The 53,092-nt window shown below is 38.5% G+C and overlaps 2 protein-coding genes across 13 annotated transcripts; both read right to left on the bottom strand.

Moving 5' to 3' along the window:
- Window positions 1-8,196: 8,196 nt before the first annotated feature.
- SLO1 (SLOW GROWTH 1) lies at window positions 8,197-12,855 on the bottom strand. Of its 3 annotated transcripts, XR_016516422.1 has the most exons (3): window positions 10,374-12,855; window positions 8,495-9,032; window positions 8,197-8,231 (listed from the first exon to the last, which is right to left on the bottom strand). XR_016516422.1 is itself a non-coding variant. In XM_068622473.2 (2 exons), exon 1 carries the CDS (start codon window positions 12,406-12,408, stop codon window positions 10,378-10,380), a length of 2,031 nt encoding a protein of 676 aa, XP_068478574.1. In that variant the 5' UTR covers window positions 12,409-12,855; the 3' UTR covers window positions 8,197-9,032; window positions 10,374-10,377. The 3 variants fall into 3 exon arrangements, 2 of the variants coding, with proteins under 2 accessions (XP_068478574.1, XP_068478575.1); XM_068622473.2 differs by having other exon boundaries at window positions 8,197-9,032; XM_068622474.2 differs by lacking the exons at window positions 8,197-8,231; window positions 8,495-9,032 and having other exon boundaries at window positions 10,375-10,621; window positions 10,716-12,855.
- Window positions 12,856-14,440: 1,585 nt separating this feature from the next.
- Window positions 14,441-26,484, bottom strand: GCP1 (glycoprotease 1). 10 transcript variants are annotated; one of them, XR_016516225.1, is made up of 14 exons: window positions 25,890-26,484; window positions 24,798-25,074; window positions 24,668-24,712; window positions 23,187-23,261; window positions 22,665-22,761; window positions 21,819-21,909; window positions 21,311-21,360; window positions 19,109-19,299; window positions 18,889-19,022; window positions 18,494-18,569; window positions 18,242-18,325; window positions 18,033-18,147; window positions 15,298-15,386; window positions 14,441-15,083 (listed from the first exon to the last, which is right to left on the bottom strand). XR_016516225.1 is itself a non-coding variant. In XM_090296302.1 (14 exons), exons 4-14 carry the CDS (start codon window positions 23,220-23,222, stop codon window positions 14,955-14,957), a joined length of 1,044 nt encoding a protein of 347 aa, XP_090152428.1. In that variant the 5' UTR covers window positions 23,223-23,261; window positions 24,668-24,712; window positions 24,794-25,074; window positions 25,890-26,287; the 3' UTR covers window positions 14,441-14,954. The 10 variants fall into 10 exon arrangements, 8 of the variants coding, with proteins under 8 accessions (XP_090152428.1, XP_068477871.1, XP_090152427.1 ...); XM_090296302.1 differs by having other exon boundaries at window positions 18,889-18,974; window positions 24,794-25,074; window positions 25,890-26,287; XM_068621770.1 differs by having other exon boundaries at window positions 18,889-18,974; window positions 25,890-26,276.
- Between the last annotated feature and the right edge of the window lie 26,608 nt (window positions 26,485-53,092).

Below are 53,092 nucleotides of genomic sequence, written 5' to 3'. Positions count from 1 at the left end.
TTGAACAACCTCAAAGCCTTACCTTTTGTAAAGGAACACTTGCAAGCCTAAGCAAAAAGGAAGAGTCTTTAAAAGAAGCTTGCATAGGTAAAAATGAAATAGACTATTTTTCATATGTGCTAAGATATCACCAAGTGAATGTCAAGTTTTCTATAAGCATCTACAAAAACAATTTTTTATGTGAAGTAGTGCCTAAAGAAACTTGTCATGACTTATTGAGACAACCATTGCAAAGTGTACAAATTCTTATAAACAATGGTTGTAACAACGAGACTATCTTTACACATAAGAGAAAAAGTCTTCATGAAGGAGAACTCATGGGCCAAATTAGAGTTGATAAAACTCTAGATTTAAAAGGAAAACTTTTGTCCCCCATGAGAAAAGAGGTTCAAAGACATTACCTTAGGTACAATTCTTGTTTTCAAACTACACCCAAGGCAATGTCTCATGAACTCTATACTCCTTCACCTTTTGCAAATGATCCTTGGGAAGATACAAATTTCATATTAAAACTCCCTAGGACAACAAAAGGTTTTGATTCCATCTTCATGGTTATGGATAAACTCTTCTCTAGAGAAGTGATACATCTTCATGGTTTATCCTCAAGCATAGTGTTGAATAGAGCTCCAAATTTCGCAAACCATGATTTGAGGATTTCCTTTGGAAAACTTGCAACTAAGTTACACACTTTAAATTCTTATCATCCTCAAACGCATGGTCAAAATACATTTGAAAATCTAGCTCTTTCTACTATGCCTAGAATAATCATGAAGTGCACACACAACTTTAGAGATGAGCATACATACCATAAAGTAGTTCACAAAACTACTTATATTTCTACTTTTAAGGTTATGTATTGATGGCATTTCATGTGTTCTTCTTGAATCAAAGTAGTAAAAAGTGATGCGGAAGCAATGGGTGAGTGAAACAAAGCCCTCCTAGGAGTTGTGTTAGCTTTGAAGGTGCATGATGAGTGTGGTGTTTGAGTGGTTCGGCCAGCTCAAGGGAGAAAGGTGAAAGGATTGAAGTTTATAGCCTAGATTTCTAGGAGAAGTAAAGCTAGTGCACAAAAATGGCAGCATAACATTACTCAATTAAACTTCAAAATACAAGGTGTAGGCTCCTCCTTTTATAGGCTAAGGAGGACCATAATGCAACCCTAATGCTAGCCAAATGAAATGTAAAAGTGAAGCACATGGGTGCACATGGCACATGGGTGCACAAATGAGCACATGGGGAGGGGTGTGTCTAGTTTTTATGCTCACCCCCCTCCATGGTCTTTCTAGAATGTTCACACAAATATGCTTTCTACACCACTCTAATTACTAAGCACCCCTAATGGGCCTTTATATAACAATTAAAAAGGTCTTCTCTTCCCAAAATCGTAGCTTTGACCCATGTGTATGTGAAGCTAGACGGTCTAGAAGGAATCCTCATCATGGCCTAGACGCTCCTTATGTAGCCGCTCCTCATCATGGCCTAGACGCTCCTCTTCATGGGCTAGACGTTCCTTTTTGAGTCTAAACGCTCCTCATCATAGGCTAGACCGTCTAGTCTTGGAGGTTTGGTTTTCATCGTGTGGTGAGCTTGGGCCCTCCTCCATCATCCCCTCCCTCTTGAAAAGGATTTGTCCTCAAATCCAAAGCTTTTGCTTTTGAGGGGGCTTGTTGTGGCTGGATGGTGTCCATCATCTCCTCCTTCGGGAAAAGATCTATCCTCAGATTTGCTAACTTGATCTCGGATAGCAGCCTCTTGCTTCGTCAAGGTGTGTCCTCCCGGATCAAATATCAACCTATGAGAATCTTGAAACAAAGCAAAGGAGTTAGAGTGAGTATTTGGAGAACAATTAATTGTGTGAAGTTGCCATCTTTGTTTTTCTCTTGTTTTGGTCAACTTCTCACAATGCTTCCCTTTTGATGGTTGTAGGTGCCTTCTAATCCTCTTATGTTTTCTAAAATTTCCAAAAGTAGTTACTTTTTCCTTAGGCAATGGTGACAACTTTAAAAAGGCAAGAGGACTATGTTCACATACAACTTCAAATGGAGAGATATGAGTAATCTTGTGGACTACTCCATTGTATGCATGATTATAAGGAAAAGGATTCTTATCCCAAGAATTGTGGGTGTCCCTCATGATTTCGTGAAGCATAGAAGGGAGAGCTATGTTTTCAAATTTTGGAGCTTTATCCCTTATTTTTGAAAATAAATCATGGAGGCTTGTCACTTTTCTTAAGAAGAGTTTATCCACTTCCATGAAAATGGAATCAAAACCTTTTGTTGTCCTAGGAAGATCTAATATGAAATTTAGGCTTATGTCTTCCCAAGGATCATTTGCAAAAGGTGAAGGAGTATAGAGTTCATGAGACATCGCCTTAGATGTATTTTTAAAACACGGAATGTATCTAGGGTAATGTCTTTGAACATCTTTTCTCATGGGTGACATTAATTTTCCTTTTAAAAGCTCTAGAGTTTTATCAACTCTAATTTGACCCATGAGTTCTCCTTCATGAAGAATTTCTCTTTTATGTGTGAAGGTAGTCTCGTTGATACAACCTTTGTTCATGGAAATTTCAATTCGTTGCAAAGGTTGTCTCAATAAGACATGACAAGTTTCTTTAGGCACTACTTCATATAAAAAATTGTCTTTGTAGATGCCTATAGATGACTTGACCTTCACTTGGTGATATCTTGGCATGTATGTAAAATAATCTACTATATTTTTATCTATGCAAGCCTTTTTTAAGGATTCTTCTTTTTTTTCTAGACTTGCAAGTGTTCCTTTACAAAAGGTAAGGCTAGGTTGTTCAACAAGAGGTATATTTTCAAATGTATTTTCAACTTTTCCTTCTTGTTGAATGACCTTGTGGGAAGGAACACTCTTCTCCCACGCCTTTTGTTTCCCAAGGGTTTTCTCTTGCTTTTCTATTTTTACATTTTCTTCACTCTCACTGGCTTCTTTTTCTTGGCTACTATTCTCATCTTTGTCCCTTAAGATCATAGATCTTTCATTGAAACATTGAGATGCTAATTGATCATTGCTAAGGTATTCTAAACATGGAATTTCTCTAGCTTGAGTGTGAGAGATATGCTTGGTTAGGTTTTCTTGTCTCTCTTTCCTAGCTCTCCTAGGGAATTGTTGATGATATTCATTTTTCCTAAGATTTTCTTCCCCAAGATAATCATGATGTTTAGAGCTAGATGCATGAGAATGTAATTTTTTTGAAAATTGAGACTTCTCATTCTTTGCTTTAGTCAATTCATTAGTTTTGATCTCATTCTCCAATTGTTTAGATGAAATTGATTGAATATCCTTAGTAAGTTGTTTCAAAAGAGATTTCAAGGATTTCACCTCACTGTTAAGAGATTTAGAGGAGTGAGAAGACATGACTAAAGCTTTGTGTGTAGAAGTATTTTACCTTGAGAAAAATTTAGGGAAGTCAAAGAAGGTAGTCTTCCAGGTAAGGGAGGTGAGTCACAGTGGACTACTTAAATACCAAGCCTTTGCCTTAGCCAAAAACTATCCCTCGATGTCTTCACACAAAGCTTTCTCTTAGTAAACCACTTGAAACACAATTAAGTTGAGAAATCAGATTTTAATGCAAGAAAAACAATGCATGCTAACTAATCAACAAAGCTAGACGGTTCAAATTTAATCAAAACTAACCATGCAAACGTCACTACTAAAGCAATAGAAAAACAATTACAAACAAGTAACAATTACTAAACAAGAATGTTATACTATTCGGCCCTAGGTGAGGCTTCTTGGACACTTTGAGCCCTTGAAGACACACTCACCGTCTAAAGCGTAATTAAGAGGTAATTAACAATAAACCAAGTTGCAAAGGAAATAAGAGAAAACTCCCTTTGTTGTTCCTCCTTTTGGTTAGTGCACTTCTTTGTTGTCTTGATTGTTGATCTCCTAAGTGTTTGTAGTGTTTGTTTCAAGAAAGCTTGTTTCGGCTTTGGCTTTGTCTCCTCCTTAGAATGTTGGCTTTAATTCTCCAATTTCCAGCACCTATTCACAAGGGCTAAACCTTAAACCAAGTCAAATTCCATGCACATAAGCACCAAGGGAGAAATTAAATTCCAGCACCCAAACAGAGAGGTCAAGGAACAAAAGCAAGAAACAAATTTAATTGAAAGAAAACAGTACCACCAAAAGGATTTATAATATGACAACTTAGAAAGAGATTCAAGAAATTAAAGCAAACAATTAAAGGTACTCAATTAAAGGTTGGCACACAAAAAGAATTCCTAAAGAAAAGCACTAGATTAGATGACCAAATAAAAAAAAACAGCACCACTGGAAAATGTTGTGGGCCAGAAAACGTGTTTGTTCCCCGATTTATGCTGATCTGTATTTTTGGAATTTGGCTCTGAAATTTGTTATGCAAGATATTCAGGATCTTATCTAAAATATGGCTTTGGATTCACTCAAAACGGATGCACCATTTTTTTTTAATAAATTTTGCAAAATTGGTGTTCGGTTAGGCCAGCTGGAGCGCTCAAGATTTGCACTCTGATTTTGTAAGATTTATCATTTTTTTTCTGTTGCTTCTTTTCACCTCATTCTTTTTTTGTCTTTTCTATAACACTTTAAACTTGCATTTTCCAGAAAATCAGAATTTTCCTATGGGTGGAAATATTTTTCTGGGTTAAAACAGCCAAAACAGAGAAGGTGTAAACAGGGGAATCCTGGAAAACTGGAAAAAACAGCAAGATAACCAAAATTTAACACAATGGAATTGTAAGAACGGAAATTGTGTAAGAACTAAGACACAATTATGAACTCAAACTAAAAATAAAAAGGCACTAAAGGATCAAAGAACAGCAGATTCAAACAATTTAAAGAGACCCAAAAGCAAGAAACAATCAAGCCAATAATAGGACTACTAAGAATTGTTGACAAATATGGATTCACATGACTTGACACAACATTTATAGATTCAGAAAATAAAGACTCAAAGCATAAAATGAAGCAAAATTAAGAAAGCAATAAGGACTCAAATTCCTAAAAGAAAACAGCCACTCAATGGTGTAAGGAATCCTATCACAAGCTGCACAGAATTTGTTCAAGATCAACTGAACAATTGTGCTTCGGTTGGATCTTCCATAAGCACACCAAGAACAATTTAAAAAGTAAAAAAACAGCAAGACAAGTAAGGAAAGTAAATGACAATATGAAATAAAGAAGAACTAAAATTTAAAAGACAAGGAGCTACTCATCTTGAAGAACCAAAGCTCATGATACCAAATGATGGCATTTTCATGTGTTCTTCTTGAATCAAAGTAGTAAAAAGTGATGCGGAAGCAATGGGTGAGTGAAACAAAGCCCTCCTAGGAGTTGTGTTGGCTTTGAAGGTGCATGATGAGTGTGGTGTTTGAGTGGTTCGGCCAGCTCAAGGGAGAAAGGTGAAAGGATTGAAGTTTATAGCCTAGATTTCTAGGAGAAGTAAAGCTAGTGCACAAAAATGGCAGCATAACATTACTCAATTAAACTTCAAAATACAAGGTGTAGGCTCCTCCTTTTATAGGCTAAGGAGGACCATAATGCAACCCTAATGCTAGCCAAATGAAATGTAAAAGTGAAGCACATGGGTGCACATGGCACATGGGTGCACATGGCACATGGGTGCACAAATGAGCACATGGGGAGGGGTGTGTCTAGTTTTTATGCTCACCCCCCTCCATGGTCTTTCTAGAATGTTCACACAAATATGCTTTCTACACCACTCTAATTACTAAGCACCCCTAATGGGCCTTTATGTAACAATTACAAAGGTCTTCTCTTCCCAAAATCGTAGCTTTGACCCATGTGTATGTGAAGTTAGACGGTCTAGAAGGAATCCTCATCATGGCCTAGACGCTCCTTATGTAGCCGCTCCTTATCATGGCCTAGACGCTCCTCTTCATGGGCTAGACGTTCCTTTTTGAGTCTAGACGCTCCTCATCATAGGCTAGACCGTCTAGTCTTGGAGGCTTGGCTTTCATCGTGTGGTGAGCTTGGGCCCTCCTCCATCATGTATGGGCTAAATCATCTTTCTCCTTTTAAGTTGTTACCATCTCCTATAGGATTGATGCCTAAAGAGAAAGTAACCACACATGAAAATTTTAAAATGCATAAGATGATTAAAGAACACACACAACCATTAAAAGAGAAACTTTGTCCAAGGTTGCCAAAACCAAAAGAAAAACAAAAATGGCAACCTAGTAAAATTGATTTCCAAACTAACACCTATGCCTTGTTTGATTATTTCTATAGGTGGACGTTTGATCCAGGAGGACAAGCTTTGGCAAAGCAAAAGGCTGCTATCCGAGATCAAGTCTGAAGATCTGAGGATAGATTTTCTCAAGAAGGAGGAGATGATGGACACCATCCAGCCACACTCATCCCCCTAGTTGAAGAAAAAGCTATGGATTTGAGGAGAAATCCTTTTCAAGAGGGAGGGGATGATGGAAGAGGCCCAAGCACAAGCCCACATGCAAGCCCACCAAAGGGTAGATTTGGGCCAACCATAGAGTTATGGCCAAAAGGATCCAAGAAGACGTTCTTTTACATGTTCAAATGCCATAAACTCTAGTGTAAAGTAGACTTTAATTTCTTGTCAAAATTAGCATAGGAACTTTATTTGTAATTTTCTTATAATTAATTTTGGCACCTAAAACACCAACCTAGGTAAACTTAGAGTTTCTAAAAAAACCTCTAAATTTACCAAGGCCGGTCTAGAAAGCCCATGGAGGGGGTGAGCATAAAAACTAGACACACCCCTCCCCATGTGCTCATTTGTGCACCCATGTGCCATGTGCACTCATGTGCTTCACATTTACATTTCATTTGGCTAGCATTAGGGTTGCATTATGGTCCTCCTTAGCCTATAAAAGGAGGAGCCTACACCTTGTATTTTCAAGTTTATTGTGAGTAAAGTTATGCTGCCATTTTGTGCCAAGCTTTGCTTCTCCTAGAATTCTAGGCTCTAAACTTCACATCTTTCACCTTTCCTTGGGCTGGCCGAACCTCCCTATAATCATACCTATCATGCACCTTCAAGATCAACACCACTCTTAGGAGGATCTTGCTCACACACCTTCATAGCTTCCACACCACTTTTCTTACATGATTCAAGAAGACCTTCATGAAATGTCATCATCCAGTATACAGAAATGCGGTAAATCAAGGGACCATTCAGTTTTAGAAAATATTTTCAATTACATTTTCAGTAAAAAATATAACATTATTTTCACTTTAATTTTTGTTCTCAATAGTTTCTATACGAGACAAAATGAGCAACTTTTTAATATTTCATGTTACTTGTACAAACTTTTAAACATGGGAAACAAAGTGAAAGCATGGTAACATTTATACAATTAAAAGTGAAAGCAAATAAAAACAGAACACATTTTTCCCAGATCAAACCTCTTCTCAACCTAAAACCCTAAACCCAGGAAACACATACATGTGACTCAAACCACTGGCATACATCAAACAATCTATTCAACCTCAATGTTGATCAGAATGTTTTTCTTTTATTCTTTCTCCATTAATCATTAAAATCAAACATATTATCTATTTAGTTGTTGACATTAACATTAAATAAAAGTAACATGTAGCAGCAGGAACATACTCTAAAAAATGAACAATACAGGGAAGGAAAAATGAGGAAATAGATGTTTTAACACAAATGACAAGTTTTAAACATTAACAATTTGTAGCATCTGGCCAAGAGAACAATTGAATCTTAAACAAATGTCAAAATAGAGAGGTAGTAAAGAGAAGTAGATCAAATGGAAGATAATGTAATTAAATTAAATGGAATGAAAAGGCAAAGAAAATATTACAAGAAACTACTGAGAATGACCTTGCTAAAAGTGGTTTTTGTTGATGGTGTCAATTGATCCATATAGCTGACCTCAGCTAACAAGGTAAGAATTGGTTATATTTACGAGCCAATCTGAATGCCATGGCAATGCAAAACATACAAATTGTCAGGACAAAACATCCTAATATCAGAAATCATTTGCTTTCTCATTCAACACCATTTGTCACTAGTGGTGCCTCTACAAAATGAAAGTAGAGGAATTTGTGTAAGCAAGGAGCCTATGAACCCAGAAGTAGATTGGTCTGGTTCATCCCCTTCAGGATCGAAATCCTGCCAGAACTTGATTATATGGAGACTTTCTTCTGATAAACACCAACTGGTATAGGAATAAGGACTGGATTTTATTCAATGGAAACTGGTACAGAAATACGAAATTACATTAGGACAATGAATATCATTGATTCATTTCAATACAATAAACATCTTCCAAGACACCGAGACACCGACACCTTGGTCTCTCCCTTCCCCAAAATAACTACTGTCCAATCCCTTTTCCTCCTACTCTTCCCCTATTTTCTGCTCCTGCTAGTAACTGCTTAATAAAAATTAAAAACTGCTAAAAACTGTTAACAAATAAAACTACTAAAAACTGTCAACAAATCAGTATGACTTCAGAACCTTATTTCTGGTTCTCCTCTTATGATATGGAGTCTTTCTTCCTCTGTGGATCTTTAGACTACAATCTTAGAAGCATTTCCTTTCTTTCTCATTTGATGGCATAAGAAGGATTGTTTGTAGTGAGGATGACCATGTATAGCCATCCCTTTTCTGACAAAAGACGGTCTGCATGCACAGTGATGAATGATGTTCCAGCAGGTTATTGCGATCAGCTAGAAGAGCATCAACCAGTGCAAAAGAATCATCACATGATTCATAAACCTCCTGATGGGAACTCACAAGGTGAAATCGAGCAGTTCTTGGTAACTCTTTGTGTGAAGCTTGTCGTTGAACAGATAACTGTAAGTAAACTTCAATGGTTCATTCCAATTCGCAAGTAAAAGGGATCTGGGGCAGTAGCAGCAACCAAAGATTTTGCCCACCATACCATTTTACCGGTGTTCACTTTGGCAGTGATACACAGATGACCTTTCCAGCGCTGACTTGCTCTGGTCAATTTCAAGACAGAATTTACAATATCAACTCCTGCCTACTCCTCCTGAGCCAGAAACAGCAGAACAAATTAGTTGTTGATATTAATATTAAAAGAAAGTAAGAAGCAGCAGGAAAAAAACCTAAAAACTAAACAGCGAGGGAAGCAAACATGAGGAGATACATGTGAATCATGTCTGGAAGAAATATATATGAAACCCAGAGACAGAAATAGAAAGCGTCAGCAATTGGATTTGGACAAATGTTTTAAACTAATATCATTTTATTTTGTCTTGTTGATGCAGTATATTAATAAGATAAAATCATGCTTTCAAATGCAAGCATGATCAAAATACAATATACAAGAGCTAATAGTTTTATACATTAAGTATTCAGAATTTCTTTAACTTGACCTCTTCATCCAGTAGAGTCTAGAAGTAGAACCAAGTCAAGAAGTCATTTAACGTAGGAGTCCAACACCTCAATCTATGCAAGTAATCTCCAAAATGTACATTACATCATTGGAATCAATTTTCTAATTAATGATTACCATAGTTGGTTCTGGTTCTGTACGGTATGACTTTTTTTGTAATGGAGAATCATAAAAGTTAGTCTTGAACAATCTTATAATAGAAATCATATTGGCAGATTAATCATTGATCACGTTAAAGATTTGAAATGATAACAGATCACAACCAAGCCATGAGTTGCATACGAGAATTGACCATCATAAGGAGGAAACTTTAAGCAGGGACAATAACTAGGGGTAAACACGTAAAAATAATATGATAATCCAACCTATTAAAATCATATGTTACATAGTGTTTAATCTCCAAAGCCACAGCAATGGAGCGTGGACATTCACACTTTTCTTGTGATAATGTCTTCATCAAAGTAGAATGCTTAATAAAAAATGAAGGAAAAGGGGATCTCATGCAACTTCCAACACTGGGAGAGAGTGAATACCGATCCTGTTTAGCAATGTATAATATTTGACACAATTTAGTAGAATGGCTGCTGTCTTTAACTTGATGCAAGCAGTTTGAATGAAGCATAATTAAATCCATACAGGTGAAGAGAATACAGTGAACATGTGGGTGGCTAACAGAATATTTGATGATGTAAATAAGAAGTCTTCAATTTTTTCAACTAAGACAATGAAATAGAGCCACAAATAATAATAAAATACGTACTCTGTATCCCTCTGTAATAAACTTACGAGTTATATGAAGGGCCATAAGGAGATTGAAAAATCAGTAAGAAGATGCATGATGGGAGAAATACATCTTCATGTTATTTACATATATTTTCTAAGGTAGGATACCCTTGATAGAATGAAAAATAGATAAAGGCTATCCAAGGACGAGTGTAATTAAATGAACAGAAGAAATAGAGAAAACAAACTGACAAGTTTAGGAAAAAAATTCATCTCCATAAGCAGGAACGTCACATGTAAATACAAGAAACTCCAGTTGCTTTGTCAATGAAACCAGGCATTCATAAATCCATTCAGACTGTGGATGTAAGACATCCTTCGCCAAAAACTCTTGCACAATGCCATTGATTTCAATTGAGCTGCAACCAGGTGTCTTTTCTACTCCTCTCTCCTTCATTATATTCCTTGCGTTCCTTGCCTCCTTCCACATTTTTGCCTCACTGTACATAGTAGCAAGCAAAACATAAATACCACTATCTTGAGGATCCATCTCAAGAAGTTTCAAAGCTGCCCTTTCTCCTATTAAAACATTACCATGAACTCGACATGCAAAGAATAAAGCACCCCACACTGCAGCATCTGCTACTATCGGCATATTTCTAATAAGCTCTTCTGCTTCCTCCAAATAACCAGCCCTTCCTAAAAGATCCACCATGCACGAGTAGTGTTTAAGCTGAGGGGTTATATTAAAACTAAAGCTCATTTGGGAAAAATATTTTCGGCCTTCTTCAACTAAACCTCCATGACAACAAGCTGATAAGATACCAAGAAAAGTGATCTCATCAGGTCTCAAGCCACAACGGATCATTTCTGAGAAATAGGATATAGCATCCCAGGCATTCCCATGAAGTGCTAAACCACAAATAATGGCAGTCCAGGTCAAACAATTTCTTTGAGGAACCTCTTGGAAAACCTCGAGAGCCCTTGCAATATTTCCACACTTGGCATACATGTCAACTAGTGCAGTGCCCAAGACAACATCAAGAGAAATACTATGCCTTTTAATATAATGATGAATCCATATTCCTACATCAAGTGCTCCTAGTTGTGAGCATGCAGACAAACAGTTAACCATAGTAACTTTATCAGGTTTGATTTTCTTAATTTGCATTTCATGGAACAGAGCCAATGCCTCTTTACTATTCTTAGCTTGGACACAGCCACCAATAATTGCATTCCAAGGCACGATACTGTTTTCTGGAATTTTATACAAAAGCTCCCGGGCAACATCTAGAAAACCAAATCTGGCATATCCCAAAATCATTGTAGTCCATGAAACAAGGGTCTTATGTGCCATGTTGTCAAATAGAATTCGTGCTGCCAGCAGGTCTCCACACTTGACATACATGTCCATAAGTGCATTACTGAGTGGGATTGTCAACTCAAGGCCATGTTCTTTGACATAAAGATGAAATTTTCTGCCGAGATTCAAATCCTGCAGTTGAGAACAAGAAGAAATTATCCCAATCATTGTAATCCCATCTGGTTTCACTTTATCTGCCATCATTTCCTGATAGAGATTTCTAGCCTCATTAGCTAGTCCTCTTCTAGCACATCCCGTAATCATGGCATTCCATGTTACCAAGTCTCTCGCACAACCATTATTGAACACATCATAAGCTGCCTTCAACTCTCCATATGAGAGTAGCATAGTTATTGATGCATTGTGCACAAATATATCAAATTCAAAACCAAACTTCAATACATGCCCAAGTACAGTATAACCAACAAAATTCATAGATGGGAAAGAACAAGCCCTGAGCAAGAAAAGACAAGTATGATTATCTGGTTTAACACCACATTGCAACATTCTCTTGTACAACAAAACAGCTCCTTCTAAGTCCCCGCTTTCCACAAATCCCCTAATTGTCACATTCCAAGAAAATACATTTGGTTCTCGGATCCAATACAAGATCTTGGTACAATACTCAAGGGCCTGCGATTCAGATAAAGCACAGAACGTAACAAGGCGACTTGCGGCAAAGCTATCGTCAATCAAGCCGGTCAGGATCATCTGGGCCTGGATTTGCTTTAACTGGAGTAAGGACTGGCACCTTTCCAAGAGAGAAAGGAGAGGGTTGTTTCGAACGAAGCTGTGGGAGGTGTTCCAATTGATGGGTTTTACAAAAGGAGACAAGGAACGAGTATGCAAACAACAAAGCAGACCTAAAAGTGGGATTTTTAAAGGGTGTCTGAATCTGAGTTTGTTGACAAACAGGATAAACATGGTTTGCCAGTGATCTATGAAAGTAAGTTTCAGTGCTTGTTCTCTTACAGGAACAAGGTACAACAATTTTTGAGGATGCCAAAGTGGGGTTGTTGTTGAGGGTATCAGAATCTGAATTAGTTGGCAAACCCAATAAACATGGCTTCACAATAATCTATGAAAGTAACTCACAGTGCTTGTTCACTGACATTAACATGGCACCACACATTATGCAATAATAACATAAAGAATCAACAATTGAAGGCTTTTAATCTTCTTATTTTTATCTGGAGTTATTGAAAGGCAATAATATTCAGTGTCGAGTTATATATATATATATATATATATATATATATATAGATGGATAGATATATAGATATAAGAAGTGGGAACAAACAAAAGTTTATGTGTGCATGATAATGAAGGATTGAAATGAGTTAGGGTTGATAGAGAGAGTGAGAGAAGAAGAAGAAGAAGGGGCTTACCGTTACCGTTAGCGAAGAAGATGAAGTGTGGGTAGTTTTCTGGTAACGGCATGAATGGAGTGAGGTTAGGGTGAGATTGTGCTGTGTTCTTTAGCAGGTTGTTTTGTTTTTCATAATTTCTTAACAGCAAGCAAATAGAAAATAACTTGCTTTTTTTTATGAAGTCAATAAAATTTAAATAAAATTTTATAATCTTCATAATTAGTGTCTTCAAAGCTTAAGCTAAATCGTTCTAAAAGTGATTTTTATTGGATAAAAAAAATTACAAAAGTAAATTTTATTAAAGAACCATAAGATTGCAATAATATTAATAAATATTAACATCAGAAAATAAATTTCAGTCAAAATTGAATTAAAATTACTTATAAATAAAACTGATATGCATCCTAATAAAATACTTTTGCTATGATAATTTCATAAATTTATGTAGTTTTTTAAATTAAGAATGAGAAAAAAATGTTTACGTTGAATTAAATTGATTTTAAAACGTTAAATTTGAATTCCAGTGTAATTTAATTAAAAATGGTAATTTGTACCGGATTAGAATCTGAGCAATATGAAGTTTAATATTTTTTATTCTTAAATATAAGATGTTGATAATTTATTTATATTTATCAAAAAAGTTAGTCAATTGATTTGTTAGCGTCATTAACTGTGTGTAACTTTTTATTTTCAAAATTATCCTTAAATAATTAATGTGTAAAGAGATACTAATGAACTTTTAATTTGAAACTGAATTCTTTAATTCTCCAGTGTTTGAAAGAGATGATTCATAATATTTATTATTTTTTAACTAAAATAAATAAGAATATTTTATAAAAAGAAAATAATCAACAAAACGGATAATTAAAAAAAAATCTTACAAGCAGAGAAAAGGAAATTTCAAAATAATATTTATGAATAGGAACGGAAGAGATGTATAAATATTACATTTATATGAAATATTTATGATTATGTGTTTTTTTTAATGTCTTATTTAAGTAATTCAAGAATATGTAGATAAAAACATATTTACACAAAAAAAAAAAAATCAGTGATTCCAAATGTAATTTTATGTTTTTATTAAGATTTTTTATATTTATAGTTTACTTTCTCATAACTTACAGTGCCAATATTTAGATTATGCACTCAATTAAAAGCTAGAAAAATTACGTCCGCCCACATATATATATATATATATATATATATATATATATTAGCATTGATAAAAAAATATTCATAAATTTAGAATATTTATATGCATAACAGTGAGAAAAAAAATATTTATTAGCATCTATCAAAATTAAAGATGTAATAAAATTAATAATTTCATTACAATCATTTATGTCTTTAAGTCTATTAATATTGATGATTGCATCAATATAATACAAAAAAATTATGATAATATTTTGTTTAAAAAATATACCTTCATCACCAAAACCATATAAATAAAATATTTATCTAAAGGTATAAATAGTTATCTAAACTTTAAAACAATATCATGCACATTTAAAAAAAAATAAAACTTAAATTGAACGAAGTGAACACTATTTTATTCTAATGCAGCGTAAGAATCTGAAAGAATGCTATGAAGCCAAACTTCCAAAATCATAATATACAAGGAGTATGTCAAGAATTACACAGAAGTTATCAGCAACAGTTTTGACATGCATGGTGAGAGATTAAATAATGGAAACTGTGGATGTGAAAGATGAAAACCTAAACATATCACCACTTGGTCGATGAAATAAATAATACATTTGACCTATCAGATTTACAGATTGCCTAAAGCACAAGACTTACATGCAGAATTTCCTTGCCTTTTTTTACTCTAAGTTGTAAAATTTTGTTTACAGCATAATCTATCTGTTCCACCTCATTCCTATATTCTACCAACCATCATTATAATGTTTCTCATCGCTGTGATTGCTTTTCTGGAATCTCTCCAGAGACTGCTCGATGCCAAAGACCAATTTCCACAGCAAAGCAACAATTTGGACACTTTTTTTCACGTAATTTTGAAAATTCGGCCACGGAAAGCGAGGCTTGTCCTGCAAAGCTTCTTCATACAGGGGCTGAAGCAACATGGAAGTTCAAGCAGTGTCACTGTTGCAATGATGCTTGAATTATAGATGTAAGAGATGGATGAATTCGGGCGGTTCTTAAGGAACGTGCTTCACTTTTTCCTTCAGCATATTCTTCTCCCAGCGGCCACCTTGGACGTATATCATACTGAAATAAATCATAGTTTTACAAATTTTGAATTTTTCAGGGATGATGTAGGACCAAGATCAAAACTCACTCATTTTATAAAAACTAGAAACATATTTAAGCTAACAAATTATCATCCAAATCCATCCAGGGAATCATAATAGGAAAGCAAATTCAGTTTATATAGAAGAGCTTTAATCAAAATTTATATTTGTCAATGTTCAGGAAAACACACCACAAAGTCTTCGGGTTCTTCGGCAGGCGGAGGAGGGTCATATCTTCCCATGCGGAAATGCTCAATACCAGTCCAAGCAATCATTACACCTGTTCAGTTCAAAAAGCAAGCTAATAACTTTCATGAACCATAAACAAACTTGTCCATATTGAATTAGAATTAGTACCATCCTAATCTTCTTTTTTAAACATTAGATAAAAAAAAGATAGATAAACGAAATGAAAATTCATGCAAGAACTAATTTTGGATTGCCAAAATATCTACAAAGGAGAGAATTGAAATATTACAAATGAGAAATGGAGTGTTTTTTCTGTATCTTCATGAAGCGCATCAAAGGGACCGAATGTGGGGAAAGACTGGCACTAGATTTCATCTATACAGTTCGTCAATTCCATTCCACATGGATTAATGCAAGTTTGATTGGTACTTGTTTCCCCTCAACGGAAATATGATTTCTAAATAATATGATGCAGTTTGATCCATTAATTGCTAATTTAGTACCACATTTTAAGTCCACTTCTTTCTTGTATTTAATTTTCAGAACAAATATTTCTATATTGTTGTTCACCGATTCTCCTTGATGTGCTTGAATTTAATTATTTAAATCTTAAAGCGTCCAATACTTTGGCCTTTTCCTCCAACCCACTTCGTTGCTAGATGGCACATTGGGTAAACTACTCCTGATAATATAGTTGACTACTCTCATAAATTTAATTGTTAGTATTCAAATATTTCAATCATCCAATATGGACAAACTTCTTTTATCCACGAGTGTCCAGAAGAAAATGTGATACCACTTGGCTATTTTGCACTCAATCCAAGCGCTCAAGGATAGATGTAGAGTCCAGATGGAGAAGGGAGGTGAAAGACTGGGTAAACAAGAAGTCATACAAAACTGAATCAGAACTACCAAACCATGCCCAAAGAGATTGCTTTAAAGCATAAAGAGAGCAGCGAAGACTACATACATGATGTAAGTCCCCGGAGACTGTAGGAGCAGGTGGTTGATCCATATACACCTCTTCTTGCAACTCACCATGATGAAAAACATTCTACATATCCAACTGATGAAGGGGCCTATGATGAATAACAACCATAGCAAGAAAAGGACAAATAGAGGTGATTTTTGGCTACCAGGAAAAAAGTATTACCCAATTAACTACAAAAAATTGAGTATAATCCTTAGATACCAAGAACGCTCTAGTGCTATATTGACTCTTTAGACCCACCGAGACCCAACAGAAGATTTGTTAGGAAGAAAGTGGCAGATTCCCATGTGTTACCTGCTTCCAACGCAGCCATTTCTACTACCATGGCCAATTGTGATCAGTCATGGCATCACCAATAGTCTAGGGAATGGACACAAAATCCAAAGAAGAAATAAAGGAGTTTTACAGAAGAGAGAAACCGAGAAGGCATTTGATGAATTCCGTGCAATTGGACCACATTGAAGCTATGTAATTTATAGGGGAGAAAGCATAAATAAAGAATATTCAGTTACCCTATTTTATTCTAATAACATAAATATAGAATCAATCTAATTGATCCTAATATCACCTGTTACTGTTACTTTATCTATTGGATTCTAACATATACCTAAAAGATTCTAATGCTCCCTCTCAAGCTAAAGCATGTATGAAATTCATAAATATTGTAGGATCTTATGATCTGTGTTATAATCTCCTGATTTACGATCCATACTTTTCGTTTTGATCTAAGATGTCGATTTTGACTATCTTGGACATGAATCACAAGGCAGATTCTAATTTGGAAAGACTAGGGTTTAATTGTTTCAATTAAACAAGACTAGGATTTCCTAATTGAGCATTAATAAGGAGTGGGAATGCTACCGTTGATCAAACAAAAGAAGCCCTGATCAACTGATAAAGGAAATGTGACTCACATTTAAAGCCAATTGTTTGTTCCCTCATCCAGTTCCACAAGTAAATAGAATCTTTAGTAAGATAAATGACACAATTAGGAGACCTTGTAAGTTTACTGATGGACGATAGATTAAAGGGAACCCCAAGGACATTATAAATAGCAAGAAGTGTGAAGAGGATGGACAAACATCCCAAAACTGTTTAAGAACCATTTGCCATGCAATAGGGAAATAACCAAAAGTAGAAAGAGAAGAAAAAAAATATTTATTACCAAATATATAGTCGATGGTCCCAGAATAAAGGACCTAGGGCCCAAAGCGTAAAAGATGTCAACAAAAGAATTATTGGGGTGTGTTAACAGAAACAATGGAACTAGAGGCTTGACTGTCCCCATACCATTATAGGAAATCATTGAAGATTGTTGAAGGCATGTTGTGAGAGGAAGCATATTCTGCAGCAACAAACTATGCAGGGGAATGGATAGGAGAAAAGTTCACCCCTTTAGTTGTTTTTCGGGTCAACAATGCAGAGCATAATCGCAATCAATGTTGTGACCAATTTTGCGACCATGGTCACACTTGAATCGTGTGCCATTATTTTTACAAGAGCAACCATGATCACCTCCTTCTGAGATCAAGCTAAAGAGCAACTCTGATTTCTTTGCATGAGAGCATAATATTTTTGTTTTTCTCAGTTACTCTCTCTATACTATTATAATATGGCCAATATTTTATTCGGTTGTGTAATACAACCCTTGCTTATTCTGACTTCGGATAGTTAAATTTTAAATGAACCACGACATTGATAGAGTTATCTTTAACAAAAAAAGCAAAGTTAAGAATAAATTATTACCATTATCAGTACAGAGCCGAGGAGGAGGGCATAAAAGTTGCAGGCCATTCTTTTTCACAACCATATCAAGCCGGGCTCGGACAAATTGATTTGATGCAACACCACCAGAGACAACCTACAACAAAAAGGACAAGAAATGGCATTTAGATTTTTTAATAGAAAGAAACATTGATGTTATTGAACCCAACGACATTTAGATTCCAAACTACCAAGTGTCTTATAGAAGGCTCCATCTTCAATGCCCACTGTATTGCTCGTTCACACCTTTCTTCAAGATGTAACACAGCAATTCGCTGCTTAACATGTAGACAATTGAAATAGATAATAGCTATATGACATACTAAAAAAAATGGGTTAAAGGGGAATGAAAAAGAGGATGAGGAAATTTTAATCCGGAGTATATTAACTAAACTTGAAAGGATACACTCGCAATCTACAAACTGCACGAAAGTATAACAAACCTGAAAAGAAGCAGCAATATCAGCCCGAGACAGTTTATCTTCATTACTTGCCGAAGAGATTGGAATTTGGGCATCACTGCCAATTGTCCATATTCATATACTCGTGAGTAGGCAAAAATAAAAATAAAAAGATGTCTGCATAATTTAATTCTACCAAAGCTAACGAAAATACTTCTTGTATTTTGCATTGCAATATGAAAAAGATGAATCATTTAGGTATTCTGTAGGTGAATGTTACATCTACAATAATATAGTATTAGCAATGATCTGACAGTGAGAAAAATAAAAGATAACACTAAACAGAATGTGACAACATATGGGATAAACAGTCTATCAAGTTGTTCCATGTATTTACTTAAAAGATAACAAATCTATGAACAAAAATATTTACTTACATCTTTTTGGACTCAATTGCCAGCCGTACTTGGGTTTTAAGACCAGCATAGGAGAAGTTGCAATCTTTGTGCTGCTTCATTGGAATCTAGAATGACAAAGTAATAAACTTAAATCTCCACTAGAAGCAATACATCTGCCAAAGCAATGTCAGAAATATTCAACCTAAGGCAATGATCACAAGTTAGGGTAGAGGAATATAAGATTGTGAAGCTAACTTACAGAAAACTTGACTGATTCAGCATTTCCCTCCTTAGCAAGCTTCTCAATAGCAGGACCACCACTTCTCCTCAAATCTAGTCCAAGCCATTTTGCTGTTTTGTCATATGCCTCACCAATAGCATCATCTATTGTAGTTCCAAGTTGTATGTATTGTCCAAGATCGCGTGCAAGAATGAGTAAATTGTGCCCCCCTATAAATATAGCTCACACAAGTTAGCCTAGTGTAATTATAAACTAAAGAATATACAGTCAGCAGTGGCTGTATCAAATTTCAATTTTGCAACTGGACTATCAGAAACTAAACCACAAGAATCACCCACATAAATGACATTTATCACAATGTGAGTGTAAGAAACAAAGCAGTATATTTTCAAATGAGAAACTAAATGGGAGTGTAAGAACAAGGCACATATGAAAATGTTGGAAAGTGTGGGAAAGAGATAATAGAAGTACACAGTTTATGAGAATTTATGTGTTCCATTATCTGATAACCACAGAGATGAGTTTACATATTTATTGTGAGTGTATAGCCCCCTTTGTCAGATAGTTAGTCAGTTGAAGTCATCCTTATAGTTGTATTTCTAGTATATTTGTTACAGCTGTCACTGTCACTGTCACGTTGCTATAACTGTCTAAATTTTTAACTTTTTGATAATGATGGCAGTAACAAACTACTCTAATAGAATACAACAGATTGTAACTTCTTATAAGGTAGACTTTAAGTTTACCTTAACCTCACACAAAACAAGTTTGGTAAGACTAGATTTGAACCCACTTATATATTGTAATTTGATCATATTTCTAGTTGATGTGAAATCTCCAACACACTCACTCACACCAAGAACTGATATCTCAAGTGTAAGAATAGAGGGAAGCCCAATAGTGGATGCCACAATGGCCCAAAAAACATCGCTAAGATAGACTTTAATACCATCTTAGAAGATGGGTTTTAAGTTTTTTTTTTTTTTATCAGCAAAAGATGGGTTTTAAGTGTAACTCAATCTTACAAAAACTAGCTTGCATTCACTTATATATTATAATTTGGTCATATTTCTAATCAATATGAGATCTCTAACATACCCTTCACACCAAGGATTAAACATCTTAAGCGTGGTATATATTTGTGGATGGTGATAACAAACCTGATAACGGGTGCAACCATAGGCCTAACAAATCTCACTAGGATAGGCTTTGATGTCATCTTAGAAAGTGGAATTTAAGCCAACTCAACCTCACAAAACGGCTTGTAAGGTGAAATTTGCACCTAATTATATATTATAATTTTGGTCATATCTCTAGTTGATATGAGATCTCCAATATAAGTGATTAACTGTATGATAGAAGGAGTCATACACTAACATTTATAAACAATGGTGTATAAATATCAAAATTGTGGCTTGTCAGACTCTATCACAGCGACTGACTCAGTAACAAAATCTATTATGGTTAAAAGCTCTAAACACTGAGGGCAGAAAACAACAAAATTATCTAACTGTAGTTATTTAGTAACATGTATATTATACCTAACAGAGTTATTTAAAAATAATTGAAACGAATGAAGTACACAGGTGGAAAACATGTTCCTCTGTATGAAAAGTTAAGGACAAGGAGATTTCAGAATAATTGGAATTCAACAATATAATTAGCGGTAAATTCTGTGTCTGCACAATCCACACAATATCTCTATATATTGGTTCTGGTATGAATAGTAATGTTTTAATCCTAAGTATAAGATACATAATCCCTACTTAGTTCCTAAGATATTCCTAATTGATTCTACCATACATACACACACAAGTACATGATATGCTACCACAAATAACTAACATACATCACAAATATCCATGCTCATGGAATGTCTAAAGCACATATATATCAATAGCATTTCCTTTCCCAATATGTTGGTCACATCTTATGCACATTTCTTCTGCACGTCATCAAACTTTCCTGGCAAGGATTGACAGAAGATATTCATCATCATAGCAAAAAAATGAAGTCTCAACTCAACCACTGAAAATTTCCCCAGCCTAATTTATTTATACCACATGGACGTTATTACCCATGCTGCCGTGCCATAGATCCCAAATTCCACGAAACAAGAAAAATAACCAGAAACAATGATTCTATGGTCCAAGGAAGAAAAATAGACAGACTTGAGTACGAAAAATTCTAGAATACTAAACCCAAAAACAGGAGTATTACCTGAAATAAGTAGGGCCATGAATGGAAACTGCAAATCTTTCTCAATTAACCTGAAACAAAAAGATATACATGACTCGACAATAAGTGTAATTTCCTGTGGAACACAAGAAATCGTAGAAGCATAAATAAAAACATACAGAAACTAAAAGTGTGTTGGATTATGTTTTTGGTTCTTTAGTTTTAAAATCTAGTTTATAATATAAAACTGATTTTCAGAAAATAGAAGAGAGCGAAGGAGATATGAAAGTATAAGAAAAAATAAGTATAATAGAAATAAAAAACGACTTGAAGAGATGTTTTGATACTCTGATTCCAAAACAAAAATAGAGATATTATTTTTGAATTTTTTTTCTAAATGAACTATTATGGAACAAGTTTCTCTTGTTTCTCTGTTATTAAAAACAGGAAACAATCGACCCTAAATAACCATTTCAAATATTAATAGCATGCCTCAGCATCCACCTATTAGGCAGAAGATTGCATATTCATTAGAGAACTATAGCCTTACCTGGCAACCAGAGCATGAGCCTCCATGTGATGTATGCCAATAATTGGTAAATTAAATCCACCAGCAATTCTCCGAGCTTTCCGAACCCCCACTGCATTGTACAAGACAAATACTGAGGAATATTAAGAATTCTTCTAAAACATATGAAAGATAAGAAAATAAAATGAAGTCATGGATAATTATGACTGAGATATGCCTTCCAGTGATTACTAGTCGGAAACAGACATTCGTGTATCATGCCTACAGTTTGAACATTCAATTTTTAATATCTGAGACTGAGCTTAATGATTTCGTTGCAGATACAGTTGCCCAATTTACAAAATGAGACACTGCCAATAGTTTCATACTGTCTACAAGAAAATTGGGGGAAGAGGACACAAACTTACGGTCAATTTTCATGCAAATACTCTTGTGGTGCTTTTATCTACTAAATAGTGGTTTTATAGCATAAGTAAGTTGAAGAATCAGAAAGATACAACTTGAATTGATATTTTAATTTCAACCAGATAAGTTTAGTTAAATAACATCACCAGGCTACATATACATTAATATGTCTTCAAATTTAATTTCCATACTTTTTTACAGGAATTATCTTGCTGATGCTGAAATTACATGGTATCATGTGTCGTTGGTAATTACACAAGTTAATTTATTATTGGAAAGATTAGAGTCGTAGGAGGTAGTTTGTTTTTTATTCTCATTCTTGTAAATGTAAAATGTATGTATTCTTCTAAATATAACTATTAAGTATCTAGATTATGAGTTTTCTCACTCGAAATTTACTCACTGAACTTCTGTTTAATTTTTCCAATTCTATTCTTAAAGTTTCTTAAGATCATGCCTTACCACGAAGGCAGAGACCCAAGCCAGGACCAATAGTAACAGCAACAGCAGTGAGATCTTTCTCAGTCATATAAGCTTTATGAAGGGCTTCTTGCACAACCTATCAAGAGGTTATGCCCATGTCAATAATCATATAGAAAGGGAAAGAGAGGGAGAAAGGGAGCCAATGAAAAACGTATAAGAAGCCATGTTAGAAATCTATTTGAAAACCTGGTGGCACTCTCCAAACATCATTCTAGAGTATCCAAAGTAAGTCAGAAGTTACTTACATTCCACCAGGGTTATGTTTGAAGGAATTCCACCAGCAACCTAGGCAATCACTAGGAAGATGTATAGCATTGAAGCCTAATATGCAATGCAATATTTATAAATGTGCATAAATGAGTAAAACTTACACAAGTGGACTACAGTCACTTTATCGAAAGGTTCCACAAATTAGAGTGTGAAAATACTCGCGACATAAATAGTGTGCCCTATGTGTTCTAGCTGCTGTGATATATTAAGAACAGGACAGGAATGATCTACCTGGTCTATCACTTGTGAGTGAGCTTCTTCTGCCATTTTCGGGGCAACGCCTCCGTATTTTGCAAGCAGATCTGCCTAATTTGGAGAAGTGACATAGTTAGAAAGAAAAAAGAATAAATAAAAAATCACGTCACTGATAGGAATAAACCTTTAGGAAAAAGGGAAAAAAGCACCTTTTTGGTAGCAGGAATCATTACCTCCCTAATCTTGAATGTAAGGATAAATTCACTCTAAAGAAATCTAATTATTTTCTTTATTTAAACTTTTAATTTTATAGAAGATATAAGGTGATATTCATTCCTAATGAGCACATATAGTAGAACGGTAACAGATTACATCAGATGTTTGAAAGACCAGTTTTGTACATTACACCCATTGTAAAGATTTTACAAGATGAAATTCTATACTTTTCGATTCAAATACAAATTGATCAAACATTTAACATTATTGAGTTCATGAAGAAACAAGTGAAAAACACATGATAACAACATTTCTAGAAGCATCTAATAGAGGATGCTACATAAGCATTCTCATGTTCAATGAAATCAAGTGCTTCATAAAAAACATGATACTTAGATGATTGGTTTAGAATTTAGGGTTTAGGGTTTAAGGTTTAGGCAGAATGTGTAAACACAGCAGCACCCACTGGGCATGCATCTCACAATGAGCAATAAATTTTCGAGAAGCAGCAAAATCAATTCAACCAAACTTAGTTCTTAATTCTAGTTTAGACAACAATGAAAATTACCCCTGCAATATTCTTACGTGGTTTCTTTTCACTAGGTCATTATTATATCCTAGTATGCTTCCCTAGAATATCCCTTTTAATTTTTTCTTCTGGCCTGGGTTAGGCATAGCAGTAGCACATTCAAATAACACTCCCACCCCACCTATCAGATATTAGAGCTGAAGCAGCATTGAAAATGCATCAGAGCACAATTTCCAATACAAACAGTAAGCATAATGAAAATGTTTGCGGCCATCCCACTGCACCAAAAAGAAAACTCTATCAATCACTAACCAAGTCCCAGTTTGTTTGAGATTCATTAGGGTAATTTTTTTTATTTTCAAATAATATGAAAATTTTGAGATATTTGAACCAACTTTTGACAAGAGACAATCACAAAGGCGCACACACACAAATTGTTGTTGAATAAGAGAAAAAAAAGACACCAAAAAACATATAGAACTAATTACAACTTGTGCATGCTCTTTTCAATTTATTTTTCATACAATAATTGTTTATATCAGTTCAAAAACTCTATTCAAGAACTTGCTAAAGAGAACAACTAATTTATTTTTCCATTAAATAAGCCAATCCAAATTCACACTAATCCACCATCAACATTCCCCACTCGAACAAAAGAGTACGTAGAATAAAATCCAGCATCAGTTTCACCAATATTCACATATTCTTACACTGGAGGAACACAGCACGAAATGGAATGCAGAAAATATAGTACAATTATACGACACCGTACCTGAGATGACACCACTTGGCTCAGAATCTCACCGTCGCTTCTCACCTATACCACACACAGAAACCATTAAACGACAAAGCAAACCGTCACACGGAAAATAATTGAGAAAAGGCAAACGCAGATTACATACGACAGCTGCGGCGGTGTCGTCGCAGCTAGTTTCGATGCCTAAAACGACGACATCGGCGTGGCGTTTTGAAGCAGAGAGGGTTGCGCAGGAAGATGCAGTAAACGACGATTTGAGTGGAAGTTGGTTTCGACGGAGAGTGGTGAGTGCGGAGAAAAGCGAAGGTGGCTTTGGTAAGAGCTTTATACGCGAAAGTGTTGATGGAGACGCCATTGTAAAGAGAGAGAGTAGCATTTTTGCAGAGAGAATGAAGAAAGAAAGAAGAGAACAGAGTTTGTTCCTGAAAGAAGCACACCAAACATTTCACCCAATCTCCATTGCACACGTGTTTTTAAAATTTTAAGAGATAAATAATCTCCCAAATCATTCCATAAGGTTTATTTTATTTTAGTTAGGTTTTATAATGTCATGTCACCTAATTTTTAATGTCAAAGTAATTTATAAGATTCATTTTTTATTTATACTTCAATTTTTTTTATTTATACTTCAATGGACATAGAAAATCAAATTTTATTACATAATTTTATGAAGCTGAGTATAATATTTGTATATGATATGAACTTCCTAAAAATTATAAAATAAATTTGTTTTAACTAGTGAAGTATATTTTTTAATTATCTTGTTCTCAAAATGAATTGGTTATTCAAAGCTATGGTTTTCTTTATTACACATCTCATAAATATGTAATAATAATTAAAACAATTTTTAAATTTTGGTTTAATTATCCTTTTAGTTCTAAGGTCAAAAGTCAATTTAATTTTGAGGTTTTTAAAAAGTTCAATATGATTTAAAAAAAATTAAAAACAATTCAACGTGTTCTATTTTATTAGATTGTCTTGAACAACGTTAAGTGAATGATATGAGATGGCACACTAACACTGATGGACAAATATACAATGATAGAGTGTTTGCTTGTTTTTTTCTTAAGTCTCTCTTTCCCTTATGGTAGATTGTGAGAGTGATCATCAATATTTAGATATCTATATTTGTCGATGTATGGGGTTTGCAAAATTAGTGTCAATGTTTGGCTATTATTTTGTTACTAGTGACCTGTAACAAAAAAAATTATAATATCATAGAAGTTATAACCCTAACCTCTGCTGGAAGCACCCAGGAGAGAAATCCCTCCTTTATTTCGCTTTCCAATCATAAACCCTAACATTCGAAATCCTTCTTCTATGTTTCGCTCTCAACCACCTTTTCCTCCCTCCAAACCATTCCCCTCCCTCAAGAAAAAAAAAATCCCCAAAATTCATTTCACAATCAAACTCTATCTTCAAAATCTTCAAATCTCGAAGATGCCAAGAAAATCTTTCACTCAATCGCCAATTCCCCCAAAGGCCCTCACTTACCCAATTCCCTCCTTCAATCCTACGCCAAAATCGTCACCTCCACCACCGACTCCATCGAATTCCTCCACTTTACCACTCATTGTTTTTTGTTCTCCTCCTTCTTTTCCGTTTTTTTCTTCCTTTCTCTCATAGCACCCCCAATGTGGTGTGTAACGTGGTATTTATATAAGTGTGTTCAGAGAAAGTGCAATCGATTTTGGGTGTACTAGAGGTTCTATGAGATCTTGTGTGTGGGGGTGCAGCTCCCCTCACTTTTCCATTTTTCTTTTGCTTTTTAGTATGCAGATTTCCTGTGCCTTTTTTTTTTGCTTTCCAATGTGCAGTTGCCACATGTCTCCGATGTTCCACCATAACACACTATTATCACTTTATGTGTCACGTTATCATTCACTAACCGATGTTGAAGACAATCTAATAGTAGCACTATACTAAATCGTTTTTAAAATATTGGAACCATATTGAACTTTTTAAAAATCAAATCTCATATGATTAAATTAGATTTTAATTTTTTTTTTAGGAACTAAAAGGATAATTAAACTATAAATTTTCAAACTTTTGATTTCTAAATTTGTTGGACAAGTCACATCACTCGTTGTAGTTGTCAAAAGGTTGAACGCATCCTCGATACACCTAATATCCTTTTGACTATATGATAATTTTGCGGTATGTTGTCTATGGAGGTTTTTAGATTGTCATTTCCAAAGGAGATATATAATGTATTACGCATAGGGAACAAATTATATTTTCATATCTAATTCATAATTATCTATATTTATATTATATTAATAATAAAGAACTTAATCTAAATTTATATTTTTGAATTTTAAATTTAACTCAGGTAAGGCAAAATTGAATCAAGTTATGCCAAAGTCAAATTAGGCTAGGATAGACCCAAGTCAGGTTGGGCCAAGACATATCTAAGTCAGGTTCAACCTCTAAAATCAAATTAGGTTAGACCAAACCTAAGATAATACAGTTTGGGTCAATCCAATACAAATTAGGCTAAGCCACAACAGCCATATCAAGTTGGTCGGGTTAGGCCCATGTCATGGTGGGTTATGTCAGACCTAAGTTAGGGCGAGTTAGTAATGTGAGTTAATTTTAAGATTTCACATTTTATGGGTTGCACTTTGTTTATGTTTTTTTTAAGTAGAATATGGTGAGAAACCCAAAGAAGATTCCCACTACACACGAACTTAACCAAGTGGTTAAATAAGTGTTAAGGTTCACTTCTAGAGGGTAAAAAGAAAACACTAATATGGTGATTATGATGATGAAGGTGCGAAAATAAAGGATATGAAAAGAAGCATAAAATGATGAAGAAAGCCAAACATAAATGAATAAAAGTATGGAAGAATGGCGTAAGGAAAAGGAAAGAAAAACAAAAAGGTGAAGAGATTAAGAGATGCTTATGGAATAAGGAATCATGCCACTTGGAGGAGGAGGAGACTCCAAGATGAGTGGTGAAGAGCCGCTACTTGAAGTGCACAAACACCCAAGATAAGACCAAATTCTAGGAGACAAAACTCACTGAACACTCTTTCAAAGTTTCTTTTCTATTCAAAATTTAATGTGTCAATACATGAGGCAATGCACCCTATGTATAGGGAGGGGTGCCTCGGTGGGCAAGATGGGTGAAGCGTAAGAATGGAAAGGGAAATGAGTGTCCTAGGGTGTTAACTAGGGTTAAAAGTCACCCCTTAGGCACAACTTCTAGAAGGTAGGTTAACCTTCCTAAACCTAAGTGCCTTGTCTTGAAAAAGTGGGCTTGGCACAAGCCTATTTTGCTAAGTACACTCCCATTTATGCTATGTGAACCTACTCTAGTTTATTCTTCTATTTGGACCCCCAAAGTGAGCCCAATTTATTTACATAACTTCTCTTGTGGAAAGACAAGAAGGAAGAACTTCTGATATTCTGGTTTATATCTGGTTCTTCTTTTGTTGATGCTTTCTCGAGGTTTGGTGGGGCTTGGCTTTGTATACTGAGATGACTGACCTTTTTGTGAAGTGTTTGATGTATCCTTAGTCATCTGTGTTAGAATTAGAGGCCTTAAACAATGAATTGTTTATGAAAGATTTTCACAAGCATTGAAGGTAGAGTGAAAAGTTATGAAGAATTAATCAATGGAAAATCTGTTCAGTCAAATAGAAAAATGTTTTAAACTTGATTCCAAAAAATCAACCTGTTGTTTTCACGAAACAACTAGTTGTTTATACCAGCAGATTTGAAAACCAAAGATAAAACAGTTTAATGAGTGTAAGGATAGAGAAATTCACACAAGATGTTTATATTGGTTCACTCTTAAGCAAGAGCTACATCTAGTCATCAGCAAACCACTGAGAATTCCCTATGTAATCGAACCTAGATTGTAAATCACACACCAAAAGTGATGATCTTGAACCCTTCAAGAACACACACCACTTTTGGCAAAGCACACGGTTTCCATAAACACCTTCTGAAAACTGCACCACACCGGAACACACAAAAATACAATGTTTAAGGAGAAGGGAATAGAATACACCTGGGTAAATCAAAGATTAAAGTTCAGAATTACAAGATAATCCTATTCCACACTTGAGATGATCCAAAAGCACTTTGAAATCTTGAAAACTATTTTTGATTGATCTCTCTTTCTTAGTTAATGCATATGAGCGTAAAACAACCTTTTTATACTTCAATCAAGTGGTTAAAACAGTTAAATCAAAAACTGAAAGTTGTTGGAATCATTTAAAATAGATTGGAACAACTTAACAAAATTATGTTAAGGTTTTCAGAAAAATAACCAGTTGATTGTCGAAACAACTGGTTGAATCTGTTTGACAGTAAAGCCAAAACAAAGCTAAGATTTTCCAAGCCATTTTAAAAACCACTAAGTGTCAAATAACCAGTTGATTCGACATCTCAACAGGTTGAAATTTCACACTCTTTTAGAAAACTCATCCTTTCAAAAAGATTAAGATTCAATTAACCTTGGATCATCTTAAAGAGTGCATTAATAATTGAAAGACTACTAGACAACACACACAACCAACAACAAGGTCTTCAAGCTTTCCACTTGGATTTGGAGACATCAAAGCACCTTGTTCAACAATCTCCCCCTATTTGATGAACACAAATCCCTGGTTTACTTGTGTTGTAGTGTTTGAACTTTAAGGATCCTACAAAACAGTATTGTATAGCATACAAGACGAGTATAGCAGCAGGATAAACCATATTTGAAAAAGCACACACAGATATGCACATGTATATGTAGAAAACCAATGCCAAAACCAGTATGAATGACAACAGTGACAACATAATCGTGGTTGTATCAGAGCATGGCAACAGTAGTTCTAAACAGAGTAGTAGAATTACAACACATAAACCTCCAATTTCTCCCCATATTTGTCTTCACAATTAGGCTAAGAGAATGGATAAAAACATAATTAAGAAAGATTTTGATAATCAAGAATACCCAACTCATTTCTTAAGAAGAAAAACCTTTCCCGAGGCAGTGGCTTAGTGAAGATATCTGCAAGTTGCTTAACAGTTTCAATAAACTGAATTTCACAATCCCCATTGCTCACATGATCCCTTATAAAATGGTGGTGAATCTCAATGTGCTTAGTCCTTGAATGTTGAATTTGAATTTTAGTGAGGTTGATAGCACTTGTGTTATCACATAGCAAAGACACCTTGTTGACCTTCAAGCCAAAGTCTTATAGCTGTTGTTTGATCCAAAGAATTTGAGCACAACAGCTACCAGCAGCTATATACTCAGCTTCTGCAGTTGAGAGAGCCACACAAGCTTGCTTCTTACTATGGCAAGATATGAGGCTTGCTTCAAGAAGATGACATGTGCCATTTGTGTTCTTACTATCCAACTTGCACCCTGCAAAATTAAAATCAAAATCAGAATATCCAACCTAATTTGTAGGAGAGTGAAAGGGATACCATAAACCAACACTAGCTATGCCTTTGAGATATTTCAAAATTCATTTGGCAGAAGTGTGATTCTTTTGGATTTGATTGAAATCTAACACATAAGAAAACTGCAAACATGATGTCGGGTCTGCTAGTAGTGAGATAAAGCAAGGAACCAATCAATCCTCTGAATTTGGTTTGATCCACTACTATTTAAGCTAAATCAACATCCATATAGAAGCTTGTTGACATTGGTGTGGATGCCTTTTTGCAGTTTTCCATCTCAAACTTCTTGAGAATCTCCCCACAGTACTTAGTTTGGCTTAGGAAGATGCCATCTTTTAATTACTTGACCTGCAACCATAAGAAGAAGGATAATTCTCCATCATAGACATTTCAAACTCCCCCTGCATAGTTGCCACAAATTCCTCACATAGGCAATTATTAGTAACACCAAATATGATATCATCAACATAAATTTGAACCAAGATGAAGGAAGATTTTGACTTTTTAATAAAAAAAGTCTTACCAATTTTTCTTCTCTCATAGCCATGAGATAGGAGAAAATTACTAAGCCTCTCATACCACTGTCTTGGGGCTTGCTTGACTCCATACAAAGCCTTTTTCAGCTTGTACACATAATTAAGATGTTGGTGATCTTCAAAGCCAGGATGTTGTGAGATATAGACTTCTTCATTGGTGAATCTATTGAGAAATGCCCTCTTCACACCCATTTATCAATTTGTCCAATGATGTTGTCCACAGAAAGGTATCTTGGAATTCTCCATTCTTTGGGAAGATCATCCTCATGCAGAATTTCAATAGGTTGTTTCGCATAATCAACCGGTTGTTTTTCTGGACAGGATTCCAGCTTTTGCATAATGGTGTGCTGATCATCTTCTTCTGCATAATCCTTCATAGAGTCTTATTCTGTAGGGTTAGTTTTATCAAAGTCATAAGTCTTTTGTTATGCAGTCTATATGCATGGGTACTTAAGGAATAACCAAGAAAGATACCACTATCCACTTTTTCATCAAACTTGAGTTTGGGTAAACCTACCACAAGATCTCTTGAAATCAATTTATTTAGATGATAAATGTGGATGTGTGTTATCCTTCTATGCGATAACCATGATTCCTCATGTTTGGTTAGAAGGCAGCTAATAGATGCAGAATATGAGATATCAAACAAATAAACATTGTTGATCCTTGTACCAATCAACAAAACTTCCTGTGATTTGGGTAGGCTTATCTCACACGTGTTGGACTTGAAGGTTATTTGATAACCTTTGTCACACAGTTGGCTTATGCTTAGGAGGCTATGCTTTAGACCTTCCACAAATAGCACATCATGGATCAATAAGGTATTCTTGTCTCCAATGGTTCCTTTTCCAAGAATTTTCCCTTTGTTATTGTCCCCATATGACTCATGACCTTCTTGTTTAAGGAGTAGATTTGACAGGCTTGCATTTATCCTTTGTTAGGTGTTTTAGAACAGTCGCGGTCTAATTATCATAAGTGCTAGTTTGCTATCAAAGAACCCTACAAGAAACAAGATCAAGGAGCAAGATTTGGTCCCCTTACAAATTTAGGTCCAATAATGTTAGTATGAGCCATAAAAACCTTAGGAACCCATTTCAAAATACCTTTGGGAATAGAAAACCTCCTTACTCTGCAGAATCTAATAGTGTGGCCCCTTTTCATGCAATAAAAGCACTTTTCAACCGATTGTTTCGACAAAACAACAAGTTATTTTTCAAAGAAACTTGAAAAAGGTTTTGAAACTGATTTGTTCTTGCTATTTGGGTTAAATCTCAGTCCAGCCTTTCCAAAAACACAGTTTTATGATGCAAGAACAATTTCAAGGTTTGATTGGTCTTTGGAAAACTTGTCCACAATTTTTAAAAGATAATGAACTTTCTTTTGAAGAGATTCACAGTTTTCACAAAAGTTATAATCAACACACTTGCAAGAAGAGTTTTGATGAATCATTTCTTGATGGCATTTCATGTGTTCTTCTTGAATCAAAGTAGTAAAAAGTGATGCGGAAGCAATGGGTGAGTGAAACAAAGCCCTCCTAGGAGTTGTGATGGCTTTGAAGGTGCATGATGAGTATGGGTTAGAGAGGTTCGGCCAGCTCTATGAAGAAAGGTGAAGGGAGTGAAGTTTATAGCCTAGATTTCTAGGAGAAGTAAAGCTAGTGCACAAAATGGGCAGCATAACAATACTCAAATAAACTTGTCAAATACAAAGAGATAGCCTTCCTATTTATAGGCTATTTGGGCTTAAATGTTAAGCTACATTTCTAAGGAAAAGAAAACCAAAATTAAATCTAAATTCTAAGCCATGTGCCATCCAATGACCGGCCACACAACCCTAGGCTCTAGAAGGTTTCCTTCACAAAGTTCTTTCTACACTACCTATCTTACTAAGTACCCCTAATGGCCTTTTATGCAACAAAGCCTTTTCTCTCCCAAACCGTAGCTTTGGCCCTTGTGTGTGTGAAGCTAGACGGTCTAGGACTCTTCATAGATGCTCCTCATGTAGTCTTGGCCTAGACGCTCCTCAACATGGCTAGACGCTCCCTTTGTGAGGCTAGACGCTCCTTGTGAGGCTAGACGCTCCTTTGTGAAGGCTAGACGGTCTTGGTCTTGGAAGCTTGGCTTTCATAGTGTGGTGAGCTTGGGCCTTCCTCCATCATCCCCTCCCTCTTGAAAAGGATTTGTCCTCAAATCCAAGGCTTTGCTTAGGGGGTGGTTGTGGCTGGATGGTGTCCATCATCTCCTCCGGCTTGAGAAGATCTATCCTCAGATTTGCATTCTTGATCTCGGATAGCAGCCTCTTGCTTCGTCAAGGTGTGTCCTCCCGGATCAAATGTCAATCTATGTGACCCTTGAAACAAAGCAAAGGAGTTAGGGTGATTTTTTGAAAAACAAATAAATGTGGGAAGTTGCCATTTTTGTTTTTCTTTTGTTGTGACCAACTTCTCACAATACCTCCCTTTTGAGGGTTGTAGGTGCCCTCTAATCCTCTTATGTTTTCTAAAATTTTCAAAAGGAGTTACTTTTCCCTTAGGCATAATCTTTTTAAGACAGAGTAACAACTTTACAAAGGCAAGAGGACATAGAACACATACAACTTCGAAAGGAGAAATATGAGTAATGTTATGGATTACTCCTTTGTATGCATGTTTATAAGGGAAAGGATTCTTATCCCAAGATTTGTGAGTATCTTTCATGATTTCGTGAAACATAGAAGAAAGAGCTATGTTTTCAAATTTTGGAGCTCTATCTATTATGTTGGAAAATAAATCATGGAGGCTTGTCACATTTCTTAGGAAGAGGTTATCCATATCCTTAAAGAAAGAAAAACCCTTTGTTGTCCTAGGAAGCGCCAAAATGGAATGTGTGTCTTCCCAAAGATCTTTTACAAAAGGTGAAGGAGGATAGAGTTCGTGGGACGTTGCTTTAGGTGTAGTTTGAAAACAAGGGTTGTACCTAAAGTAATGTCTTTGAACTTTGTTACTCATGGGTGACAAAAGTTTTCCTCTTAAAAGCTCTAGATTTTGGTCAACTCTCTTTTGCCCCATGAGTTCTCCTTCTTGATCTATGCAAGCTTCTTTTAAAGACTTTTCTTTTGTGCTCATGCTTGCAGGTGTTCCTTTACAAAAAGGAAGGCTAGGTTGTTCAACAAGAAGCATGTTTGTAATGGTATTTTCAAGGTGCTTGTCTTGTTGGATGACCTTGTGGGAAGGAACACTATTCTCCCACGCCTTTTGTTTCCAAAATTTTTTTTCTTTTTCTATTTTTTCTTCATCCCTTTTGTGTTTCATTTGCATTTGGTCTTTTACCACTTGGGAATGTGGTAAAGGGCTAAGTACAAACCTTTTATGCTTGTGGATGAAAGAAATCTCGTTAGTTAGACCATTATGCGTGGTTTTCTTATCAAATTGCCATGGTCTACCTAATAAGATGTGGCAAGCTTCCATAGGTACTACATCACATAAAACATTGTCTTTGTAGTTGCCTATAGAAAACTCAATCTCCACTTGTTTGTCTACACGTAGTTCTCCATCCTCATTGATCCATTGTAAATTGTAAGGTTTTGGATGAGGAACTACTTGTAGTTTTAATTTTTCAATCAATCTAGTGCTACAACAATTGCAACATGACCCACCATCCACAATAAGAGAGCATATATTTTCTAAAACATTGCATCTAGTATGAAAAATGTTCTCTCGTTGTGTTTCAATGGATGCACTAGGTTGATTGTGGAGGATTCTTTGAATCATCAATAAGTCCCCCTCCAAAGGATTTATCCTTTCTCCTTCCCCTTTTTCTTGGGTACTAGGTTCATCTTCACCACTTGTGTATTCATTTTCTCCTTTTAAAAACAAAACTCTTTGGTTTGGACATTGTGCTTGCACATGCCCTCTTCCGAAACATTTAAAACATTTGGTGTCCCTAGTACGGATGTATGGGGTGGAGGCATCTTTCACTAAGGGTTTGGTAGTCTCTTTGGATTCATCTCTAGGTGTACTACCCTCCCTTTTAAAGTCTTTCTTTGGATAAGAGTTGGAGTAAGAACCTACCCTTTGACTTGAAGTTTTGCGCAAATTTTGTTGTTCAACTTTAATGCAAAGTTGAACCAAATCATTCAAGTCTTGATAGGGTAATAGTTCTACTCTATCTCTTATCTCAAGGTTGAGCCCACTTAGAAACCTAGATATGGTGGTGGTTTCTTCCTCTCTAATGGATGCTCTCATCATGTAAAGCTCCATTTTCTGCCTATACTCTTCCACACTTAGGCTCTTTTGTTGGAGTCTTTGGAGCTTGTCCATCAACTCCCTATGGTAGTAGGAAGGTATGTGGCGACGTCTTAGGGCTCCCCTAAGGTCATTCCAATATTCTATGGAAGGCTCCCTATGAAGACGTCGGTCTCTCTCTAACGAGGTCCATCAATACATTGCATTGCCTTGGAAACTAAGGGTTGCTAAGGGTACCTTTCTCTCTTCACTCACCCTATGGCAAGCAAAGAGTTGCTCTACTTTCATTTCCCAATCTAGGTAGGTTTCTACATCTTCCTTACCATAAAAATGGGGTAGGTCCACCCTTACTTCCTTTGGGCTCTCTTGCTCCCTTTGTCTAGTTCTTCTAGGGGGTGGTTGGTAATAATCATTGATTCTATGGCTGCCCTCCCCTAGAGACTCAATACTTTGAGATGCATGAGTAAGCGTTTTTTTGGATTTTTGAGATTTTTGGGATTTCTCTTCTTGAGCTCTAGCCAACTCATTAATTTTGTTTTCATTCTCCAATTGTCTAAAAGAGATTAATTGGACCGCTTGGGATACCTCTTTTAAAAGGGTTTTCAAAGATTTTACTTCACTTTCCATAGACTTTGGAGAATGAGAAGAAGAAGACATGGCTAAAACTTTGTGTATATAGGTGTTTTACTTGGAGAAAGTTTAGGAAAGTTAGAGAAGGGAGTTTTCCAGGTAAGGGAGGTGAGTCACAATGGACTACTTAAGTACCAAGCCTTTTCCTTGCCAAAAACTTTCCTCCAATGACTTCACACAAAATTTTCTCTTAATAAAACACTTAGAACACAAGAAGTTGAGAAATCAAAAAGCAAGAAAACTATGTAAGCTATATATGCAGCAAAACTAGTCGGTATAGCACAAAATTAAACAATACTAAACATGCAAAACGTTTCTACCAAAACAAAAGAAATACAAGTTCAAACAAGCAACAAATTACTAAGCAAAATTACTATGCTATTCGGCCCTAGGTGAGGCTTCTTGGACACTTTGAGCCCTTGAAGACACACTCACCGTCTAAAACGTAATTTAAAAGAGGTAATTAACAATAAACCAAGTTGTAAAGGAGATAAGAAAACCCCCTTTGTTGTTCCTCTTTTTGGTTAGTGCACTTTCTTTGTTGTCTTGATTGTTGATCTTCTAGGTGTTTGTAGTGTTTGTTTCAAGAAACTTGTTTTCGGCCTTAACTTGACTCCTCCTTAGAAAGTTGGCTTTAATTCTCCAATTTCCAGCACCTATTCACAAAGGCTTAACCTTAAACCAAGTCAATTTCCATGCACATAAACACCAAGAGAGAATTAAATTCCAGCACCCACAAAAGAGAGGTCAAGAAACAAAAGCAAGAAACAAATTTAATTGAAAGAAAACAGTACCACCAAAAGGATTTATAATATGACAACTTAGAAAGAGATTCAAGAAATTAAAGCAAACAATTAAAGGTACTCAATAAAAGTTGGCACACAAAAGGAATTCCTAAAGAAAAGCACTAGATTAGATGACCAAATAAAAAAAAAACAGCACCACTGGAAAATGTTGTGGGCCAGAAAACAGTTTTGTTCCCCGATTTATGCTGAGCTGTAATTGTAAAATTTGTTTCTGAAATTTGGATACAAGAAAATTCAGGATCTTAGCTAAATTTTGGCTTTGGAATCACCTAAAACGCATGCACCATTTTTTTTTAATAATTTTTGCAAATTTGGTGTGCAGTTAGGCCAGCTGTAACGCTCAAGATTCGCACTCTGATTTTGTGAGATTTATCATTTTTTTTCTGTTGCTTCTTTTGACCTCATTCTTTTTTTTTCCTTTCTATAACACCTTAAACTTGCTTTTTCCAGAAATTCAGAATTTTCCTATGGGTGGAAAAATTTTGGTAAACAAAACAGCCCAGAACAGAGAGGTGTTACAGGGGAAATCTGGAAAACTGGAAGAAAACAGCAAGATAACCAAAATTAACACAATGGAAAAGTGAGAATGGAAATTGTGTATGAACTAAGACACAATTAGGAACTCAAACTAAAAATAAAAAGCATCAAAGGATCAAAATAACAGCAGATTAAAGCAATATAAAGAGACCCAAAACAAGAAACAATCAAGCCAAAAAATAGGACTACTAAGAATTGATGACAATATGGATGAACATGACTTGACAAAACATGTATAGATTCAGAAAATTAAAGACTCAAAGCATAATATGAAGCAAAATAATGAAAGCAATAAAGACTCAAAGCCTAAAACAAAATAGCAACACAAAGGTGTATGGAATCCTATCACAAATTGCACAAGAACTTGTTCAAGATCAAATGAACAAGAGTGCTTGGGTTGGATCTTCCACAAAGCACACCAAGAACAAATTAAAAATATAAAAACAGCAAGACAAGTAAGGAATTGAAATGACAAAGATGAAAATAAAGAAGAACTGAAATTAAAAAGACAAGCTACTCATCTTGAAGAACCAATAGCTCTGATACCAAATGATGGCATTTCATGTGTTCTTCTTGAATCAAAGTAGTAAAAAGTGATGCGGAAGCAATGGGTGAGTGAAACAAAGCCCTCCTAGGAGTTGTGATGGCTTTGAAGGTGCATGATGAGTATGGGTTAGAGAGGTTCGGCCAGCTCTATGAAGAAAGGTGAAGGGAGTGAAGTTTATAGCCTAGATTTCTAGGAGAAGTAAAGCTAGTGCACAAAATGGGCAGCATAACAATACTCAAATAAACTTGTCAAATACAAAGAGATAGCCTTCCTATTTATAGGCTATTTGGGCTTAAATGTTAAGCTACATTTCTAAGGAAAAGAAAACCAAAATTAAATCTAAATTCTAAGCCATGTGCCATCCAATGACCGGCCACACAACCCTAGGCTCTAGAAGGTTTCCTTCACAAAGTTCTTTCTACACTACCTATCTTACTAAGTACCCCTAATGGCCTTTTATGCAACAAAGCCTTTTCTCTCCCAAACCGTAGCTTTGGCCCTTGTGTGTGTGAAGCTAGACGGTCTAGGACTCTTCATAGATGCTCCTCATGTAGTCTTGGCCTAGACGCTCCTCAACATGGCTAGACGCTCCCTTTGTGAGGCTAGACGCTCCTTGTGAGGATAGACGCTCCTTTGTGAAGGCTAGACGGTCTTGGTCTTGGAAGCTTGGCTTTCATAGTGTGGTGAGCTTGGGCCTTCCTCCATCATTTCCAAAGTTTCAAATTCAGTTTTTGAATTGTTCAACTCTATTTTCCAACCAATTGTTTAAACCTTTCAACCGGATATTCAAAAGGACCAACCTATTAGCTTCTTCATGAGTTTCTTTAAAAGCATAAAAAAGTTGGCTATAATTTTCAAAACTAATGGAAGTGCTTGAACTTACACTACTTGTTTCAGATTCTTCCTTTGCCAACAAACACAAATTGGCTTCTTCGTCTTCCTTTAATGATGAGCTTGAGGATGAATAATCATTGTATGCTCTTCTTGATTTTCCTTTCTTCTCAATCTTCTTGCTTGCTCATCTCTCCTTGCTCTCATATGTGCCTTCATGGGTAACCTCAAGGATATCCCACATCTCTTTTGCATAAGCACATTTTGAGATCCTAAAAAAACTCTTCAGAATTCAAAGCAGAAGTAATGATGTTCTTAGCAATGCAATCATATTGAGCTCTTTTACTTTCACTTTCAGTCCATTGGGACCAAGGTTTTTCAATGAAAACATCATCCTTTTCAAACTTATGAACAAAATGCCCATTTACAATAGCCTCCCATTTTCCTCTATCAATTGATTCAACAAAGATTTTCATTCTAACCTTCCAAAATTGATAGTTCAGTCCACAAAACAAAGGTGACCTATTTATTGAAGCACCCTCCCAAAATGGTAGTTTTTTAGCCATTTTAAAATGGTTTTAGGATCGAAACTTGAGTAACTTTCAAGAACTCAATTCCTGATGCCAATTGTTAGAATTAGAGGCCTTAAACAAGAGGGGGGTTGAATCGTAGGGTGAAAAGCTTAATCAATGGAAAATCTGTTCAGCCAAATAGAAAGTTGTTTTTAAACTTGATTCCAGAATATCAACCTGTTGTTTTCATGAAACAACCGGTTGTTTATACCAGCATATTTAAAAACCAAAGATAAAACAATTTAATGAGTGTAAGGATAGAGGAATTCACACAAGATGTTTATATTGATTCACTCTTATCCAAGAGCTACATCCAATCCTCAGCTAACCATTGAGAATTCACTATGTAATCAAACCTAGATTACAAATCACACACCAAAAGTGATGATCTTGACCTCTTCAAGAACACACACCACTTTTGGCAAACCACACAGTTTCCAAAAAAACCTTCTGAAACTGCACCACACCAGAACACAAAGAAATGCAATGTTTAAGGAAGAAGGGAATAAAATACGCCTGGGTAAATCAAAGATTAAAGTTCAAAATTACAAGATAATCCTATTCCACACTTGAGATGATCCAAAAGCACTTTGAAATCTTGAAAACTATTTTTGATTGATCTCTCTTTCTTAGTTAATGCATAGGAGCGTAAAACAACCTTTTTATACTTCAATCAAGTTGTTAAAACAGTTAAATCAAAAATTAAACGTTGTTGGAATAATTTAAAACAAATTGGAACAAGAGAAGAATTTTGAAAAATATTCCCTACTTTCTCTAACAAATGTTGCATGTAATTAGAGCTGTGACTAGATAAACAAGAGAAGGAAGGAAAGTACTAAAGTGAGCCGTAGTTTTTATTTTTGGACGTGCCTTTTGAGGAGATTGTGGTTTAGAAGATTCCCATGAAGATAAATGATACATGATGTTGCAAAAAGAAAACAAACAATTAATGAAAATAACAATTAATGCACTCATTCACGTGTATCACTCGACTATTTAGTAAGGATGGAAAAAAGGTTAACTTCACTCAAGAAAGGTTTTGCAATTTTTCCAAAAGGTCTACACTTCGTAGCAACACTTCAAGTGAAAGAGGTCAAAGCCCTTAACACTTGCTCACCAAAGAAAACCCCAAAAAAAACTTAAGATTTGAAGATAAGCAAGAAAAGTTTAAAGAAAGAAAGCTAAACCAAATTGGAATTAAGATAATGACAAACCTGAAATCAAGACAAACAAGAAAAGCACTTTTAAGACTCAAAGCAACTTACTTAAACTTTTGATTATGAAGTTTTGATGTCCTTGGAAGGATAAAATTCCACAAAGATGAAAACAATTTGCCACATAAAAAGAATATTTTTTTTTAATAATTTTGAACTTGAAAAGTGAATTGCACTAACTTTGTTTTTTTTTTTTTGTCTTTGCTTTTGTTTTATGGATTCATAATGTCCATAATCTTGGCATGCATATTTTAATTCACTTTCATTTTTCACAAATAGATTGGGATTCATTTCATATGATCACTTGAATTCTATGTTTGGAACTAAATCAACTTCTACTAAAAAAGATTCATAGTTGCTTTTAGTTCTTCACAATTAAAAGTAAAAATAAGAAAGGAAAGAAAAAAAAAGACAAATAATTCAAAAGCATAATTTAAAGTGCTTAATGAATAAAAAGCAGAATTGTAAATGACAAGAATTTAAATGCGAAATTGAAAGGTGTTGAATTCTAAAGCGAAATTAAATTGATGGAAGATAAAAGCAATATTGAAATGTGTTGGAATTTAAAGAAGAAAATCAACTATGAAAAGATAAGCACAATTAGAACCTTGCTCTGATTACCATATGATGTAAGTTGGTTTTAAGATTGCACATTTTATGGGTTGCATTTTGTTTATGGTTTTTTTGTTTTAAGCAGAATATGGTGAGAAACCCAAAGAAGATTCCCACTAGACATGAACTTAACCAAGTAGTTAAGTAAGTGTGGATGTTCACTTTTAGAGGGAAAAAGAAAACACAAATATGGTGATTATGATGATGAAGGTGCGGATATAAAGGACATGAAAAGAAGCATATGATGTTGAAGAAAGCCAAACATAAATGACTAAAAGTATGGAAGAATGGCGTAAGGAAAATAAAAGAAAAACAAAAAGGTGAAGAAATTAAGAGATCCTTATGGAATAAGGAATCACACCACTTGGACGGGGAGGAGACTCCAAGATAATTGGTGAAGAGCCATCACATTGTGCACAAACACCCAAGATAAGACCCTATTTCTGGGAGACAAAGCTCACTATACACTCCTGTAGAGTTTCTTTTCTATTCAAAATTCAATGTGTCAATACATGAGGCAAGGCACCTTATTTATAGGGAGGGGTTTCCGGGTGGGCATGATGGGTGAAAGGTAAGAATGGAAAGGGAGAAGGGCGGTCTAGGGTGTTGACAAGGGTCAAAGCCGCCCCTTAGGCACAACTTCTAGAAAGTAGGTTAAACTTTCTAAACCTAGGTGCCTTGTCTTGAAAAAGTGGGCTTGACACAAGCCCATTTCGCTAAGTACACACCCATTTATGTTGTGTGAACTTACTCTAGCTTATTCTTCTATTTGGACCCCCCCAAAGTGAGCCCAATTTATTTACATAACTTCCCTCGTGGAAAGACAAGAAGGAAGAACTTCTGATATTCTGGTTCATATTTGGTTCTTTTTCTGTTGATGCTCTTTTGAGGTTTGGTGGGGCTTGACTTTGTATAATGAGATTACTGACCTTTTCGTGAAGTGCATGATGTATCCTTAGTCATTTGCTTGTTAATATGGTTTGTATCAGTTAACTAGAGTCCAAGTTAGAAAACAAAATCAAATTTGGCCTACATCAGGCCAAATTGGGATGGATTCATGTCAAAATGAGGCAAGCAAGGCTCAGACTAAACAAAGACAGGTTAGGCCAAGTTGAGATGGGTCCGAGTCAAGTCAGCCTAGTAAATCAGGTCGAGTTGACCAAGGTTCAGGTTGAGTTAGGTCATCTTAGGTCTAGTTCAAGCTGAATAAGCTTAGGCAGGTCGAGCCTGAGTCCACTAAGTTAGGCGAAGTTCATGTCGAGTTGGGCCTAAGTCAGGCCTAAGTCAACTTATGCCCGGGTCGAGCTAAGCCAATTTGGGTTGGCCTAGGTCGACGTCAAGCTAAGTGGAGCAAACCTGTACCATCCAGTCCTTGGGTGTTGACCAAAGTCAAAGTCAAATTCAAAGTCAAAGTCAAAGTCAAAGCCAAAGTCAAATGTATGGTGGGACCCATCCAGGGAGCCCAGGGAGGAAAGTCAACAGGTTGACCGCTTAAGACGTCGCCAGGTGTAGACGTCGCCAGGATGAGGCGTCGCTAGGTGTAGGTGTCGCCAGGTGTAGGCGTCGCCAGGATAAGGCGACGCCAGGTTGAGACGTCGCCAGGTTAAGGCATCGACGGTGTCACCCCCCGATACCCATGGGTAGGAAAGACCGTGGAGGGGACGACACCACGAGAGGCCTCAATACCTCAGAACAGTAATAAAGAGAAGAGAAAGGTGGCTTCAAGGCCATATTCGCAGTACAAGTGAGGCGTAACCTGACTTGTGAAGTACCCACGCCGCCTCTGAGAGACCCATGTGACCGATACGACCCCTGAGAGGACCACGCCCAGGGGCGAACCATGTGCGTGGTACGAGAGGAAGGTAGATACACTCCCAGGGCGAGTGACTAGAGGTTGGGGCGCATGAGTTGGCACCCAGAAAGTCACCCCTTGCGCTAGATGCACTTTGAAGAAGGAGGACTTACACGATGGAATATCCCTAAGTTGGGTTACGGCGTTGTAAGGCCCTCCACGTAGAATAACAATCAAGTCAGAAGAACACGTGGCAGTAAGCATTGAAACATCAAGGTATATAAGTTTCCCTGAAAGTTTGCTAAGGTACATTTTTATTCAGTTTACATTTCAAATGCTTTAAATCACTTTAAACGCTTTAAATGCTTTGAACGTTTTAAATGCGTTAAACGTTTTTAAACGCCTTAAATGCGCTTTAAGACGCTTTAAATGCACTTTAAGGCGCTTTGAATTCACTTTAAGGTGCTTTGAATGCTTTAGACGTTTAAAAGGGGCTTTAGACATTTGGGACGGGGATCGAGATTTAGTTTTACACACACACACTCTAGTTGCTTGCTCGCGAACCCATTGTACGCACAGGCAATTAGAGAGAAATCAGTTACTCAGTTATTTGACCACCTTTAGAGCATCCATTCACGGTGCTCAGATACGAAGGTGTGTTCTTTGATGTTTCTCGCTAGCTGACTTGATTGTCGGAGTGCAAACGGCCACGAGGGCGCCCCCCTTTGTTCTCTCTGTTTCAGGTACTCACGGTGGCACAGGGAGGAGATTTGGAACAAAGACGAAGGAGTCCTTGATACGCGGGTTTTAGCTACGCACGAAGCACAATCTGGTCAACCGGCGGGAACATTTGGCGCCCACTGTGGGGCTTGATATAAAACATTAGTCCCACCGCAAGTGACCAGTTTTCCAGTTGCAGTTTCCGATTCAGTTCCTTCGAGATTTTACCAAGAGCCACTGATCGTTGTGAAAGTGGTGCATTCTCACCGATTGCCTTCGGTTCAGTTCACTGTTTGATCGTGTTCGTTTGAGTTTGAGTTCCCAACGTTTTCTTTATCCCTTGGAGTTGCACGACAGCTAGAAGAAGTTCCAGAAACCGCAGATGATGAGGTCCACGAGGTAAGGTTCAACGCGCGCTAAGAGCGAAGAGATGACCATACAGCAGGTCATGGGTATGATGCAGGGATTGCAAGAGGCGATGACAGCATCGAAGGCTGAGCAAGAGCGCATGCAGGCGGATCTCGCGGCGTCTCAGACGAGAAATGAGGAGCTCTGTCGCATGAATGAAGAGTTGCGTCGTGGGTGGCGCAACAACTCAGGGCTACGCGACGGGGATGAGCCCGAGGGTTCCACCCCACCAAGGGAGTTATCTACGCCGTTCTCGCAGCCGATTCTGGAGACGGTGATCCCCAACACAGTCGTGGGGCCCAAGGTAACCTTCACAGGGATGGAAGACCCTGAAATACATCTCACTGTGTTCCACACGCAAATGATGCTGGTAGGCGGCTCCGACACTGTAAAGTGCAAGCTCTTCATGAGCACTTTGACTGGGATGGCCATGGACTGGTTTATTAGCCTTCCGAATGGCCATATCACCTCCTTTGCACAACTCTCACAGCTGTTCAGGGAGCAGTATCTAGCAAACAGGGCTCCATCGCCGGTCTCGTATGACCTGTTCGATGTAAAGCAGTATCAGGGGGAGACCCTCAAGGAATACATCAATCGCTTTGGAAAGCAGGTGGTGAAGGTTGGCACCACAGAGGAGCCTATGATCGTCTACACGTTCAGGAAAGGAATGTGCCCTGGACCCTTCTGTGCATCGATCATACGAAGCCGCCCCAAAACCTTTGCTGAGATAAGGTGTCGCGCGATAGAACACTTCGCCTTTGAAGGTGAGGTGTGCGAGAAGTGCACAAGTGTCGCACCTGCACGCCCAAGAGCGCAGTCGCGTGCACAACCCGCCAGGGTCAACGAGACCACGACGGGAAGGAAGAACCAAGACAGGAAGCGTCCATACGAGGCAAGGAGGCCTCAGGCAAGGGGGGCAACAGAGGGGGACAAGCAGGTGAGGAAAGGAAATAGGCCGTTAAGGCACAATTTCGTGATGAAGCTTAAGGATCTTATTGTTGTGCCCAACATAGCTGACAGGTTGAGGCCGCCAGTGAAGTCTGACAAGGTGCTAGGACCTTGTAAAGACTCGTGGTGCGAGTTCCATGAGGCGTTTGGGCACCATATCAACAACTGCTTGGCGCTGAGCCATTAGTTGGATGAGCTCGTGAAGAATGACTTCCTGAAGGATTATCTGGATGGGCCTGCCACCAGAGCAGCCCTAACAGTACCAGAGGAGGATCAAGCGCATGAAATGCCAATCCATGGAGAAGTGCACACCATCTCTGGTGGCTTTTCTGGAAGAGGACCCATTGCCTTTCAATGCAAGAGGTATGTGAGGGCAGTGAACTCAGTTGCTGAGGAGGGTTTGGATGATCAGTGGGAGTCAGACCTTGTGTTCACAAGGGCTGACCTGCGAGATGTTGTCCCACATGACAATGACCTCGTGGTCATTTCGGTTGTCACAGTTGGGAGAAAGGTGCACAGGGTTCTCGTCGACCAGGGCAGTTCTGCAGATGTCATGGTTTGGTCGACGTTCAATAAGTTGCAGTTGTCCCCTGACTTGCTGAGACCCTACACTGGATGCTTGTATGAGTTCACAGGGGACCAAGTTGAGGTGCGTGGCTACCTGGAGCTGAGGACGACATTTACTGATGGAATGGCGTCGCGTACCGAGAGCATCCGGTATCTGGTCGTGAATACTAATTCAGCCTACAACATCTTGTTGGGAAGACCAGCGCTGAATAGGCTAAGGGCAGTGGCCTCCACGCGCCACATGAAGATGAAGTTGTCAGATCTTAGTGGCAAGGTCATTGTGATCAAGTCTGATCAAGAGGAAACCCGGAAATGCTATGAAAATAGCTTAAAGACAAAGAGAGGCGTGTTCATGGTGCTTGGACGATCGCCCGTTTCGGATACGTCAAAGGAGGTAGAGCCCTTGCAAGAGGAGACGTCCGCGAAGTCAACGCCTGGTGAGGCTTCACATGCGGAGGTGACGCCCAAGGAAGATGCACCCTTAGAAGAAGCATAAGTGGAAGCGACGCCCATGGAAGAAGCGTCAGAGGAGGCGACGCCTAAAACACCCGATAGGGCAACGCCTATAAGAGAAAATCGCAGAAACGAGTCTCGTGCAGAGAGCGGGCGAGATAGGCGACCCCAGCCAGTAGACAATGATGGAAGAGGCCCAAGCACAAGCCCACATGCAAGCCCACCAAAGGGTAGATTTGGGCCAACCATAGAGTTATGGCCAAGAGGATCCAAGAAGACGTTCTTTTACATGTTCAAATGCCATAAACTCTAGTGTAGAGTAGACTTTAATTTCTTGTCAAAATTAGCATAGGAACTTTATTTGTAATTTTCTTAGAATTAATTTTGGCACCTAAAACACCAACCTAGGTAAACTTAGAGTTTCTAAAAAACCTCTAAATTTACCAAGGCCGGTCTAGAAAGCCCATGGAGGGGGTGAACATAAAAACTAGACACACCCCTCCCCATGTGCTCATTTGTGCACCCATGTGCCATGTGCACCCATGTGCTTCACATTTACCTTTCATTTGGCTAGCATTAGGGTTGCATTATGGTCCTCCTTAGCCTATAAAAGGAGGAGCCTACACCTTGTATTTTCAAGTTTAATTGAGTAAGGTTATGCTGCCATTTTTGTGCACAAGCTTTACTTCTCCTAGAAATCTAGGCTCTAAACTTCAATCCTTTCACCTTCTCCCTTGAGCTGGCCGAACCACTCAAACACCATACTCATCATGCACCTACAAGGCCAACACAACTCCTAGGAGGGTCTTGATCATCTCACCCATTGCTTCCGCACCTTATTTTCTACTTTGATTCAAGAAGAACACATGAAAATGCCATCAGACAATGTGGTGGAAAGGCAGATAGGTGGTAATGTGTTCAAGTTGGGTCGTTTGTTGAGCCAGGAAGAACAAGATGAAGTGGCAGCAGTGATTCACGCCACTTAGATGCATTCGCATGGACCGCCGCAGGCATGCCAGGCATCGACCCAAATATTTTGTGCCACCACCTCACCATGGACGCCAAGGTTCGCCCTGTACGACATAGGAGGAGGAAGTTCAACGAAGAGAGGCGTCTTGTCGTAAAAGAAGAAACCCAGAATTTGCTAAGTGTTGGGCACATCAGGGAGATACAATACCCTGAGTGGCTGGCCAATGTCGTCTTGGTGAAAAAGGCGAATGGAAAGTGGAGAATGTGCGTCGACTTCATGGACTTAAACAAGGCGTGCCCTAAAGATTCGTACCCCTTACCTAGCATCAACGCATTAGTGGATAGCGCCTCAGGATGCAAGATGCTGAGCTTCTTAGACGCGTTTTCAGGGTACAATCAGATAAAAATGCATCCAAGGGATGAGAGCAAAACAGCGTTCATGACGGAGACGTGCAGTTACTGTTACAAGGTGATGCCATTTGGGTTGAAGAACGCAAGCGCCACCTACCAGAGACTAATGGACAAGGTCCTTGCGCCTATGTTGGGGAGAAACGTGCACGCCTATGTTGATGACATGGTGGTGACCTCTCAGGAAAGAGGACGACACCCACATGACCTGGAGGAGTTGTTCGACACCATAGCCAAGTACCGCCTCAAGTTAAACCCGGAAAAATGCGTTTTTGGCATCGAGGCAGGAAAGTTCTTAGGATTTATGCTCACTGAGAGGGGGATAGAGGCGAACCCTGATAAGTGCGCAACTATCATTGCCATGAGGAGCCCAACTTCAGTGAAAGAGGTGCAGCAGCTGACTGGGCGGATGACAGCTTTGTCAAGGTTCATATCTGTTGGAGGTGAGAAGGGTCACCCCAACTTTGAGTGCCTCAAGAGTAATAGCCGTTTTGTGTGGACAGATGAGTGTGAAGCAGCATTCCTCAAGTTGAAGGAGTACTTGGCGACGCCACCGGTGCTTTGCAAGCCACGGGCAGGCGTCCCTCTTCAATTGTACTTTGCAGTAACAGAGTGGGCCATCAGTTCTGTGCTGGTCCAAGAGCAAGACCAGGTACAGAGGCCCATATACTTTTTAAGCAAGGTCTTGCAAGGCTCCGAGACAAGATACCAGTCGTTAGAAAAGGTGGCGCTGGCGGTAGTATTCTCAGCTAGGAGGCTCCGTCACTACTTTCATAGCTTTACAGTAGCGGTGATGACGGACCTCCCCATCCAGAAGGTACTACAGAAGCCGGACGTCGCCGGAAGGATGGTTCGCTGGGCAGTGGAGCTGTCGGAGTTTGACATCCATTACGAACCCAGGGGATCCATCAAGGGGCAAGTCTACGCAGATTTTGTCGTAAAGCTCTCACCAGGAAGTGCCCCCCAAGAAGTGGAGTTAGGATCACAGTGGATGCTCTCAGTGGATGGATCCTCCAACCAACAGGGAAGTGGTGTTGGAATAGTCTTGGAGGGGCCTAATGGGGTGTTGATCGAGCAAGCCTTACGTTTTGCCTTCAAGACAACAATAACTAAGCTGAGTACGAGGTGCTGATTGCTGGATTGCTCTTGGCCAAAGAAATGGGTGCTCAAAGTCTCTTGGCGAAAAGTGATTCCCAGTTGATCATAGGGCAAGTAACAGGGGAGTACCAAGCAAAGGATCCACAGATGGCTGCGTACTTAAGGTACGTCGAAGTGTTGAAGGGAGCCTTCGCCGCTTTTGAGCTGGTACATGTCCCAAGGGAGCAAAATGCCAGAGCTGACCTGCTCGCGAAGCTGGCCAGCTCAGGCAAGGGGGGAAGGCAGAGGACAGTCATCCAAGAGACGCTCAAAACGCCGCGAAAGTTTGTGGCAGACAACCGGGTGGACATTCTTCAGATTAGCGCAGCAAGAGGAAAGCCAAGGAGTCATCGCTCTTTGATTCAAGATACGGCGAGGGCACCCCGCATCAGCACCTATGCGGCCTCGCCCGAAGAAGAGAAGTGTGTGCAAGTATGTGCCTTAAAGGAAGGTGACACGTGGATGACGCCTTATAGGCGATACATTGCAGATGGGATTCTCCCAGCAGAGCTTGGAGAAGGAAAGAGGATAAAGAAGAACTCTACAAGGTACACTCTCATGGATGGAGTGTTATTTAGGCATGGGTTCACGCATCCAATTCTGACATGTGTGAGTGGCGACGAGTGTACAAGGATCATGTCGGAACTCCACGAGGGAATTTGTGGAAGCCACGTAGGGGGAAGATCACTAGCTTCCAAGGTGATTCGCGCAGGGTTTTATTGGCCTTCGGTGAGAGACATTTGTGTAAGATACGCCTAGCGATGCAAGTAGTGCCAAATGCATGCAGACTGGCATAAGACACCTCCAGAGGAACTAAGATCGATTTACACACATGGGGAATCGATATTCTGGGGCCTTTCCCTCTAGCGATAAGGCAAATGAAGTATTTGATAGTCGCCATCGAGTACTTCACGAAGTGGATAGAGGCAGAACCAATGGCACAGATCACTGCGCACAAGGTACAACACTTTGTTTGGAAGAACATTGTGTGTCCTTTCGGGGTGCCAAGGTGTCTCATCTCAGATAATGGCACTCAGTTTGCGAACCAACAGTTGGGGAAGTTGTGTGCAAAAGTAGGAATCAAGCAGGTGTTTGCATCAGTCGAACACCCCCAAACGAATGGGCAGGTAGAGTCAGCAAATAGAGTTTTGCTGAGGGGGCTGAAGCGAAGACTAGAGAAAGCCAAAGTGGCGTGGGCGGAAGAAGTGCCAAGGATTGTGTGGGCTTACCACATCACACCTCAATCTTCCACCATGGAGATGCCTTTCAGCCTAGTATACGGGTCAGATGCCATGATCCCAGTAGAGATCCACGAGAGTTCTCCGCGTTTCCTAAGCTTTGTGGCAGAAGAATCCAACGAAGACAGAGAGGTGAATCTAGACCTGTTAGACAAGGCCAGAGAAGAAGCGAGGATAAAGGCTGAAGCTGTGAAGAGGAGAGTGGAACATCAGTATAACTCTAAGGTAAAGCCGCGACAGTTCCAAGTAGCTGACTTGGTCATGCGGAAGGCTCATCCTTACGAGTTAGAGAACAAGTTGTCTCCCAAGTGTACCGGACCCTTCAAAATAACCGAAGCCAAGGGAAATGGTTCGTACAAGTTAGAGACTCTAGAAGGGGGCCCCATCCGACGCAGCTAGAATGCGGCCAATTTAAAATTTTATTTCAGTTGAAGAATTATGAAGTACACAGTTGTAAAGGAGATGCTCTTTTTCCCTCGCGGGGGTTTTAATGAGGTCACCCAAGTAAAAAAGAAGTTCAAGAAAACTTTGTCCCAGCTTTTCCTTTTCTCGCAACATAAAGCAATGACTAAGAAACAAAAACAAAGGCTCAAGACGTCGCCAGACGTAGGTGTCGCCAGGATGAGGCATCGCCAGGCATAGGCATCGCCAGATAAGGGAGCGGGCATCGAAATCGAAGCAAGTAACGAGAGCACATGCTCATGCGTCGGCGTCAAGTCAGAAGGTATGCTCAGTATAAGTTAAAATCCGGGAGACTAGTCCCTGAGTAGGGGTTAAGGGATTCCTTCAGGACGCCCCCTCCTCAGGTAGGAATAGCTAGTCCCGGTGTTTGATGTTTAGACACCTCACAAGGAAGTGGCGATGGGCGTTTCCTTCAAGTGTGGGCATCAGACAGTAAGAAGTTTCAGAACAGTGGGGAACCAGGTCACTTGGTGCAGATACACGCACTTGAGGAGAAGCGCCATCCTTCGGGAAACCTTCTCCTTAGGCGTAATCGCCAAAATCCCTGGTCATCTTGGTGTTTAGACACACCAGGGACGATACGACGATGTTTCCAACGCGCCTCTCCCTGGTCGTGGGCGCCAAGAACATTGATCGTCTTGGTGTTTTCAGACACCCTGAGGACGAAACGACACTACCCCCGGGTAGGCCTCTCCTCAGGCGTGGACACCAAGCGCGCAGAGATAAGGGCTAAGTTGCCTTGGTGTTTAGACACCCCGTGGACGATACGGCGCTGTTGTAATAGGCCTCTCCATGGGCGTGGGCACCAAAGCGTGACTTTTGTCCCAAGTGTTTAGACATGTTGAGGACGATGCGACCTCGCGTTCAACAAGTCTCTCCTCGAGCGTGGACACCCAGTACAGGAAAAGATAAGTCCTCCCTCGCCCTAGAGCGCTGGTGAGAGTATAGAAAGGCAAGGAAAGAACAAGTTGAAACTTTTGCAAGTTAAAGAGGCAAAGAAAATCAACAAAAAGAAGAGTGAAGAGCATGAGTTATCAAAAGCCGTAAAGACAAGAGAAGTCCTCCTTCACCTTTGAGTGATGATGAGGCGCGAAGTTAAGTCCTCCTATGTCTACGGGTGATGACGTGGCAGGCGATGCCTTCATGAGGAAGATTCCTCGCAGATACGAGGGCCAAGAGAAGTATGAAGCAAAGAGATCAAGAGAAGGGTATGCATCACGACTTGGAAGGGAAGAATAAGAGAGAAAGTCACGTGCTACCTAAAGAGTTAAAGGCAAAGCGACGAAAAGATACATCGGAGATAAATACCAGTTACGCCTTTGGTATAGTAAAGAAAGCAGAAGCAGATAAAGGTGCAAGAAAAGTTAAAGGCGAACAAGAATGTGAAGATAAGGGTCGAATAATATTCAAATAAACTAAGTCGAGCGTTAGAATTACAGATGAGTTCAAAGGTTGTGAATACAAATTTGCAAAGAAGATAGAGATCTATTAAATACGGCTCATTCCCCGAGGTCGAGGGGCACCACCTTTCCACAACAATTTGGTTGCCAGGGTCACAATTGGAGGTGTCAATCCCTAGGTTTTCGCACGTGGCTTGGGCCAGAGCCTCTTTAAACCCCTCCTCAAATGTGCCCGCCATGTCATCGATGAGTTCCTGGTTGGACTTCTCCAGTTCCTCGATCTTGGAGTTCTGGGAGGCTAGCTGCTTGTCCAGGAATTCTTTCTCCACTTGAAGCTTGCTCACTTCAGCTTGGAGCTTACCATTTTCAGCTTGGAGAAGGTTGAGAGCTTCAATCTTCGCAGCTAGCTTTTCCTCAGTTTCGCTCAGCTTTGCCCCTAGGATCTTGGAGTTTTCAGCAGCCACCCTCAGCTCAGCAACCTCCGCCTACAGAGGGACCATGGAACCCAGAAGGTCGGCATATTTCTGGCAAGCCTCGTGCAACCTCAGGTTGGCTGCCTCCTCCACTTTCCGAGACTCCACTAGAGAGGTCTCGTAGGCTCCTTCCTTGTGCTCCCAAAGTGGTGCGAGCTTCAGCTTCTCCTCCTTCAGGGTGGCCACCTCTCGCTTGAGAGCTTGAAGGGCTTGCATCTCGATGGCCTTGGATTTTGCTTGTGCGCGCCAATCGAGAGCAATGGCAAGGAAGGCCCCGCATGTAGTAGGGCATGCCTTCCTTCTTGGCCTCGCCAGAAGAGCTTCCCGACGACTTCTCATTGAACCCCCTCATTAGTTGCATGATTGGGGGGGGGGGGGATTTCTAAGGTCTCTGGGGCAGTTGCTTGAGCGGCGGGTGCTTGTGTCGATGGCGGTGCAGATTCTACCCCCTCCTCTTGGCCCAGTTGGTGTGATGGAGATGTGGCGCTAGGGGGGTTATCCCTTAGAGACCCTCCACGTTGGGGGGATGCAGATCGTGAGGAGATGACTCTGTTGGTCCTCCTCCTCTTGAAGACCTACCCCTCGCCTGAGCCTTCGTCATCAGAGGGAACAACAAGGACGCCCTTGCCCTTGTCAAGGGGGGCTGGGGTAGAGGTGTGGGCCACAGCCAGTGGGACTGCAGCAATTGGAGGGGGTGAGTTAGGTGTTTGGAGGGTGTGGGGTGAGTTGGTTGTTTGGGCGGTATGTGGAGAAGTTGGACTTTGTGGAGTTTCTGAGGGGTTTTTTTCAGCCATGGGGGTGTCCGAGGTGTCGGCTTTCGCAGCAGTCGCCTTGGTGCGAGCTTTCAAAGCCTTGGCCAGAGCAAGACGCCTTGATGAGTCCATCACTGAGGCTGCTCCAAGACAAGCAAAAGAACAAAGGGTTAAAGCCAATACCAGTTAAGCATGAAGCGTCAGATACACATAGTTACACATAGAAGTTTAGGGCAGATAAACAGCACATACAGCAATAAGAGAAAGCACATTAAAGGGCAAAGATAAAAAAAGCCAAGTATAGGCGCAGATTCTCCTACCAAAGTATTGAGATAGGGCGTCCGCATCAAACTCACGAGCTATGAGCTCCGCGGTGTTGAAGGCAATTCCCATGCCAGCTAGAGCCACACATACCTCTCTATCAGCAGAGGGTAGTTCGTCTAAGGACTTGGGATTAATCAGCCTTGGCTCTTTCACCCAATATAAGGGGAAGCCATCCAGGGTTGTGGGGTCGCGTTTTGTGCAACACACCCTGAATAACTTACCCTTCCACCCTTTGTAGGAGTTCTGGAAGAGGGTGAGGATTATCCTTCCGGCGACCCCAGAGAAGCTCACCCAGAGGCTCTTCCCTTGCTTCTTCACTTCGAAAAAGTGGAGGAAGATGTCCACTGATGGTAGCAAGCCCAAGTACCCGTTCAAGATTTCAAATGCCCTGATGAATGCCCAGTTGTTGGGGTGTAGCTGGGCAGGGGCTACGTTGATTTCAGTGAGTAGTTCCCTCTCGAAGCCCGAGAAGGGAA

The sequence above is a fragment of the Phaseolus vulgaris genome, chromosome 10, assembly GCF_051622355.1.
Source record: "Phaseolus vulgaris cultivar YP4 chromosome 10, ASM5162235v1, whole genome shotgun sequence".
In the NCBI taxonomy this organism is placed as follows: domain Eukaryota; kingdom Viridiplantae; phylum Streptophyta; class Magnoliopsida; order Fabales; family Fabaceae; genus Phaseolus; species Phaseolus vulgaris.
This window is presented reverse-complemented; position numbering and strand designations above follow the sequence as displayed.

Bases quoted from the DNA above. Each gene is read 5' to 3' on its own strand.
- SLO1 (XM_068622473.2), bottom strand. From the start codon at position 12,408: ATGTTTATCCTGTTTGTCAACAAACTCAGATTCAGACACCCTTTAAAA.
- GCP1 (XM_068621770.1), bottom strand. From the start codon at position 25,028: ATGCTACTCTCTCTCTTTACAATGGCGTCTCCATCAACACTTTCGCGT. The intron at 24,713-24,797 runs GTATGTAATCTG...TGTGTGGTATAG, and splicing joins ACGACACCGCCGCAGCTGTC to GTGAGAAGCGACGGTGAGAT. The intron at 18,570-18,888 runs GTAAGTAAATAT...GACAATTGGCAG, and splicing joins GCAATTGAGTCCAAAAAGAT to TGATGCCCAAATTCCAATCT.